The sequence below is a fragment of the Thermobia domestica genome, chromosome 2 (assembly GCF_964235325.1).
Source record: "Thermobia domestica chromosome 2, izTheDome1.hap1.1, whole genome shotgun sequence".
NCBI classification, from domain to species: domain Eukaryota; kingdom Metazoa; phylum Arthropoda; class Insecta; order Zygentoma; family Lepismatidae; genus Thermobia; species Thermobia domestica.
The window spans coordinates 149470538-149542626 of NC_137455.1; the positions used below are offsets into that span (position 1 = coordinate 149470538).

Here is a 72089-nt window from a genome sequence, read left to right on the forward strand (position 1 = left end):
CAGGGTGAAGGGTGGGACTTTTCATATGAATGTGTTTACCAACTTCCTAACATCAACAAGAATTGTGGTTTTATTTTGATTTTTTAAAATATTTTCAACGTGAGTTACCTTTTTCATCTTTACGCCTACAAATTATTTCTACAGTCACCACCAGAAAAGTGTATAGTTGAGATATTTTCTTCATGTACAGTTTTAGAAATTCAAAGACTCACTCCCCCTCCTCTCGTAACCATAAAGTAGCATCTAAGTGATGTTAATAATAATCCTCCCACCGGCCCAACCTATTCGCTAATGTGTCCCGCTATGTTGCCTTACGCCCGAAACTTCCCGAACCAATGAAACCCTTTAAAAAAATAAAAAAAAAATAAAAAATGTAAATCCATGAATATAATTAGCGTTAACGGAACAAATTTTGTCCAGAGAGAATTTTGAGAAATATTCCATTCGGCAGACTTCACGAGGTGAACACAGCGATATTCGAATGTAACTTCTCATGTGTAATTTTAGAGAAAAACGAATTTTCTGTAAATATAAGAATGGATGCTATATGATAAGTACACCATCCATTAAGATGGAACAAATACTGAAGTATATCTTCATCCACCTTTTCATTCTGACGTTAGCAAGAGTACGGGACTCATTATCACTGATCAGACATAGCCCAAAGTTATGATTAACTCTTAAACTTAATATTCGTTTAACTCTATCATTGTCTAAAGATGAGACCTACAGAGCTGAACCAATAATTTTTTGAAAATAAACTGTCACACGTAATTTTCGAGAAGCGTGGAAAACGAATTTCTGGGACAGATAATTTATTTCCTTATACACTTAATACATTAAGTAGGAGATCCTTTTTATTCTAACAATGACGTACGTACTCCTAATAGTGATCCACATACTATTTGTAAATAAATAATCATACAATTTTCAAAGGTGATTTTGATCTAACATGCATGATGATCTTCCATCTTGTTAAACTTTCAAGGTTGTAAAGTTAAGAATATCATTTTCTTTTCTTTAGCGTTGGATTTTATTAATTCATTTTCGCAGATAGAGAAAGAAAGTGACTGAATGAGTGTACACACAAAAAAGTGAAAGAAATATCTGCAAAACATGGCAGCACACTTAACTGCTCTGCAATCGATCATGAATAAGCTCCTCACTAAGTTTTGTGATACTCCAAGTCACTTATTGTGCAGCGGCACTGGAGGCCACTGTACACGAAAATAGCGTATACTGTATCTCCTCTTATTCGTCTTTTTCTACCACTTATTTCGAGACAAGAGGACGATTTTGGATGGTTTTCGGTAGCTAACAAAGAACTATCTTATGCTAGTATTTTAAAAAAAAAAAAAAAAAAAAAAAAAAAAACTCAAATTGGTGTATTTTTTACGAAGTTGTTACTAAATAACAGTTAAAAGAATGTATAAAATTTTGCTGGCGGGCAAATATTCGAAAGAAAACAGTAAAGCGTAAAATGCACTGTATATATTTTATAAATTAAAAAATATACAACAAGTGTAAATTATATACAACACAACAAAAGTTCATCTTCCATTTTCCTACAATTCACTTCTATAACATGACTTGCGCACAGTGTTCATTACTTTTCACATTCATTTTTATTTAGAAAAATTCTTAACTCCCACTTCATTAAAGTTCATACTTCGGATTTAGTTCAGCATCCTCTTCACCGTCTGTAGCGATATCTCTTAAAGTGGAACCACAATTGAAATATGTTGTTATGGAACTGGCAACGGAATCCACGTTTATACGAATATTCCCATTCACGATTAACAATCTTGAAGGCGATGTCTTCGTACGGAGGACCAGCGTGGAAACGAAGAACAGCGAAGTCTTTATTATCTGGGCAAGGAGTCTGGAAAAGAAGGGAATGCAAGATTCAATAAAATACGTCAATTTTATTTTATCATTGATACACACACAAAGTATATTCTATTACAGTAACACAGCATTACAAAGGGTGGTAATACTTAAGAACATCATGGGATAAATATCACATCACAAGCAAGTTGTCTTTCGTTTAATTACATTGCATTCAAATGCTTCAGGACAGAAAAAAAATTAGATCCAAAATCATTTTACTAATATATCTGCACTGTTTACTACCTTATTGCTTGCGACTCCACGATTCTTCTATTTGCATAGTGGGACCACGAGCGAATATGTTTCTATGAAACACGAATTTTAATCTTCGTGTACATCGTGGTGAAGAATATTTCATTTTGAGTTATCTAATATAGTTTTGATCAACTTATCAACTGCTAATAATTTTAAACAGCAAACAAATAAAAGGGTAATAATTAATTAATTAATTAAATTTAATCTAATTTAAGTTTAAAGTGAGGTTTACAAAACTGATGAAGTTGAGCATGCGAGAAGTAGAGTAGGCCCTAGTACTCTATGTTTGCAATAGGCACAGAATCGTCCGAGCGGAGTTGTGTATAGCAGTAAAATGAAATGGCTACCAAAATACGAAATCCCGCCAAAAGCAAAGTAAGATCTTACTTACTATTTTTGAAACCCAAAGGCCAGAATACAGCTGATATCAATCGGGAATTGTGTGCCATTTACGGATGAACAGTAATGAGTGAAGGGAAGGTCAAACAATGGTACAGAGAGCTTCAGGAAGAACGTTCAAATATTCATAAGGATGAACGTAGCGCAAGACATAGTGTCCAAATGGACGGTCTGGTGGAACGCGTTAAGGAAAAGGGCCCAATCACTGGTTCACAATAATTGAACTCGCCAAAGAGTTTTCACAGAAGTGTCTGCGAAAATAGTGCTCAAATTGTGACATACAAGCTAGGTTATCACAAATTGTATGTGAGGTGGGTGCCAAAAATGTTGACAGACATTCACAAAGAGCAAAGAATGACAGCTGCATGTTACTTTTGACCCGCTGATGGGAAGATGGGGATGATCTCTTTTCTCACATTGTGATGAAACCTGGATATCGTACACCACTGCTGCCGTGTCGTGACAAAACGCTGTAACTTTGGCGGAGAAGTTTTGCGAAAATGAGCCGTAAAGTTTTCATCCGAAAATGTGATCTGTATCGTGTAGAACCAGTGTAACTAGGCAATAATGGTCAACCAATCAATTTTCACCAAATTTAATCACACAACATGCATTTACGTAACATTACATGTAACCACGTGTTTCCAAAGTCAAGATACACTGGTTCTACACGATACAGATCACATTTTCAGTTGAAAACTTTACGGCTCTTTTTCGCAAAACTGCTCCGCCAAAGTTACAGCGTTTTGTCACGACACGGCAGACTGAGGAGTCGAAGTAGCAGTCACTGCAATGGAGGCACTTTGATTCTTCTAAAGCGAAGAAATTGAAGCAAACATAATCAATTCACACAATCATGGCAACCGTGTTTTGGGATTGGTGTAATTTTTATGGAATTCTTGGAACTAGGACACACAATTACAGCAAATGTGTAAATGCCAAACACTCAATAATCTAAAAGTGCTATTCAAAATCGACGGGGAGGAATGCTACGCTCTGGAATTCTTCTGATTCATGACAACACTCGATCACACAGTTTCTCGTATTGTTGAGACAATTCAAAGATTTCGATGGGAACTATTCAATCATCACCTTTACAGCCCCGACCTCGCTCCCAACGATTTTTTTTCTTTTTCTTCATCTGAAAAAGTCGCTTGTATCGAAGTGATTTAACGCTAGTGACGTGTTCAAGACATAAGTTCTGGAATGGCTGCACTCCAAGGCGGCAGATTTTTACACAGAAGGTATATGGATCCTTGTTCCACGCTACCAGATGCGTCTGGATGTTCATGGTGACTACGTAGAAAAACAGCCAAAGTATGTCTTGTATGTCAATCGCAATAAATTTCTTCTTCTATCATTTTCTTGATTTTTAAAACATTTTTTTACATGTGCCTCGCACATGATAATGATGAAAGAACTATTGAAATTAAGGTATTGGGAGGAACCGAGAAAACTTCAAGAAAACTCCACATGGACAATGCTATCCTTCTACGTTTGCGATAACTGAAATCAACGTTTTTTAACCATTGGCACACTGTACTTATCTCCTAGTTTCAATAACATCGTCCAGGATAACCGATCACTGGACACATGTGATAACTTGGGATATTTCCTAGCTGTAGATGCTATTTTTTTCCTCCCTTCCTCCTTTTTTTTTCTCTCTTTTTCTTTCGTAAAAATTCATTATCTTCTAAAACAACAATTGAGAAATATGTAATGGACTAACATTAAATTTGATATCTTATGTGATACTTACCAGAAAATATTCTGGAGTTGTCGCTTTGTCTATGAGATCTGGATAAAAAATATTAAACTTGTAACCCTGCACTATCTTAGGTGGAGGATTGTCCATATCGTAATGGGTCTGATTGTACTTATTCCATTCAAATCCAGTATGAACTCTGGAAGAAGATGACACATATTTTTAAGTATAACAATAATAATACATGAAATAACTTAATGCACTAAATTAGTTCCTCTCACTGGAAAAAAGGATTCCATATTCAATTCCATTCAAAACTTAATGCAACTGACTCCCTCGGCTTAAACTATACGTCAGCTAACTCCACTAGTTTAGCTAGAATATGCCAAGTAAAAACAGTGAATTCGTGTAAATGATCTTTTTACTAATAATTGTGAATTAATGTGTTCTAAAGAATGTAAAGGTACCTTGACAATCAACCTGTGTAACTATCAATTGATTCTAAAATGAACCTACGATGTGACATAATCAGTTCAAGAAAATTTGAACGCACACCTCATTTGACAACAACCTTACTTTCACGCGTACTAAATATATCTTGTATATTAAAATTATTTAATGAAACAATACTATGAATATCAAATAATAGTACGGAAAGTTTAACATTTACATAAGCACCACAAAGTTTCAGAGATAAATTCCCGCCATCATTTTTACTTATTTATTTATTTATTATCTGCTTCGCTCAAAGAACTACATTATTGTGTTCTTGACCAGTATTTCTACAGCACAGATGATTCACCAAGCTGTAAATGTTAAATTTTCATTAATATTGTTATCTCTTGTTTAAGTCTGAAAATCCGTTAGCGTTCTTTCTACGCAGTGTGATACGCAAGATTCTCAGTCTCTATTCCCTCAGAAACCATAAATTATGTTGATTCCATACTAAAACTTTATGTGGTTAGATTATACACAAATCTGAACTTTATCTACTTATATTGTAGCCAGAATATGGTTGCATTATTATTATTATTATTATTATTATTATTATTATTATTATTATTATTATTATTATTATTATTATTATTATTATTATTATTATTATTATTATTTTCAACTTACCTATTAAAATAGCGTGGTTTACGTGGACGGTATTTATCAGACCATAAATAGACTTGATTATCAAGCGTAGTCTCGACTGAAAACTCAGCTTCGTCAGCCGTCATTCCCTTTCTTGCTTGCTGCTGTAACGCAAGTTCTTCTGCTGTCATTACATTCTGAAAGAGAAAGTTTTATTAAGATTATAATTATAGTAAAGTAATTGGGTATTTACAGATTTTAAAAATTACATGAACAATTTGTTGAACGAAAATTTCATAGTATTTTCGCATAAAAATATTACAAAGGCAAGCATGAAGATCCATGTTTACGTAGAAGTGTTATTATGTAACATTAAGAAAAAAATTGAAGTCGTAACAGAAACTGTGTAAACGATTTTGAAAGCAGCGTTCATAAAATCCCTAACAGACAAACTTGTGTCAAATGAGAATTGTAATTTTTAAACATGTCTGTAACATTATTTAACAATTATACATTGTCGCTGTTTACTTAAAAACTGCTTTCCTCTTGATATTGCGTCTTTGTTAGTGACTATCCTTACTAGCCTTTATTCTATCCAAAAAATACTTTATTCTCAAAGCCCTTGATAAAACTACCAGGATACGTTAGAAAAATATGGTGATAACGTCATCTTAACCAACGAGACCGTAAGTACGTTTTCCTTCTTGCTAACAGCCGTGTACGTGTTTTGTTTCATAATCGGATTCGTAGTTAACTAATCGATGTAAACGAATGTTTTGTTTGCGGACTTTTGTTTTTGTGGCGGTGAAGTACATAGATATTTAAACCATGAAGTCGGTCAGTTCGTCGATGTAATCTAACGAACAATGAAATAAACACAAAATAATGGGTATTCATTGATAAGAAATTTAAACTAAGCTACAAAAATTCTAATGTGAACCGCTTGAAGAGCAATCTTATTAATAAACTCAAAGGTACTTACCTTTGCAACTCCAAATTCTTACAGATTGTTTAAAAAAATATATTAAACGTAGAATTTCACTGATAGTTATCAGCATTATCAAAACTTAGGTAAGGAACAGTGTTTGGTAGGAATATGGTGTATGGAAACCAAATGTTTACATTCATAGATAAAAACAACTAACTACTCAGCAGAATATACATCTTAAATCTTTATTGTTTTTCTCCAGGGTGATGACAGTGAATCTGCTACAGATGTTACTCCAACTTTCGTCCATAGTGTCCATGTCCAAATTTAATTCTGGTATCTTCGTTCGAATGTATACCTGTCTGTCTACTAATTATGATGGTTTTTTGACCAATTTCATTATTTTTTTTTATCGATTTATACTTTCAGATGTTTTTTTTTTTTGTAAGGCCTGATGTTGGGATATCACTGAATTCGGCATTTAAAATATGTTTTCTTTTAGCTTAATGTGTGTTCCTACACACAATAAGCTAAAAGACATAACACTGATAAAGTGATGACGGATGGATGGATTAGAGTTTAGCGTCGCTTTCAGCAGCGAGGCTGCATGAAAAGTGGACCTATAGTTTAATTTGGTATCCAAACCACATGAGATCCCACCGGGAATCGAATCCGAGTATCCCGCCCCGAAGACACGTACGCTAATCATATAGCCTATAGCCACGAGGGAGATCTAATTGATAAGTGAAATTGATTTTTTTTTAAATCTTCATCATTCGTAAAAACACAGGCATACGAGATTTTTTTCTTTTAAAGATGGGATCAAAATTAAATTTGGACATGGAGATTTGAAATAACATCATTAACACTTTCACCATAGCTATGAACCAGTGAAAGAGAAAGATTTTAGATCTGTATTCTGTGGAGCCCCTAGATATTTTTATTTGAGTATAAACATTAGTTTCCATACATTCTTTCCTTACCAAACACCATTCCTTACCGAACACCAAACACGTCTTCATAATGTTGACAGTTCTCAGCGAAAATTCTACTTTTATTTATTTATTTATTTTTATTTATTTATTTTTTTCCCAGTGATTTTTAAGAATTTAGAAGAGCAAAAGTGACTATTTTTCTGTTTGTTGATTAGCTATAAAAATTTTATTAGTGTCCTTCATTCCTTCAGAGTCATTTAAAACTCTTGGATATCCGTAAGTGTGTTGATTTGATTTGATTTGATTTTAGTTTAGCGTACCTTCAACAGCGAGGCTATATGAGACGTGGACCTACAGCTCTACCGCATAATCCGGACCACATGAGTTCCCGTCGCCGCAAGTTCTTGTTCTACTTAATAGTTATATGATTTCTGTGAGATGGTGAACCTAAGGATGTACAATTATATTATCTAATCTTCTACCACGCATTCGCGTAAATAGATAATTTAAATGAAGTGTTCGAAGTTTAAATCTTATCAACGACTAGTCATTATTTTAAGTTGAGTTGATTTTGAGTTTAACGTCTCGTTCAGCAGCGAGGCTATATAGATTAACGTGGAATCCAAACCACTTGAGCTCCCGCCGGGAATCGAATAGTCATTATTTTGTCTATTTCAATATCCGTTAACTAGCGTTGATCAATGAACTTGTTTCATGGCTTAAAAGAAATGCGAAAATGAAATGAAATGAAATCTTTGAGTTTTACGTCCCACGGTTATGCCGGTTAGACTAAAGGAGACGGTGATGATGAGAGATGAGTGAAAGGGTGGAATGAAGAAAGTGGGAGGAAACGGGAGAACCCCGAGAAAACCCACGAGCACGGTGTTTGTCCACCACAAAGTTCACTTGGCGGGGGCTGGGATCGAACCCGGGACCCCAAGCACCAGAGGTGAGCGCTCTACCACTGAGCCACCGCGCCCCCCTAAAAAAGAAATGCGATTCATGGTCACAGAACGAAACAGCGTAAACGGAACGCCCAGTTACGTTCATTAGATATGTTGACTATAATTTTGTATTGCGAGAAAGAAAGCGTATATAAAGCATTGGCAAGAAGGAAAATGTACTTGCAGCATGGTCAAGTAAGGCATCATCTAAGCAGATTAATCCCCCCTTGACAGAAGGTTTATATTTTCAAATTTCTAAGGTTCAAGTTGATTTTTAAAATAAGATTAAATCAAATTTCTTAATATATCATTTTCAGAAGAATGTAAACTGAAGTTTCATTTAATTTTCATTTAAAAGAATTGATCAATCTTTAAATTACACATATAACTACATATAAAATCACACAAAATTATACATAATAATAGCAATAATACGTCGTTACTGCTTGGAATAAGATGTAGTGCAAGGATGTCGCCATGACACATATCTGGAAATACTGCTTAGAAACCAGATACGAATGAAATATGTTACAGATATATCCCTAGCTTACAGAAAAATTAAAACCAACAAACCTCCACTCTACTTCCAGTTCCTTGCACCTGTTGTCTGGCAAACGCTAGCCGCTGAAGATCGTCTTCTTCTGTTGTTACAAATGTACCAGGCTCCAGTTGGGAACTACTAAGGTACTGGGGACTGTATCCTCGAGCTTCATATTCCGCAAAGCTTTCCAACAGCATGTCATGCGCAATCTGATCTTGCGGCCTGCAAAATAAATAAATAATGAAAATATAATCATAAATATTTGAATTATTTCACGATATAACTACAGTACTTTTTTTCTGCAGCTACTCATTTTTTTTATATGCAAATCAATATTGCAGAAATAGATGAACTCAAATAATACAGATTATTAATATATTAGGTAAAGGATTTTGAGAATTAAGTTGTTTCTTTAAAACGAGAACTTAATGACAGCATGGTTGTGAAACTAATGACGCCAGGTGCAGATGCTCCACAAAGCGAAGTGACGAGTACATCTGAGAGAAGACAATCACGATCAAATGAATAAGAAGCATTTTTATTACTTCACAACAGATATCATCTGGCTTATTTTGTTAAGATTACCTAACACTCACTTATAGCGTGCCCCGGGAATCCTAAAAGGTTTTCTATATTCCTACTATAATTTAAGCAATCAATCATGCTGCCTTCGAAGGCTAGATAGTAATGAAGAGCTTCGGCTTCACAATTATGTATGGATCACTATTCCTTTTTCCCCACAAAATTTAACATAGGCATTAAATTATTGAAATTTTAGTGATCCATATACACACTCACAACTAAGATTACCAATGTGAACGCTTTCTACCTTTATTTATCTTTCCTGTCTATCCTTTGGAGGCAATAAGAGTGGTTGCCAAAATTATCTAGGAATATAAAAATCCTTTTAAAATTTCCAAGGCATACTATAGGTGAGTGTTAGTTAATCTTAAGCATTATTATTTAATTTTTCCATCTTTTACGGAATCCAAATTTCAATATCAATTAAATGAAAAACATTTTGGGTGTATATTCCTTATGGATATAATTAGACGCCTTGATTTATGAACATTGACATCAATATCCCACTGAGCAAACATTTGGACACTTCTTGTATTTCGTTTCTAAACTTACTAAGCAGTAAACGAGAAAGAAAAGAGTAACCATAACGCTTCGCTTCACTCAGTTCAAAAATTCTCTTCACTTCACTCAACTACGACATGAAACAAGTTTAAAAATGACTATACATATTTTTTCAATTAATTTACTTTCAACAGGCTTCTGTATCTACCGCATAACTTTGCTTCTCGTCATGTCACAAGCCAATACTCGACTCGACTTACACATTTATTTCCATCTAAAATTCATAAATATGTGTAATAATGAAAAAATCGCATTAGAGCAAAACCTGTTTGTTCAAAATCGCGTTATTCTTGTATTTCGACAACACTACTTTAGAATATCATAAATATATGATTAGAACCCCACAGAAAGTTCATTCTCTTTATCACAATTTTCAACTTACTCATCCTCCTCTTTTTCCTCGTCGGCTGCAGAAGCAGCTCCCTCATCCGAAACGACGCCACCAGTCTGACTGTGCGCAGGTGTTGATGCTGCACTCGATGTCACTTCTTCCTTCACTGACACGGAAGCAGCTCCTTCCATTTCCCTTGCCTCCTCACCTTCCGGTTCTCCTTTCACACAAACACCCTGTTGTGCTTTCAGAAGTTCCAGTTTCTTTCGAAGGTTCTCCTGATGTCTGTCACGTAAACGGACACGAGCCATGTGTGCTGTAGAGAGAAATTATCCAGTTATATTACGTACAATTGAAATTAAAATGAACGTTAAACCCCAAAACAATCAATGTGTACAATACTTAGGCTTAAACTAAAAGCTAAACTTAATAATAAAACTATGCCTGTATATTTATCCAATCATTTCAAGAACTCTACTGTTCCCTTTATATTATACGATGTGCGTTGAAAAAACTTAACCAAGAATTCATACATCTAACAAGTTAATATTAATCCCCATAAATGATAAAATCTTCAAAAGAAAACAAAGTATAATCACTGTTTAACAAGACCTCACATAACTAATTTGTCCAAATCAGGGATACAAAAAAATAAGATAAATTAGAAGACGAACAACAATGAACATTCGCTCTTCACTGATTATTCATACAAAATAACTAAGTCAATCATCAACATAGGTATTCTGCCATTATTGGCAAGCTGCTTAACGTAATTGACAAGCTTCCATGCTCCACGGTCTTCCGCTAACTTCGTCTCCACGTACGATTTTTCCATTTTGATATCGTCCATTAATTGTAGTCTCCTTCGCCCCCTCCCTCTCTTTCCTGCCACCATACCCTCTAGCACGTCCCTCATGATACAGCTCCTTCTTAGCCAATGTCCCAATCACTTTCTTTTTCTCTTCTAAAACTGTTCTTTATATCTCAAATTGTTCTTTTCTTCCCCATCATTTCCAAGACCCTCTCATTCGTTTTCCGCTCGACCCAGCTAATCCTCTACATTATTCCCACATCCACATCTCGAAAACTTACAGTAGTTTTTCATTATTTTTGCGTAATGTCCATGTTTCTCATTCATACAGTACAATACTCTACACGAAGCATTTTATGAGTCTTTTCCTCAACTCTTTATTCAAGGCCTCACAAAATATTATTTTCTTCCTCCTAAAAACTTCTTTCATCATTCCTAATTTTGCTTTTATTTCACGTTCACACTTCATATCATCACTAATAATACTACCCAGGTATCGATAAGTAGTTACTTGTTCTATATTCTCCCCTTCTACTTGCACTCATGTTTCCACGAATTCCAGTTCCTCTTGGGAGACATTTTTCTTATTACATTAACGGCTAAATACCTGGAGTTTCACTCAACGAAGAGTTTTGGTCAGACAACACACACAAAGCAACTGTGAGATTCCGGTAAGAAGAAGCTTTAACTTAGTATGAAGATCAGAAGTGATCTATGTGAACAAAAACAGGTTCGGATCTTTCCCAAGATGTGAATATTTGTAATCGATTTAAATAACACGAAGTACATACAAATAGATTCAAGTCAGAGCCCCTTCAATATAACAGTAAATGTTACCTTCACGTTATTTTTATACAAATTCAGTAACCTACTATGCAGACTGTTTCAAATCTGCTTCATCCACTACATGATGAAGATGACTTTTTAAATATCTTGTTTTTGCCTTAGATTTCTGATATTCATGTCTGTAAAAATCTATGAATCACAACTGACTTGACAAAGACCGCAAGAGAACAATTTTACAAATCAAAAACTTATCTTAATATTCTCTCTAGGTACTGTACAAATAAAACCATTGGTAATATTTCGGAAAAGAACCTCTTCCCACCCTCAGCTCCAATAAGCATGCACAGTTCACATCTTTACTATAGCTTACAACGCTTTAGACCATTAATGTAAAGAATAAACTGAAAAGATACAAGGAAAAAATCTTGAACCAAGAGACCTAATTGCCAATGAAGTTTTCGGGTAGTTTCTAGAATATACTAGTCCACCTTCAGTTCAATATTTTCAATACACACACGTACACACAAAACTATTACAATTGAACCTAATGCACCATACTCGCAATTAACACAGACGGAATTGCACATCAGAAGAATGAACAAGTCTACGAGCATGATTATTTACACACCATCATTTCCAATCTTACAAACTTTTTCGAGTTCAATAGAGAACTTTAATTTACAATTAAATTTTTCAACTTCAATGATAAGAGACTATAGCTGCTCATATGTTCTATATACTATGAGGGTCACATCAAGCATAACGAAAGCATTTGATCAATTTTAATTCGCCTTTCTTAAGCACCTTGATATCAAAATAATTAGTTTTGATGTCTACTTGTAAAGGAGGTAAAAGACTGCCATATGATGACTTATCTCTGTTTTATGTATATGTGTCTTCATATTTAATGTCAGGGTGTTTCTAAATTATTATTGGTGTTTTAATTAAGTGTATCTTTCTTTCATATACAATACAAAAATGAAATGTACTTTAAAAATAAAATCTATTTTCCAAGTGATGGTTCCTAACTCCGCCGCAGCACGACACTAGTTTTTAAGATAGTGATGATTCCTAGACATAGTCTTCTGTATCTTGAAATTTGTAAGGTGTAACTCGAACAATTAGAGTGCAACGTTGTTTCTCAACAGGAATATGAATGTGATTTTTCACGGATAATAACGTCGAACCTGGTTCAAACAATTTAAGAAAACAGGATGTCTGTACAAAAGGGATGACCTCCGGAAAACCACATATATCAGAGAGGAAATGGAACAAGTCAAAGCAAGTTTTATTCGGAGCCCAAAAAAATCTGTAAGGCAAGAACTAGCAATGTTAACCACGAACTCTTTGGAGGTGTTACAAGGAGACTGCAACTGAGACCGTACCATCTGTAAGTGTTACAGGCCCTAAAGTCTGAAGATAATGTGACCCGTGCCTACTTATGCAAAAAGGTGCTGGACACGAAAGATGATTTTCTTAGTCGTGTAATATTTAGTGATAAAGCCTCATTAATAGTGAATACACATAACGTGCATATTAGCAGGTCTGAAAATCCTCATGAAACAACATGCTGCACATGAGGGATTGGTAAAAATGAGTGTCCTTTCGTGCATGTGCAATATCCAAAGGCCAAAGTATCGACTTCTTTTTTAACAGTATCACTGGTATTGCACATTTGGACATGTTCCAGCAATAGTTCTGCCCTCAGCTGGATTGATCTGGCATCAAGACGGCGCACCCCTCACTTTCATCGTGAAATACGGATTTGGTTGAATGCTATTTTCTCGACGATGGATCGGTCATCATTGTGAAGATGACGTGGTTCTTCTGCAATGAACCCCAAGATCTCCCAACCTAACCCCATCCGATTTCATTTTGTGGGAGTACCGAAAAGATCGTGTTTACGTACCACCATTACCTCCCTACTTCCCTGACTTGGACGCAGGATTGTTGTACCAGTGGAATCTGTTACACCAGACATGCTAGCTTCAATGTGGGGAGAAACTGACTACAGACTAGATGTGCGTCGTGTCATAAGGGAATTCCAAACTGAACAACTGTATTGTAACATGTGACTAAAAACTGTTTGAGTTGTTATTCCTTCTAAGGTAAGTTTAATTTCTGTATTATATATGTAACAGAAGATACACTTAATTAAATATCCCGATATTTACTTAAAAACAACCTGTGGTTGGATTGTAAACAGTCTAGGAGGTTTCGAGATCGTAAGCTGCGTCTGAGTACCAAAAGTAGCCAAATCCAGAGGAACAGAGCTAAGCATGTCCATAACATAGACTGATCATATACAGATGAAAGTTACAAACTGACAGCACTAGCTAAGGCGCACAACTCTGTGATTTAAGATCATTGCTATTATTAACAACATACTAAAACTTAGACGTGAAATCTGCAACATATCTACACAACTATTTTGCAAGTAAACATGCAGGATGATTTCTTCCAGAAATAATAGGCCAAAGAGAAATCGTTTCTATGTGTACTTCAGGTAGACTATAAATAATAATCTCTTCCCTCTACTCTTACAAAAAATGATTCCAGGTTAAAATTCACGACTGAACACGAAAAAAATTATTCTACTTTTTAGACTGGTTCTATCATAGGAAAAATAAATTTATTTCTCTATTTATAGAAGACCCGTGGCAAGTAACATGTGCGTACATAAATATAAGATCATTCTAATCTCCTAAAAGTTTATATTTGGATCAATACAGGGTCAGTCCTTAAAGTAGTAGGACTGATTTTTTTCTTTTCTTTTTACAGATTGACGGCGGTTACTCCACCTGTTGTTGCTAGAGGTGGGTCTAAGGAAAGACAGGAAGCAGCGCCAGTCGGCTGCCAGCCATAGCAGGGTAAAGATCGCTCCTCATCGTAACCTCTGCGAGTGACCCTCGTCACGCTGCGTCATGGCCAAGCTTTTGGAACAGCGTTACGCCATCAAATTTTGCGTGAAGCTCGGTAAAACTGGGAAAGAGACTCATGAAATGATCAAGACGGCGTACGGTGATAACGCCATTGGAAGATCGAGTGTGTTTGAGTGGCACAAGCTGTTTAGGGAGGGGAGAGAAGAAGTTGAAGACGCTGCACGGACAGGACGACCTTCGAGCTCCAAAACGGAGGAAATTGTTGCAAGAGTGAAGAATTTGCTGGACAGTGACCGAAGACTAACTGTTCGCATGATTGCCGATGAACTTGGCATTCCTAAAACCCAAGTTCACGAAATTGTGTACGAACAATTGCAAATGAGGAAAATTTGTGCAAAGTTGGTGCAGCGAGTGCTGACAGGTGAGCAAAAGGACGTTCGCAAACGGATCTGCCAGGACCTTCTCGTAGAAGTGAGTGAAAATCCAAACTTGTTAGACAATGTGGTGACTAGGGACGAGACGTGGACGTTTGAGTATGAATCTGCGACCAAACGTCAAAGCGCGGAATGGCACACCCGAAATTCCCCACGCCCCAAAAAGGCGCGCATGACGAAATCAAAAGTGAAAAGCATGCTCATTTGCTTTTTCGATTCACAAGGAGTGATCCACAGGGAATTTGTTCCACACGGACAGACTGTCAATGCAGTTTTTTATCTCTAGGTCCTGGAACGGCTGAGGAAACGCATCGTCCGCGTCCGCCCAGCCATCACCAACTCCTGGCGACTGCATCATGACAATGTGCGGAGCCACACAGACTTCCGAGTGGTGGCGTATCTGGCCCAACATAACATTGCAACCTTGCCTCAGTCACCCTACAGTCCCGACCTTGCCCCACCAGACCTTTTCCTCTTTCCCCGCCTAAAAACCACCCTGAAAGGGCATCATCACGGCTCGGTGGAAGCATTACAACAGGCCTTGACGAGGCAGCTGAACAGCATTCCAGTTTCCGCCTTCCAGGAAGCGTATGAAAACTGGAAATCCCGCTAGCAGCGGTGTGTGGATGTAAGAGGATCATATTTCGAAGAATATTAAGCGTAAGTGTTATTTCTGTCAATATCTTATTTTTAATTGACTCAGTCCTACTACTTTAAGGACTGACCCTGTATGTTCTTAATGTTTCTATACACAACGAATTAAGAAATCTGTAAATACAGTACAATGACGGAGACAAAACTCACGAATTGACAAATCTACGCATTTCTTCCCCCTCCCCTTCACCCACATACACACACACAGTGCGCACGCGTCAGTATGTCATGCACCCTCAGTGTGAGTGACGAGTCCGTCGTATTAACAGATTAAGTGGAAAGCTCGTATTATGAAATGAGTTGTGCTGTATCATGAAAATGAGCGAATAAGATTACAAGCAACAATGTGCATTAAAGTTCCGTTTTTAACTTGAGTATAATGCGACCGAGACTATGCAAAAAGTCAAAAACAGGTGTTCGACGATGCTGCTTTGTCGCGATCTCAGGTGTCTAACTGGTTCAAGGCATTTACCAAGGACTGGTAATCTGTGGAAAATGAGCACTGTTATGAAGACGCAAAACAACATTTCACCGCTGCGTAGCTTCCCAAGGAAACAATTCTGAAGGTGACAGAGTGAAAGTGTAGATATATTAATAGAAACCGAGTTTCGAAAAGTCTCGTTACTTTATTGCAGACCCCATACACACGAAAATTGAGTTTATTTTGCAACTTGGCAACAATAATGGTCATGATAGGGCCATCCTTGAAAGATGACATTTATTAGCTCAAAGATCTTTTACTTCAAAGATAAATTTAGCAAGAAAATGTTACTGGATTCACAATGGGTTTCTTTCTCCTACTTCTACATATAAGACATTAATTGCAAGTGTGCTGTTCAGTAGGATTCACTCATTATCAGTGTTTTCTGGTGTATTTGTTGAGAATATTAAACTGATGGTACGGTAGTATATTCCATACACTGTATTGCAATTATAAATTATATTAGCTACTAGTTGAAATACCCATTCTTCACACGGTAATGATAGATTTATGTAAAATGTAAAATATTTGAACTCCTTCCTCCTCTTAGGACATTTCATAATATCGATCATTTTCTATTATCTTTAAATGCCACCCTCTTCCCACCTCAGTCCATACCGATGGGGCTGAACACAGACTTCAACGGTGTCGGGAATATTTCTAATATCTCAGCAATTCCAAACAACTGAAATGAAATGAAATCTTTGAGTTTTACGTCCCACGGTTATGCCGGTTAGGCTAAAGGAGACGGTGATTATGAGAGATGAGTGAAATGGTGGAATGAAGAAAGTGGGAGGAAACGGGAGAACCCCGAGAAAACCCACGAGCACGGTGTTTGTCCACCACAAAGTTCACTTGGCGGAGGCTGGGATCGAACCCGGGACCTCAAGCACCAGAGGTGAACGCTCTACCACTGAGCCACCGCGCCCCCCTCCAAACAACTGAGTGGGACATTAATATCGGTCATTTCATTATTATTATTATTATTATTTTTACATGCCACCCCCTCACTACTTCTCCTCCCTCACAGATAAAGTATAAAACTTAATGTAAGCCAGTGTCTACTCATGTACCAAAAATAATCAAAATCGGTCCAGCGGTCTAGGAGTTGAGGGAAAAATATCGTTACACTCAATTTACTCATTTATATATATATTAATAGTCATAAAGTATATTTGGATTCCCATTAACTTTGGTTTCTCTGGAGCCTCTTTACATATTCTCTACATTAGTAGTCTACAGTGATATTCACCAACACAGTAAAATATAGTGAGAATGTGATCTGAGCATATTTGATGGGGTAGAGCAGTGATGGGAATTTATTTTTAGGAGAGGGCAAAAGAAAAAAACTGGGCGGGCTAATATAATTTATTTACTGTAGTACATTTCAAAAAGCCATATTAATGATTGAAAGATTATATGGATTAATTGTTCTTCATTCATGAAAGGAGAATGTGATGAATGAAACAATAAGTGCATTTCTAAACATTTCTCATCATAGTTCTGGGGTGAAATGATTCTGAGAAGTACATGTAAAGTTAAATTTGCCAGAATAGGAATCATGTCGCAGACTGGACAGAATCTTTCAGGCAGCCGGAGAAGGTCCGCTAGCCGTGGTTTGTCCAGATAAATAATAGTTCGTTCCGAAATATTACCGATACGTCATTTGTGTTTCTAAATAATACTATGGTGAGTAACCACTGAAGAAACTAAACTGATGCTTGATTATAAATATTAAATCAAACTCAGGAATGCGTCTAAATATTTATTAATGCCAAATTTTTCAATGGGAGCTCCTACCTTCGTCAGTATCTTTTATTTCCATGAACATACACTGTCGTTTTAATTACATCTCACGGCTTTAATGTTATCGTAAACTTAATTCAATTCAATTTTTTTCCACTTTATTTTGCACATAATGATACAAGGTACAGAAATGTCAATGTGTAGGCCTTAAAAGATTTATATACAATAGCAATACTGGTAAAAAAAAAAATAAATAAAAATAAAAATAAAATAAAAAATAAAATATAATTGAAGCAGTAAGCTGAACCTATTATATGGTTTATGTATTTTGTTTCCAGCAAGTTATAGATAAGTTTAACCATACCTAAAATGAATTTTCATTATATAATGGTAGCCATCAGATGAAACTTAAACAGCAATGCGTTTATGTAAAGAAATAAGTAGCCGACGAAGGTGGGGATTCCCAATTAAAATTTTAACACGAATAAATATTTAGACACACTCTTGAGTTAAATCTAGTACTATAGTGTGTACTTGATTTGTAACACTACATTTTTCATCAGATTAACAGTGTCTAAATCTCGCTTGAAGCTGATAAAATACGACCAAATACTTTCTTTTAAAAAAAAAAAATCAAATTAAAGATCTCTAATAATATAAACTGCCATCAGTCAGTGAACTGAAGTACATAAAAATGTCATGAAGATGAAACTTTTACTCGTACATTTACTCAATACTGAAGAAGTAATTTTTAAAAAAAGAAAGGAAAGCACAATACATCGGAATGTATTTCAGTTAATTACCTCAAGTCTTATTTCCACAAAGTAACACCCTTAAGGTGATTCTAATTTCCCTAAACTCGGAGTTGGTTGCAAAGGCCTTAAATTTAACACCTTTACCCCTACATTTTAAATCTAAAATAATAATAATAATAATAATAATAATAATAATAATAATAATAATAATAATAATAATAATAATAATAATAATAATAATAAATATTATATTATTATTATTATTATTATTATTATTACGGTTCGTTTAAGAAAATTCCTGTCACATTCGTTGGAAGATATTGCAATTATGGCCAAAGTGTGCTTTAGAGGAAGTATGTCGAGGACTATTTTCCTAAAAATACTCAACGGAAATATCAACTGCTTCTTGCAATTGAGAAATGAAATTGAAAAATATTACTTATTATAACTACACATTACAAAATCTCGATTACCGAATTAGCCACAGTTCCTTTGCTTTTCATGTTTCTTGTATCTGAAGTTAAATGCAATAAAGCTTTAAAAAAAAAAAAAAAAAAGTATGAATTTCTTACCTTTCAACTGAGATAACAACGATTCCCAATAACCAATATCAACTCCTTCTGGTTTCCCACTGATTTTATTCTCTATTTGTACTTGTAGAGCTTCAAGCTGAGCTGCCGTTTTTCCTTTAAATACAGTAGCGACATCCTGAGCAACGGACTGATGAATACCTTCTCTTCTTCCAACAGCTAAAAGAAAGAAAAATGCAACTGTTACAATCCTGTATTACTAACGTTTCTTTCTTCTTGCGACAAGGCATTATACAGTAGTTTACTACTTACTTACTAATCCAGAGGAAAGCTCATATTTCCTCTCAAATGTCTGCTAATCCCGTTGCATATACACAATAATACTACACAAATAAGTACTAATAACTAACTCTGTGGCCTATGGAACCCTCAAGTTCAAAATGACGCATTCACAAAAGTTCTTCGTTGAATTCTGTTCTGTTCTTAGTCAACCGAATACAGTTTCTAATTCGTGTTCCTATTTTTGAGAGATCTATCTTACTATTGTCCTCCTGGCTGTCTGGCTGTCTCCGGATTTTTTTTTTTTTTTTTTTTTTTTGATTGATTGATTGGGTTTTCAGTTAAAATTTTGAATGGGTTCCTACTTTCATCCATTGTGGCTACATGATCTCCCACTTGAACGTCTTAGACATAACATTTCCAACAATGTTAAGTAAACGATATAAATTATGCAGTTTCTCGTTATGAAGTTTCTGTTTTTCTCTGTCCTCTCTTGGTCCGAATATCTGCCTCAAGATTTTATTCTCAAATTATTTTAGTCCGAGTTTTTCCTTCAAAGTAAGCGACTATGCTTCGCAACTATATAGTAAACAGGCATATTATTTTATATATTTTAAACTTCAAAGCTCTTCGACAGAATTCGCGAAGACAAGAGAGTTCGTACTGGATAATAACACGAATCCTCTGCTTTCTGTCAACATTTAATTTCTTAGTGAATCCAGTTTTGGTCTGTTAATGTTGTTTCTAGATATTTGAAAGTATTCACTTTGTCGAAAGTACTATTTAATATTTTAAAGTATTCATAATTTGCAGCATTACCATCGCTGCGAGTTTCCATTATTTAGTTTTCTTTGCATTTACTTCTAAACCAGGGTGTTTACTAATAACTGAAATATTGGAAACATTGGAAACCTGCAAAAAAAAAAAAAAAAAAGGCTCAAAATTCCCGCTCCTGTACTTCAACGGAGCTTCCTACAATGGAAGTTATGGCAGGGCTATTACCAAGACACATGGTATTCACATCAAGGGCAATCGATGATGGTTCCATAGTTTTTTCTAAGGTAGGTGAGACGTCAAAATCGGACATATATAGACGGATCAACCTTCTGTAGTGATTTGCCACTACAGAAGGCAACACAACTTTGCCAATGTTGTTTCACAGGATGCAGCATTCGTAGTGGCCCCGTGTGGTATGAAATCCACCATTACAATTCCTGTCTTATCCCAGAATATAGCCACTAGTACCTTTTTTGCAACTTGAATTTCTTCGTTGGTGGTAAATTGGTATGTTTTCATCTCATGGAGCCCCCTTTGTTTCAAGTACGTAGCGATACGCCCAAGACTCATCACCTGTAATGACACATTTCGAAAAACATGTGCTTCTTTAAAGTACGGCGTTAGATGGTACAGACATGTCATTATTCACTGTCCCTTATGAACGTCTGTGAAGTTCTTTGGTACCCACTGAGGACTCATTTTACGAAATTTCACTGTCTGGCTCTACATCATGCTGTTAGTATAGACGTCCTGCATGCAAATCTGCAAGGTCTACACGGCCCTCTTCAAAGAATCTGCACTACCTGGAGATGTTGCTATGGTCCATATAGCCTTCCTTATACACAGTCCATTTTCCTGTTAATTTCACTCAGATTTTGTCTTTTTGTCCAAATAATAAAAATTACACCTCTTTACTCTTCACAAGTAGAGAGTGAAACACATGCTCAATAGTCCACGCTTCTACCGCTAGATATACCTAATTGAATAATTGTCGACAATTTCTAAGTACTTATCTTTCAATTTTCACATCTCAGATCAGTATAATATAGCGTGAAAAAATTGTATGGTAAAGTTATTTCTAGTTTCTAGTACTACAGAAATAAATTGGAAATGAAACTTTACTGAAAGGTAAACAATATGGAGCAATTCGTTTTTCTATCGTGGTTCTTTTACAAAGAAACAAAGTAGAATCCCAACTCATAAATTAATCCAGTAAATTTATAGGATTATTGCAAAAGCTACAATTTCTATGTATTAAGTATAAGTTTAAAATATTCTCTACAAACTTCTTAAAACTACTGTGTTCGAAATTTCATCATCTCAGATTCAGTGTTAAGCTTTCAACAATGTACAAAAGGCATTACAAGAATTCTTCACCATGAAACACGTATAAAATTCTAAATAAAAAGTACACGTAACTTACCTGCTTCGTATTCACTTATCCTCTCTAATTTTCGTAATTTGTGTAATTCATCTTCTACAATAACAGTTATGTCATTCCAATAATCAAGATTCTTGCCCCTTTCTAATTCTTTATAAACCTGAAATAATAAAATTTCATAAGTTATTTTAAAATGACATACATCTGTGTGTATTATATATATATATATATATATATATATATATATATATATATATATATATATACAGGGGTTGGACAAAAAAATCTAAAACGTTTGCAAAAGTGTGAAAATCATACCTAGTATGGTGTGGGGCCTCCTTTTGCGTCCAAAACAACTTGGATCCGACGTGGAATGGACGTATACAGCTCCTGAATCGTGGTGTGTGGAATTTTGTACCATTGTTCCTCCAAAACATACTCCAGTTCCTTAAGGGATGCTGGTGGAGGGTAATGAGACCGAACACGCCTTTCTAACTCAGACCACAATGGCTCAATGATGTTCAGAGCTGGTTATTGTGGGACCCAGGGGAGGTGTGATAGCTCCTGGTCAAGCTCCTCAAACTATGATTTCACCATTTTTGCAGCGTGACAGGGTGCCAAATTATCTTGGTAGATGCCATCACCATCAGGGAACAATACTTGGGCCATGGATAGAACCTGGTCCCCCAAAATGGTCTCATACGCCTTAGCATTCATCATTCCATGCAGGGCTATGATGGGACCTGCAGAAAACCACGATATCACTGCCCATACTGTAACAGAACCGCCCCCATGCTTTACAGTTGAGAGCAGACAGTCTGATCATAGGCCTGCGACGGTGTTCTCCATACGTAAACACGACCGGTTGTTGGAAACAAGGTGAAGGTCGATTCATCGGACCACATTACGTGTTTCCACTGCTCATGAGTCCACGCCTTGTGGTCCTTGAACCACTGGATACGCCTCTTCGCATTTACTGCTGTGACCAGGAGTTTGGCGATAGCGGCCCTGCCATGAATTTTCATTTTATGAAGTTCCCGTCGCACTGTTTTCGATGAAACCGGGTTCTGTAGGCCGGAATTGAGTTCAGTGGTCTTCTTTTTACCTGCTGCAATCCGTTTTAATGCCCTCCGGTCCCTGACAGGATTGTCTTTCAACCACTGTTGTGATTTGCAGACGTCGTTTGCCCATGAATTGTGTACGCCCTCGTGACATTGGACATAGTGTCTTTCGATACCCCCACAATGTTCGCCACTGTTGCCACTGAAGCTCCAAACAGATGGGCACCAACGATCATGCCTCTTTGGAAGTCTGTCAGGTCACCCATCTTACTGCACCACTTTCACACCACGACACTTACAGGTGAACTGGTTACTTCTGACGCAAGAGGAACGTCCATATGACACATTGAAAACAAAAAACGATCTGCAACCGCAACACGTGTTGTACAGTGGAGAGCCAAACTTATGTGTCCTGTATGAAGTGTTTTTAGATTTTTTGTCTTCCCCTTGTACAAATACATATATATATATATATATATATATATATATATATATATATATATATATATATATATATATATATATATATAAAATTACTTCTTTCCCCCTTCGAAACTGGAATAGTTCAGAATATGGAAAACAATATACTGAATTTAATTATCGCGATTTACTGAGCTTCATAGTATGGAGGCAGTTTTCCATTATGTTAATTATTTACTTGATATAGTAAAACATTGTTATAATTAAAATTACATGGGGGGGGGGGAATCTGCAATTCTTACTACAAGTTAAATTTTAATAAATATGTGCAATAATATCCAGCAGCCACAAGCTCTATGAATATACAGAAATCATTAAAAAGGATACATAAGCACGAAGAATAGATGAACAGTCAACACAGAACATCCATACACTTGAATGTACAGGTAGTTCTACGCTATAAAACTACAGATCATCTAGACAACAAATAGCAAAGAATGTTCTTAAATACTCTCGTCTTCACAAATGGAGAGGAAATTACATAAAAAAATTGAGTCATATGATCCTAATACTCCTGTTGCACGATACCAAAGCATCAAAATGTATCATTCGCATTTTCGGATTCGAAAAAAAAAAAAGAAAAAAAGAAAAAGAACGAAAAGAAAGTTGCAAGCCGTTCTTGATGGAAGACTTCCTTGACATGGCTTTTGAAACGAGAGAGAGAATCAAATGTAGAACATGATAAATGAGAACATTACAGGAAGTTGTTCGAATTCGAAAACCACATGACTTTCACTCAAATTACAACCGTTATTGTTGATACAGTATTATACCCTTGAGGCTGACAGCACTTCTGTCTGTTAAGTTGTACGGAGGAAATGATTACTGGAATATATTCTTGCATATGAAGAAAAAAAAAACTTGAGTGTTTGCCCTTACTTTTTTTGAATGGCGGCCCCGCGAACTTACCTATAAATCTTTAAAATTTTATAACTTGTGAATGAATCAAGATAAAAACATCGCCTCTGCGCCAGATTATTGAAAATAAATGCAGATTATACGTAACTATAAATAAATTATGTATTTGCTTTTCGTGTATAAAAACGGAGTCGATAACGTAATATTTACACTTAACTACAAAAAAACATGAAAACTAACAGAGATATAAAGAAAGATCCAAAATTAAGCATGAAAGCCTAATACAAAAGCTTCAATATGCACCGACTCGTGACTTGATGAGAATGCGAAAATTACGTTGACGAAAAATTGTCTATTATCATTTGACACAGTTTTTGCACACGGAAAGAAAATACACAGTTCATTTAAATATAATTTGACATTTATTTCCAGTTATTTAAAGCAAACGGGTGTTTTCATATTAACCCATTCACTAATTATAAAATTTTAAAGATTTATAGGTAATTTCGCGCGGCCGCCATTATTAAAAAGTGGAGAGGGAGCAAACACTTTTTTCCTACAACATACGCAAGAATATATTCCAGCAATCATTTCCTCCGTCGACTGCCGTGACAACGACTTGCACACAAAAGGGCTGTCAGCTGCTGGATTATTAACTCCTCTATTTATTTTCATTACCAGATTTCTATCATCAGCTCTAGCTTCATACCTTTATATACCAAGATAGCCACCAACGTGGGCAGTATTCAAGTCCGTTGAATCTTCTCAATGCTTTACTAGTATTTCTTTTAACGAACACGTACAATACTTTCAATAAGTCACAAGGCGTAATACCTGTCATTGGTTAACAGCACAGCACTCAAAAAGGATGAACATTTCAGCACTACTTCACATGTATCTGCTTCATAGCCTCATGAAGACGGAAGTAAAAAGTAGTGGGCACACGATACATTTGGTTGAATGATGATTCTTAGAAGGAATAAAAAAAAATGAACAGGATTTTAGGATTTTAGATTTCTGGGCTTTCGGCATCTAAGGCCATTTAGCCCGTCACGTGTGAGGTATGATGTCCCTTGGCGAGCACAGTATCCGGGGCAAGGGAAGGAAGGAAGCAGCCTGGGACCTATAAGTTAGATACTACTCCGGCATTTGCCTGGTGTGAACGAAAACCCAGGAAAACCTCATTCAGGATGGCTGGCCTGAAACACCTTTTTACACTTTCTCGACCGAGTACCCCCACCGGGAATCGAACGAAAAAACGAGCAGTACTCCGAAAGAAAAAAGGAACATATGTATACATGTTGATGATCTACCTTAACTCTACATGACATGACTATACCTCGGAACGATAATATGACATATTCTATGGAAAAGAAGGATATACAGAATCAATTTTCAGAGAAATACGGTAGAGCTTTATTCGGTAGAGCATTGAAGTGAATATTATCTACTTCACACTACGCAGAAACATGAAATTACCAAAGATTAATACGTGGTGTCACGGAAAACGAATTCTAAATGAGTAGGATTCAGAGCCAACGTTTAAGCCTGTTTTAAATTATCATCACCGACAAACTGAATGTGTGTCTTCAATCAGTATTAATTATGGAACTATCAATATCTTGGATTTTCCCGGAAAGCTACTGATTTTTTTTTCCGGAAAGCTACTGATTTTTTTTTTCTTTCTTCCGTAAACCTTTCGTTCCTTTACGTGTTTTATCCTGTGCTGGCCTATTTTCACTCCACACGTGGTGAATAATGACAACAGTTACATTATGAAGTTTCATGAGCCTACTACCTTCTTGCTCTTCAACTATATGCGGCATGAAAAACGAATTATTAAGTCTTCCTCAAGGCTGCATTACTTTCCCTCCAGATGAAGTACACACTTTCAAGTTACCAACTATCTACCAAAACTAATCGGGCACCATCGTAAATGTTTGTCTGGGATCTTAGCTGGTGGTGCCTCCTCCTGTTGTTATAAGAGCAACCACTCTCTGAGGTAGGCTCCCTACTAAGTTCTAAAGGCCATCGTCTGGAATGTCCCGCCATTTTCTTTGCAAAATATCAGAAACGTGAGCAATGGAAGTCACGTGCATCTACGAGACCTTACCCCTGGTCCAACTGGTTCCAACAGTGACCGACGGTCTCACGGTCAGTCATTTACAATTTCATGTTTTTCAGGGTTTTTCTTTCTCTACTGATCAGAATTTTCGGTCACCTGGGACGTTCGTCATTTTTATAACGTCTCTCCACTTAAGCATGATAAATGCAGATCATTTGGACCTGTTTCACTCAGCGGGTATTTTCCTCATGAACAATTCTCTGATGTGGCATCTTACGGTTATACTCTTATCGAAGGCTGACAACTTTGGCCAATGCACGGTTTCTTTCACAACTAGTTCTCTTATTCACACGATTTAGATCATATAAGGGCCACACGAGTGAAATAACTTTCTGTAATGGGGTGCTCAACTACTTATTGGTAGATAGTGTATTATTACCGTTTCAGATGACCTAATGCTTTGCTCTAGGACTCTAAAGACGTCTAAATAATACTACTAATTTCTCTTTATCAAATGATGAAAGTAATTATTATTTTTATGGATGCTAAATAAATTTCATCCGCTAACAGACAGTCCGGACAATCGAATGAATAGATAGTAAGAAGCGGCTCATAAATGACATAGGAGTGTTTGTTATACATTTGGAAGTTAAATAACAGAATAAGAGAAAGAAGCCATCGATTGATGCCTTTTCTTCAAATGTATTGATACCAGAAATTTATTCCCCATCAGTTCTTACGATATACTTTTATATTTTCTTGTAAGCAAATATTTTACTTCTTAAGGCGCGTATCTCTTTTATTTTTAAAGCAAGTGGTAAACGTTAAAAATCGGTTCTAGGAATAACAACGGGACTATTAAATGAAAACTTTCGGATGAAGCAAGTCACGTAGAAGTACTGCTTTAAAATTATCGATTATCGACTGAAAACTATCGGTAATCCAATACCACTATCAATAGTTAAAAAATATTCCACAGGACTAATCACTAGTAAATACAGAAGTTATTACCTTAATATCTTCGATGAGGTCTTCCAAATCTTTTACAGTCAATCCATTCAAATAAGTATACGGTTCATGCATTTCCACTGCATCTACCTCTTCTTCTGTGCTTATATATTTGGCAAGCAAGTCGATCGGTTTAGCTGAAATCAAAGAGGCCAAATATTAGCACTCACTCACTTAATGTATCGGAAACCAACACACAAGCAATGTTTCTACACTGTTTTTTTTAAAAAATAATCAGTAGTACCACATGTCAACTTTCTGAATTCGGCAAAGTCGGTTCAAGACTAATGATATAATTTTGCTATATAAAGCAAACAGTTTCTAGTAGTGAATAAAAGGGATCCCTAGACTTCGAAGAAACGTAGCTGCATAAATATAGCAGGGAAAAATATCGATAAAGACCACAGCAAAATTAAATACAACATTTCACTATCACGATAGCCGCATTAAGGTTAAAATTGACCTATTAGCGAAAATTATTTTGCACATTTCGAGAGATAAGTCGCTCACATTAATATTTTTGATTAGGAGTTGCCAAAAACAAATTGGGTTTGGATAATAAAGGTCAAGTAAACATAATTTGTAAAGCAAAATAAACGTTGGGAATCAAACAAGAAATGAAATCTTTTGAGTTTTACGTCCCACGGTTATGCCGGTTAGGCTAAAGGAGACGGTGATGATGAATAATGAATGAAATGGTGGAATGAAGAAAGTGGGAGGAAACGGGAGAACCCCGAGAAAACCCACGGTGTTTGTCCACCACAAAGTTTACTTGGCGGGGGCTGGGATGGAACCCGGGACCCCAAGCACCAGAGGTGAACGCTCTAGTGCATCAAACAGGTTACATGGACTGTGGTGAATATGAGTAGGAAAGGTAAAAATGCAAGTTTCGAGCAGCGGCAACTGGTGATCTATCATCATGCAAAAGAGCGTAAATACGCTGAAATATTACGCATGCCCAAGGGTACCGTTGGAGACATTGTCAGAAGGTATAAGAATGAAGATAGAATAGAATCCATATCACAAATTGGACAGCCCAGGAAATTATCAAATAGTGACGAATGTGTTATTCTTCGCATAATTAAGACCAACCTCAGGCCAAGTGCAGTGAATATTGCGGCATCCCTAAACTTCGAATTAGGCAAGAACGTTAGCACAGAAACAGTCCGCAGAGTGTTCAGAAATTCCGGGTTTCATGGTAGGGTACCAAGAAAGAAACTGTACGTAAGTAAAGTCAATAGAAGAAAACTATTTTATTTCGCACGAGAATATGTGGCTAAGTTGGCAGACTGATGGGAGAATGTCTTACTCGTGGACGAAAGTAAATTTGAGGTGTTTGGTTCAGCTGGACAGCAATGTGTGTAGAGGAAGAAAAATGAACAGTTAAAAAGTAGAAATCTGATGCCGTCATTGAAACATGGTGGGGAGTGTATGTCGGCCATTGATGTTGGGGAACTTGTGTTTATAGATAGTCAAATGGATCACCATGCATATTTCCGCATTCTTGGCGGAAACATGCTGAAAATGTGTAGAACAGCTTCAGATTAAAGACACGTTTAAGTTTTACCAAGACAATGATCGCAAGCGCACAGCAGCGACAATACGTTTGTGGCTTCTGTATAACTGTCCGAAAGTACTTCCAACTCCTCCTCAGTCACCGGACTTAAACCCAATCGAACATCTGTGGGGAATTTTGGATAAGAACGTTCGACGCACACCAATCACCTCCAAGGTAGAATTACAACGACGACTGGGAAGAGTGGGCGAAACTTACTGACAAAGATACCAAGTACCTTGTGCGAAGTGTACCAAGGCGTCTGCGGGTTGTGCTTAGGCGAAAAGGATATCCTACCAAATATTGATGGAGAGAAATCGAATATTAATGAGAGGTTCCAACTGGTAGCAAAAATATAAACAGAGTTTCTTTTGTGTTTAATCATTTAGTTTTACAAAGGAAATGTTCAGTTTATTATGTACGTAGTATCGGTTCTTGTTTACCATAGAAATGATTTGTTTTTGTTTGATTATCTGTGACATTGAAGTCAATAAACGCTGCGTTACGCACTGACCGAATATTAATGTGAGCAACTGTATATCAGAATAGAATTTTCTTTATGATTTTACTGGGAAAAAGATTCCTGCCTTCCTAGACATGAGAAATTAGAGAAAAAAAAATATATACATGCATACATACATATATATATATATATATCGGGCGTTTCAAAACAACACCGATAACGTTTGGGAGGTGCTTCCTGACACCAAGATAAGACGAAAAATATAGACTAACCTGGGTGCACAAATGCTTTCTTTCGGAGTTATAGATTGCCGAAAACATGCAAAAATGAATTTTAAAGGCTTATAGCCCTAAAACTATGGGACCTACTATAGTCGGGTCAAAACTTTATTTAGAAACTAGTATGTGCTCTATCCAAATATCCATGTTTCAGAATCCTGTGGTACTTACGCAACAATTTTTATGGAGGCAGTTTAGCTACAGGCATATAATTTGAAGTACTCATTAATTTGAAGTAGAAGCTTATTACTATCGAAAAATAATACTATTAATTGGTTACAAAAGATACGTCACCAGCGGCAACGGAAAATAACTACCGCAAAAGGAAAATAATTGTGCAATCTGACTAAATAAATAAATAAAAAAAAAAAAAAAAAAACATGTAAGACAAAATTGACTACAATGTTCAATTACCTATCTAGGCACTCTCACATCTTAGTGGGTACTCTATAGCTGTGTAAGAAAGTCAAATTGTTATATAAAATTGAATCAATGCTGTTAAGAAATAATATAATTCTTTTCTTTCCAAATACTATTTTATTGTGACAGTCGAAATTCATTAAAATCAGTAAATTCTGCTTTTGCTATTTCATAACAGACGTTACAAAATTATTAGTTCATAGATTTTCAAACGGGAAAAAATAAATGAGATTTTTAACCATGACAATTTTCAAATTTAAAATTGTTGCAAAATAATGTAGTCGAAACACAGAACAGTTATGTCTTTTGATACAACATTCAAAATTCATCAAATTTACGTATTACTCAATTGCACTAATAATCATGTGAGCAAGAAGAAAAATTTATGCTAATTATAGGTACAGATTTACTTTGCAGTGGCCATTAAATTATTAACTACATGTTTCATACATATCTTTGAGAAAATTGACCTACGTTAGGTTAAGTTATAATTCTTTTATTCAATAAATTATTCACTTTTCTCGTACATTGAAAAAATTAACTACATTCTTATTTTACGAAGAAATTCTTCAATTATTCTTATTGCTTTCACAAATACAATTATATCAATAAAATAATCGTAGGCCACATATCTTGCAAAGTTCATATTTTACCGGTAATCAGAAATAGAAAGAAATGTTATTATTGAAGAATTGTTCTGCTATTTTAGATTTGATCAGGAAAAACAGTAAGCAAAAGAGAACTGCGATTTGAAACCATAAGAAATGATAGACTGTACGTATTTGCTGAATCATTAACATTTCAGATAATTTGGAATACGATACTGATTTGAAATAAAAAGACATGCAAAAATCAACTAGTAAATGCACATCCTCTGAAGATATATTTTACAGAAAATTTTGAAATAATCAAGATATCTCTGTTTCACATTACTTATTAGGTTAGTTTAACTAATAGACAACATACTGCAAAATTCGTACTACAGAATTAATCGGATGTACTATTACGAAGTATGCAGGTAACTGGTATTAGGTTTGAAAGCGGGAGGCTGTAAATTTCCTTACAAGAGCATTATGTTCATTACGTAAATATCAGGAAAAATTACTGTAAATGTATTTTTCATATTTGAAGAAAAGTATACTGTCAACACCACCAATAATTATCAACCATTAAAATGCAATCAAGTAACTTCTTAATATCAGTGCTTACATTGTTCTACTCTTACCGCTAAAGACGGATTATGCATAGAATACTCAGCCACTTAGTTTTTCTCATTACAATGTGCAAATACTCAAATATTAAGCAATAACTTATGCCTAACAGAAAGAAACACTTCTTTAACACGTTCATATATTTATTTATATAGAAGTCGAAGCTAAAATTGAAAAATTTCCATTCTTCCATATACCGTTAAAACTTAAGTGTCCGATCCATTTAAAATCTGCTAAAATAATCCGTAATCCTAAACGCAATATTTACTAATTCTGATACTAAAGGGGCTACAACTGTATAAACAAGGGAACCCCCACCGCAACATATGGAATATAGTAAAATAAATAATTTCATATTTCATTTAATTCGAGAGGCTGATTTAGCTGTTATAAATAAAAACTAGTTATGAAATTATACAAATAATTCTTTCAGGAGAGGGAAAATTGATTAGTCTGCAAAAAAATTGGTAAATTAAATCTAAATGAATTCGAATTGATTGTATTCCTTCTTCTGCCATGGTATTGAATCACATGACGTCACCATAACATAGGAAATAAATAAATAATTATTTTAAATGATATAAAAGTAAATAGTAAAAACAATTGTGAGAAAACGAATGTCAATGAGGTTAGCCACAAACTACCTCTATAAAAATTGTTACGGAAGTACATGGATATTTGGATAGAGCACATACTAGTTCCTAAATAAAATTTTAACCGGACTACGATAGGTCTCATAGTATTGGAGCTATGGGACCTCCCAAACGTTGTCGGTGTTGTTTTGAAACACCCTGTATATACCGGTATATATATATATATATATATATATATATATATATATATATATATATATATATATATATAACTAGTATTACGCATAAATATGCATCCAATAGCTTCCATAGACAAATTCTTTTTCTGAGATTATCTACAAGTTTAAGAATAAAGTAGTGTATGTTTGTTTCGTTTCTATTTGACTTCTAATCAATATTAACTAAACATATGGTTTAGAGAGGCAGAATTTTCATCCCTGTCCCAAATAAATCCTACAAGTATCCAACATTGTATTAGCCTTCCATCTTATTCTCAGGTATGAACAGATCTCTTCCTCCGAGGCTTTTCAACTAACACACTGTGCACCCCTTACATATTTTCCATTTTAATGATGTATCTCGAATCTTAAGACGTCTCGATTTCATTATTCACAATATACGAATATTGTTGACGAGCGCATATCGTAAAATCCGCCGTTCCGAACTTTCTCCATTGATCCGTCTGCCTGTTTATTTTCTGAACCAAGTATTTTCTCGAAATTTACTTCAAAAACTTGTGGCAATTCATGTGGGTTACGTTTCGTTCAGCACCGAGGCTATTTGAGGCGTAGGCCTACAGCTTAACATGCAATCCAAACCACATGAGCTTCCACCGGAAATCGAATCTGGATCTCTTGAGCTTACAGTGCGTACGCTGACAATACAGCCATTAAGGAGCTCAATTATAGAGTACAACAGCTTTTCGCGATCAAACTAGCTTTATTTTGGCGTTAATTTGTTGTTACTTGTTATACCTATGCCTAGGTCCCGAGTTCGGGCGCATTTTTTTTTTCCAAGGGATTTCCAGGGCTCGCTCTAATTTATTGACAACTATTACTACTTGACATATAGCAGTTCAGATTACTATTATTTAAAATGCATTCTCCTAACTCTTTCACATCTCCTTTTCGTACATTCTGTACCTTTCTAATACATTAAAATACAAGCGTTACATACATCGATTCGTTTCCATCGGAATAACTTGCAAATAGCGTCATCTGTCAAACTGGAAAATGAAATGAAATCTTTCAGTTTTACGTCCCACGGTTATGCCGGTTAGGCTAAAGGAGACGGTGATTATGAGAAATGAATGAAATGGTGGAATGAAGAAAGTGGGAGGATCTGTCAAACTGGGTTTCACACAATAACAAAACTGTATGCACACATGTATCAGTCTCTCAGCTATTGTGTAGCAGAGTAAAGACGTAGTGAGCAAAATGATGGCGAAAAAAAAATCGCTTTTGAGAAGGGTAATTTATAGCTCTTTCCAGTGCAAACTTTAGTATTTCCCACACAGTAGAACACTAACGGAACAATGGCTTTGTGGTAGTACGCGCCACTGTAGGGTTGTGCACAGCAGCATCTTCCTCAATTCACATGTCTTATTCCCAGTTTACACAAGCATAATACCAGTATCGTGTTGCGACATCTATCGTGTGGAAAAGCTCGAGGATAAAGCTTCAAGTAACACGGCCAAAGCATCGCTGGTCTTCTACCAACGTACGGCAACTGCGTGATATCCGTGCTATTCCATTCGAAAATATTTCCGTCAAAAATCCAGATGGCAGTCTCATGATTAATTGTATTTTTGAATTTCTCACACGGCATTTTACATCAAGCAGGAGTGGGACAATATAACGTTGGTACAGCTGCAACAAAGTCTACTGCGATGTTCAATGGTCTACACCGGCAGCCATAATATAGAATATGATCTATGGTGGTCAAGTGAAATCTCTTAAGCAACAACTTCAAATTGTTCAGATGGAAACGGATCATCCTCTGTTGTACTTTTACACAAACTCAATCCACATATTAGAAGTATAAAGAGCACTCAAATACACTCCAGGGTTAGCAAAAACCATGGTTTTTATTGAAAAAACCAAAAAATCCGGTTTTTTTGGTTTAAACTAGGTTTTTTAATTTAAATAATTTGCTTAATATAAACAGAAATAAGTTTGCTTCGCCTTGGTGTTATTATGCAACAACCAGGTTATGTTGGAAAGCGTCACGTAAGTTTAAAGCGGATTCCAAACTGCTTCTCAGCTTACATCCGAGAGAAATTGTCCTGCATTTTGAACTCGAAACCGTGACTAATTGGCCATAAATACGATAAGTATGCCGACTCACTCACGAAGGACTCCTGATAAAAACACGTCGTACTGATCTTTACATACTTGTTAATGTCATTTCAGAAGGGGAAAAAGATGAACACTTGCATAAGTGAAACCATTATACAGAATTGCGTATGGACAATTTCAAAATACTACACAGTACAGAAGAACTAATTTAGTCCAAGTTAGTTCACTACGACTTCTACTAGTCCAAGTTAAACAAATACAATGACTTGATTTGCATATCAGTAAGAAAAGTGAATAAAGATACGAATTATCTGAGTCCACTTTGGCTCTGACCCATTTATACATAAATAGATACCAAAGGTACTTCTGATATCAATAAATGTCTCACGCGGGGTTTGTATGACCCCTCCCCCCCAAAAGAGTAGAGCATTTCGATGTATTTTATCAATAGTAAACATTATTAAAACGAAACAATATTTAGAAATTTTCTTTGATTGCAGTTGCATAACAATAATAACAAACTATTAAAAAGTCCCAACAGAAACATTCATAAACTTATATTTAAAAAAAAAAGTTGCTTTTGTAGTATAATCTCTTTGAGTAATGAATGGGGAATTTAGGTCTGAAAATAATACAAATAATATACGGGAGTAAAACGTGATAACCCACAAATGTGTGTTCATCAAGATTTTACGAATGCTTACATTTTTACGAACATTTTTCGGGTTTTGGTTTAAACCATGGTTTAAACCAGCCAACCCTGACATAAACGTACACTAATATTTATCTTCACGTTGCGTAATACTTTTACTAGAACGTTGACATTTGTAGATACGGAAGGAACAACTTATAACGCAAGAATATTTATGAAACTTTATTTTATAAAAAAAGAAAGAAAGAAACTCATAGGAGAGTTTAAAAATTACAGAACAAAATAAAAAATGAAATCTTTGAGTTTTACGTCCCACGGTTATGCCGGTTAGGCTAAAGAAGACGGTGATGATGAGTAATAAATGAAATTGTGGAATGAAGAAAGTGGGAGGAAACGGGAGAACCCCGAGGAAACCCAAGCACACGGTGTTTGTCCACCACAAAGTTCACTTGGCGGGGGCTGAGATCGAACCCGGGACCCCTAGCACCACAGGTGAACGCTCTACCACTGAGCCACCGCGGCCCCTCAGAACAAAATAATTTCGTAAGGTATCAGCTCTTGGAAAATAATAAATGCCGGATTTTCCGAACGCGTAGGAACCCTTAAGAAAAGCTGAAGTTTTAAACAAACTAACTAAAACTACCAAAAAAGAATAAAAATTTCAGTCCAGTGTGGGCTCACGTACACGCATTAAAATCTGTTAACTTGGTTCAGTTATGTGGAATCTGCAATTCCTCATACGACATGATTACCAATTGCTCTTTAATTTGAGTATCCTGCGCTTCTTAAAATTTGATTCTCTCTTGGAATTTCATTCTTATGCTCCTAAAATTAAATTCATCTCTGTATCTTGGCCACATAAAATGACATATTATAAAATCTGCATATATTGAAAAGAGTCCTTATATTACCACTGGATTGTGTGGGAGTGTATCATTCGTTCTCAGCACCGAGATTATGTACGGTGTATAACGAAATACTTTGGATAGAGTAATAATTACCTGTACCTTGGGCAGAAAGTGCTCATACATGTGCACTATACTTAGTAAAATGTTAATTTCATATTAACAAAAGAAGAATGTTTTTAAGATATGTAAATTATTATTATGGGATAGTTGTTGCTATGTACATGTTTATGGATACCTAGTCAGCAAGTTTGTGTGCTTGACAGTTTTAAGGAAAAGATATTATAAAGTATATCAACTAATAAACCATTTTTAGCACCGTTCATAGACGTTATCATTCTTATTAAAAAGGTGAGATTAATAGTATATAATTATTGAAGCTAATTTTTACATGCAAAGAAATACTACCACTCGAAATTTGTATATCTTACTTAGCCGAACCAGGTTAACGACTATCCAGTGATAAGTCGTTTGTAAAAATTTTGGTTTACCTCACCCGGGATATACTGTAAATTCTCATCCCGAAGCATAGTAGGAGTGAATTTACTTTTTTAGTTAATGAATACAAATTTGACCGTATTGAGAAGTGGTAGAATAATTGTAAGAAAAATGGTCAACGAAACAACGGAGCATGAATCAAATAATAGTGACAACGGTGAAACTAGTGTAACACCAGGATTGACATCGGAAGACCGAATCTTGTTAGCTTTACAGCGACAATTGATTCAGATGTCTACCGAGATAAAGCAGACCATAGAACAGAACTCCGAAAAATCCAATAAGCAATACGACGAATTAAAGCAGACGATAGAACATAACTCTGAAGAATTAAGTAGACGAATCGAACAGAAGTCTGATGAATCTAACAAGCAATATGAAGAATTAAGTAGACGAATGGAACAGAAGTTCGACGAATCTAACAGGCAATATGAAGAATTAAGTAGACGGATAGAACAGAAGTCAGATGAAACGAGACAGACAATTGTCCAGGTGGTGAATGACATATCCTCACAGTTCGAGGAAAAGTTAAAAAGAATATCCGATGATTGTCAGGAGAAGCACAATCACCAAAACCAAGAAATCAGTGCTGTAAAAAAGGATTTAGAAGTGATAGAATCTTCCGTTCAACAGCAAAAGATCCAGATCATCAACAATTCTAACAACATACGTGTAAATACGCAATTGTTAGCTACTATACAGGAAGAGATTAGAACGCTACAGGTTAAGGACAACACATACCGTAATAACTTGGGTAGTGATCGCTTGGAGTTTCCCCACTCACCAGTGATGAACTCACCTTCGCCGGGGTCTGATGAGGATATTATATTGGACGAAATACATCCGAAGAGTACAGATGGGCGAAACATAGATGGTGTAACAACACATCACGTAATGGATAGGAACTATCACTCAACAAGTACACGGAATGATAAAAGGAAGGTAAAATTAAGTGTTAAGATGAGTGAAATACGAGCTATGAGTAAATTCAGTGGTAAGTGTAACGAGAATGCTACTTCTTTCTTAGAGAAATTCCAGGATGAGTGCAATATTATGTGTATAGATAGATCACAATATATGAAATTAATCCCTCATGTATTACTCCCACCTTGTTCATTATGGTTTAAAGCAGTACGTGATCACATCAGTACTTATGAAGAATTCAAAGCGGCACTAATCGCAAATTATGAAAATGACTTTTTGCTGGCAAATAGAGATGCCACCATTAGAAATCAACACTTCAATCCTCGATTGCATAAATCTGTTGTAGAGTTTGTTGTAAATACATACAACGAATTAAAGGTCGTTAATCCATTGCAATCGGAATCGAGAATAATAGCATCGATTCGAAATTTGCTTCCATTTAAGTTACAACAGATCTTATTTTCCACCCAGTGTATGAGTTTCAACCATTTATTAATGCTTGTCCAATGCTATGAAACTCAATACCATGCTATGAATCAACAAGCCGGAATGGGTAAAAATAAGAATAATTCAGATCATTTTGTGCCTGTTCGGAATTTGAATATCCGAAGTGTGAATAATACGAAACCTAACCTAAGCCGAATATATTCTAGCAATCAAAACGCGCAAAATAGGCAAAGTTATGTAGGGAATCCGCCTAACTTAACTAATCATGGTAATCATGATGTCAGATCACCCAACAGCAGTAGATATAAAAACAATCGAAGTACTGAGCGAAATTACAGGAATACAACGAACTACGTGGATAGACGTAATTGGAGATCAAGAGATGGCATTTCATATCAAAATCAGAATCACGACGCAATACATGTACAAAATAGTACGGAACCTAATCATGATTGCGCAGTACAATGTACTTTATTAGAATCGTATGCAAGTACAAACGTAACCTGATTACCGTTAATGAAATTAGGTTAAATTCATATCAGTTATAGATTCTTGTGAATTTTTATTTTTAAGTTTATGTGTTAATATCAATAACGAAAACGATTCTTATAAATACTTGAAGTGCTTAAATAGAGTTTTAGGTAGACTGGAAAGTTAATTTTCAAACGATTTTTATTCTTTCTTGTTAATATGAAGAATTATAATTTAATTCATAAATGATTAAAAGCAAAGATTATTTATATTAGATTGATTTGTGTTGAAAACTTAATTGTCAAAGATTATGTTAAGAATAAGATCCATTCTATAAAACTAATTATTCAACGACTATCTTGAATGAGATTCTTCTATGTTTTGATACCTTAGGAATTCAATGTTTATTTTAAAACATCTAACTTATTTATTATATAATGCGCCCTGACTATTTGTAACTCATGTTTGTCCCTTACGATTTTTGAATTCGCACCCTTCAACGATTAATTAAATGAGCGACGATATTTTTAATAAGAAAATATAATAATAATATAGTGAATAATAATGAAATAAATATAATTATTGTAATAAAAAAGATAAGTATTGATGAAGTGTAAGATTTGTTAAAAATATATATATGTGAAATGTAATGAAGAGATATACGAGGTGCGATCAAAATGTGATGGACATATGCAATGTAAGAACACTATTGTAAACGGACCAGTGGTTCTTGAAGATAAAAGCCAAGCTCACTCATGACTTTTATATTCAGTCCATTTGTCGGGCGACATTTTATATAACGAAATACTTTGGATAGAGTAATAATTACCTGTACCTTGGGCAGAAAGTGCTCATACATGTGCACTATACTTAGTAAAATGTTAATTTCATATTAACAAAAGAAGAATGTTTTTAAGATATGTAAATTATTATTATGGGATAGTTGTTGCTATGTACATGTTTATGGATACCTAGTCAGCAAGTTTGTGTGCTTGACAGTTTTAAGGAAAAGATATTATAAAGTATATCAACTAATAAACCATTTTTAGCACCGTTCATAGACGTTATCATTCTTATTAAAAAGGTGAGATTAATAGTATATAATTATTGAAGCTAATTTTTACATGCAAAGAAATACTACCACTCGAAATTTGTATATCTTACTTAGCCGAACCATGTTAACGACTATTCTTGATAAGTCGTTGTAATTGTAGGTGTGGCTCATAACTACAGTTTAAACTGAAATCCGAACCACTGTAATGCGTTCAAATTTCAAAGCTCTCCCACTGGAAATCGGACCCCGATATTCCGTCCACCGAAGACGCGTGCACAACCTACTAGACCAGTCTAATCTAATTACATCATCAAGTTGATTAATGAGACAACAATGATGGAGAAACGAAATAATTAAAAAGATTATTTAATAGCATAGTTATTAAATTATATAGGCATTATTGCAACAGTAATCTTCTATAACAATAGCAATTCATTTATTCATTATCTTCAGTGCTTACATATAACACTTTCGTTCAGATTTCCTTATTTTCTCATCATTTCTCTACATTTAGTAGAGTATTGCAGGGGATTTAAATAATATCATGGAGTTTGCTCAGTTAAATTTATGGTATTTGTTAGAATTATTCTTCATCCTTCATCTCAACATCTTCACTAGCAGGTTACCTGATAAAGTACCGCAGCAAAACCTTTGGCATTCAAGCAGTTCCAAAGAGTTTGTTTGCTCCGTTAAATATTAAGGAGCTTGCTAGTCTGGTTCTCCGGCGCTAAGATTGTACGGTGCATATGGTATTACGTCCCTCTCCAGTTAAAAGCAGGACCTCACAGAGGTTGTAAGGCTTTAAACTAACACCTGCTTGCACCAACTTTCTAAGTTTTCTATGAATGAATAAAAATACCTTATTCTTTTCTTTCCAGGAAAACAAAGAACAAGAAGTTCAAAGATACTTTAACCAGGTCATTAGTTGAGGAAAATACAAGGAATATATACGAAGACTTATGTTCAAATATAAACAATATTACACCTATCTGAAAGTTACGAGATAAAAAGTCAACCTGTTATACTCACCAGCTTTTCTGAATTCAATCTGGATAAAAATATCAACATTTAAGCCTCCAGAAGCAAAAGACAAAATAGGAACAAAAAGAAAACATCATATCAGAAGAAGAGACTGACAAAATTATATATTAGTAATTTTTATTACTCTAAATGAACTGAATGTCTAACATTTTCCAGAGTCAAAAAGTGGAAAGAGAACGCCAAGTGAATGACATTGGAAGAATTGGAAGAGTGAAGAGATTGGTATCAATCGGAAAAATCACCTGAAAATATTTGGCGCGATGTTATCCATTACAAACTATGAGATTGAACTGTAGATTTCCCGCAATCAAGATCTACCACCATCCCATAATATTCACCTAGAACTGGCAGCAACTCTCAACGGCATCAACTGGAACTTTCATTTATTTTAACGAATTTTGACTTCGACAGCGGGTTGACTTTTTCTTCTGAATACACATATCAAAAAGTAGGAATCAAGAAACTTCTTTACATTTCCTTTTATATTATATGCGCAACAACGAACTTTTCTCTACTTTTAAACATTCAGTAGGATCAGAAGAAGCCATCAGCCCAATATGGAAATAAATAAATAGGACACAATGGTAATATATTTGATTCTTCGAAATTCTCACGAATTCATTTTGCCAAATAGCAGTCTAGTTAACTCAAACTATAGAAAGACTTCGAATCTCTTTTTCTTGACACGTTACCTTCAGAGCACTATTGTCTCTGGGGTATACTTGCAGTTGATCGTAACTGTAAAGTACGCGCATATTAAGTAGCCTCAAAAGAAGGAATAAAACAAATAATTAATGTATCTAAACGATTTCTGAATATCATCATGTAAAGTTAAAAAGAAGTTATGGTTTTGATAAGATAGATGCAATAATGCAATGCAATACAACAACGCATTTTTATACTGTATAATAGTTTTCTTACTGAATGATGAAATCTAAATTTTTCACAAAACCTGTCATGTTATTAGATATCGTCATTTCTAAATGTTGTCATAAACATTTCAACATTTACTAACATGTAAATACTTAAAAGATTACTACGAAAACGTTTTGTTGATATTCCACTAAATTTAGCCTGGAACATATGCCAATACTTTATATTCGTGCACCTTCAATTTCGACAACTGTTGCATTTCAGTACGTATGACAACGCGAACAATTCCCCTGGACCCTTTCTTACGAAAATTTCTAATGACGCCCATAAGCAAGAATCGATCCATCAACTGTAGAAACGAATATTAAAGAATAAAAGAAAGAACAGTAACAAATCCACAACCAACATGTCTTGCTATCATTAATCTAACATCGATTATGCCGATCTGCAAGAATAAGAAGACTCTTTATCTCTATAAACGACTTACATAAACAACTTCCACCTCTACATTGCTAGGAAACTCTAGAACGGGTCGGAATACCTTTTATTGAACAAGGTTAATCTACGCCACAGTATATAAGAAAAAGAAGCAGGAGCTCTCAATCTGTGCTGTAACTACTAGTAAAAATACCGCTTAGTGTTACTGATTGTTTGCAGCATTTAACCAGAGATAAAGCATAATACATTAACTCGAATTTATTAATGGTGCTATACAATACATACTGAATAACGAAAAGAATCTCTTGTCTTTATAAACACTTAAGACATATAATTATATAATTTCAACATTCGCTAGTGTCTTCTTCAGTATCCACACCTCGTCGCAGGATTGATCATTATCTCGTTGCGAGTGAAGAATTAATGAAAGAGTTTGATATATATTTGGCAGGAACTGACCATAGTTTTTCTATTTTCTTTTTTTTTATGTTTGATTTCACAATGATTCACGTTTCATTAACCTGAGTTTACATAACAACAGATACTTTAATTAGATACTGAAAATCTGACCCTGTAATACTGATTACTCTGCACTTACCTCTGCCATCCTGAATACGAATACAAGATCGCAAACGCGCTTGTTCTAAATGGAACTGGTCTTCCTGGCGTTCCCATTCCTGGAACTGAGCAGCCTCCTTCTGTCTTTGTAGCAATGCAAGTTCCTCTTCTCTCTGTTGCCTTTCCATTTCCCTTTCTTTCCGACGCTTCTTTACCTGAAATTTTAATTTAAAATTACAATTCAAATTCACACCATCTCACTTTACTACTAAATCCAGTTTCACACTCTTCTTTTATGACTTAATGTATGATGACTGGTGTTTGTTACTTATCTACTTTAATAAATATGTTTCAATGATTTTTAAATAAGAATAGACTCTCAAACAAGTACAGAGTTAGAAACAAAGACAATATTTTAAAGGTTTTTTTTTTTTTTTTTTTTTAAGCTATATAATCGTTTACTTAACACTTGAACGCCCAGGATTTTGAACAATCTTCAGCGCCTATGAGTAGACAATTTGTCATCGATACCTTTCTATGTTCTTATCGTTAAGTAAACGTTAAAGGTAAGTCATATTTGTTTCCGATGATTCCTATTGTATCTCTCTTTCATCACATTGGCGAAATAGTATCATAATCAAAGAAATAACGGGCTCTGAACCTCAAAGTAAGAGATAATTTTGTACTATTCGTACTTATTTAAAACTTATATTGATAAATGGAGGACATATCCGATTGTTAACACACCAATTTCTCTACAGATGCGAATTCAATGATACATGAAGAGTGAAAAAGTGCATGACTGGATCAGAACTCGAACCCGAGATCTTCGGCGTACTATGTCAATGCGTCAACCACTAACGCCACCCAGGCCGCTCTTCGTATATTGAATTTATTTATTTATTTATTAAGGTTTAGGAAGCTCCAAACTAAATTAAGATGGTAGACATAGACAGAGCTGGATCCTGTTAAATAACTGCAATTACAGAATGTAGTTTGACCTCACGAGCACAGAAATATTTACGTAATACGTCCTATTAAACCTACACGATTTGCAAACTCGGAGCCTTATTAATTAATATTTGTTGTGTGTCAATGATGTCTCAATATCTCAATACCTATAAGAATGGTGAGAGAAGTCTTTAATCATCTGATGTCATAATAGTTGAGATGTGTGTTAAGTTGACTTTTTCTGTTATTAATCTAGACTGTCTACATAATAATTATTCAGGGCTCGAAAACATACTACTTAATAAGTAATTAAATTTTACGTTCTATGACATGAAGGAAACGCTATGGCTTCATTTATGAAAAATCCATTCAAACAATGCTCTTTATCCTTATGGTGTTTAGAAATCCAAAAATAAACATAATTCTACTGTTTAAGCAACCTAGTTACCATTAGTTACAGCAGTAATCAACGACTGAATCGCACAGAAGTAACGTTAACAAGTCATCCACCATTGATTCTCTTACCGAAGAATATGATGTGTGTTATGCTATCTAACAAAAGAATTAATTCACAATAACCACTTTGTAGTGGACATATACAGTGTGTGTGGGGTTTTTTTTCGAAATTCTCCCTTTCCTTTTACTTTCTTCATTCCACCATTTCATTCATTATCAACGCTACTGTCTTCCTTAACATTAGAGGACAATCCTGGTACGTGACACTAATAATTCTTTCTTATTTAAAAAAAAGGCACTTTTTTAATAACAAAAAGAAGGAACTCTTCTATCTTACCACTTCAATTTCTTACCTTTTCCAATTCTTTTCTATTTTCTTCTTGCTTCTGCCGATTCCGTATTTCTAACTCCTCCCTGCTAACACCTGACAATCCCTCCTTTTCCAACTTTTTATTCCACACGAAAGTAGCTAATAAATTAGCATCCCCAAATGGATTATCTGTATTTGTGTAGTGAAGGTAATCGTTATCCCATCCCATTCTCTCTTTCCTTCGCCGTTCTTTGGCTTCCTTCTTCAGCAGACGACGAAGACGTTTCTCTTCGGGAGTCTCTGTCGCTTTCATTAACTCCTTTTGACGCCTTCTCTCCTCTGCCAGGCGGATTCTCTCCTTCTCCAGCTTTTGTAGCAAATTGATTGAATTGGAAGAAGACTCAGAACTAGTGCTCTCTTCTGAATCTGATGACAAAGACCTGTAACGTATCAACAGACCACTTCAGTATTATGCATATTCTACGAACATAATTACATCAAAAAGTACATTAACAAAAACTAAATTTAATAATGAAGTAATAACCCTGAATTCCACTTTACCACGTATTTTATTAATTTAATCGTATTATGTTTTATTACTCCTTATCATCATCATCGGTATGCGTCTGTTACAAAATTTTTAATTTAGTTCTGTCCATAAGAGGAAAAAAAATTGTTTACAGCAATAAGCACATTAAAATCTGGTTTTCTCTAAGCACTGAAAAAAATACCACTGTGCTACTCCACGGATCAATATAAAAATTCCTTAATAGTCACGTATCGATGACTAGCAGCGTTCACCCCGCTTCGCTGCGGTCACCCCGGAACGCAATAAACTTTGTTACTTAGATAATTTTTACTTTTTCGCTTTCAAATTGCAGTAAATGTTAACATTATAGCGCCTGTCATTTATGTTAACCCGCCGAGTGACCCGCTTCGCTGCGGTCACCCCGGAACGCAATAAACTTTGTTACTTAGATAATTTTTACTTTTTCGCTTTCAAATTGCAGTAAATGTTAACATTATAGCGCCTGTCATTTATGTTAACCCGCCGAGTGACACGGTCATGCGGGTTGCATATAAATACGTTTATTTTTATACCTATGATGAACTAATAACAAAGGATTTGTACGTATGGACACTTGAATGGTCAATTATCTCAAGACACTGGTAATTAAAAATTAAAGTGATATGATAAAAACCATCTAGGGTCCAAATCCTAATAACCTCCCAAAAATGAAAGAAATTGGTTCAGCCGTATTAGCGTGATGAGCTAACAAAGGATTTGTGCGTTCTCTTTTATATAATAGATGATGACAAGCAGTGATCGAAACGTATGCGATTAAATTAATGAAACGATTGATTGATTGATTGATTTTTTGAGTTTTACGTCCCGTTCAGCAGCGAGGCTATATGAGACGTGGACCTACTGATTAACGTGGAATTCGAACCACATGAGCTCCCGCCGGGAATCGAACCCGGGTCTCCCGCGCCAAAGGCGCGTACGCTAACCGCTTAGCCACGAAGGAGCTCTAAATTAATGAAACGAGTGCTGAAGTGAAGTAATTTCAAAAATTGTATTTATTATATTGTGTAGCTATTTAGCAGCCGCATACTTTTGCTTGCCTGCTGTGGAAGACCTTTTTAGTATAATTACTATAATTAAAAAGAACGAAAATGGTAATTAAAGAATTAGATATCGAAGAAAATTATTAATAATGTTAGATAAAAAGAAAGAAATATGTGAATGTTATCTTACATGATAAGAATGAAATCTGAACTTTGTAAATAACGTAAGTCCACTACTAGGTAAATTCCTTTCAGAAATCAATCGAAGAGAGAAATGAAATTTCATCAGGTAAGAGAGGAAGATCAAAGCAAAATATGGAGAAATATAAAGAAAAACATAATTGTTACAAAGTACGTGGGTGATTCAGAAACTAATGCCTCCAAGCCCACTACTTGGCCAATAGTACTCCAAACATTCTGAACTGTCTATCATTAATCGACTGACGTTTAAGCTATTGAACGTCACTTGTTTCGCCTTCCTATATCGTCTCGTTCCAGAGTAATGGAGCAAACCATGGCATCCAGTGGTGACGTCCGGTTGAAACAGCGGGCTGTCATTGAATTTCTGACTGCGGAAAATTGTGCGCCCAGGAACATTCATCGCCAGTAACGAGTCGTGGATACACCATTACGACCCGGAAACGAAGTGCTAAAAAAAATTCAAAGCTGTCCTATCTGCTGGCAAAGTGTTGTTGACATTCTGCCTCATCCTACCTATAATCTGGATCTTACGCCCTGTGACTTTTGGCTCTTATCCAAACTTAAGGATCACATTAAGGGCCAACACTACAGTTGTCACATGGAGGTATAAGCAGCAGTTCGGCAATGGCGTCATCAATAGCCACCACAATTCTTCGCCGACGGCATAGAAAACCTTGTTTCGCGTTGGCACAATTGTATTGCCCGTAATGAGGACCATATTGAAAAATGATGACATCATTTGTACCTGACATTACAAGCTTTCCACTGATACTTGTATCGATGCTATCTTGTCAAACACAAATAAAGATATCACCTTGGAGGCATTACTTTCCGAATCATCCACGTATTGCGTACTTAACAAATGCTGAATTAAGGCCTTATTGTAACGGACCATTTTGGCACATGGTCCTTACAGTATATGCATGCTTTAATGTAAATTCGATTTTGTCAATTCCTGAATTAGCTACTTATCTGAAAGTTTTAAATAGTTAGTTTATTTAATCGATTTTATCATTGAGTCAAAGATTATTTATATAAAGATGTGCAATTTGTTAGTATATATGCAGATTTGGAATTATGAATTATATAATAAATTTCAATTTTCTATTTAAACATTTAACGAAATTATGTAACAAAATAACATGATACATTTTTCTTTCTAATCTATTGTAAATTTAATCGAGAACTCTTTCTCATACATGAAATCTTAAATTTGTTTATAAAAATATGTTGAAACAAATATGTAAGAAGAAGAAGAAGAAAAGTAGTAGATACAAAATGTACTAAAAAAAATAGATTATTGATGTATTAAGTTCCTGTCATGAAAATTGTTATTGATGCTTTATAATTGAAACAAGGTGAAAAGAATACATAATATTATTACAGTAATAGTGTTAAATCATTTGGTGCACTGTACTGTGAAATTTTATATAATAATATTTATATTTTACTGCAGGTGATATAAATATGAACATGTATGAGTAAATAGTTAGGATCCCTGACAATATTTCATCACCTGAATACGTCGTACTTCTCTGTCGTAGGTGAAAATAGGTATCGTAGTTGTTCTTGGCAGATGATCTATAGTTATGAAGCGTACTGATGGTGGATATGGCCGGGTACCATAGTAACACAACATTAGTCGCTAATGCATATTCGTCAGGAAACTGTAATGAGTAATGATCACGGTGAAGCTAAATACTTGAGGCAATGCTGCAATATATAAATGCATGGTGCCAATAGAGCCCTATCTAGTTTGCATGTAGCGTATTGCCCTCTTTGAAGACTTCACGTCTGTGGTATTTAAATAAGTTTACAGCCTGATTGAGACATGTAACATTAAGCGGCGTTATAGTGAAATGTACGTTCTTCCTTCCCATACCATCATCTGGTGTTTCCTTCCTACAAGTCACACTGATAAATCTGTTAACTGCCAATCCAGCTATATTTAATAATTATCATTATGCCACGAAGACCATCTGGAGATTCCCAATCCCGACCACATTGCTACGCACCACGACCAGGGGACTTGGCAGCGTACCTATCGATATCCAGGCCAACATAAATTCTAAATCTATTTGGAACCGTCTCGTGTTGCCTTGGTGATGTTAATAGTCGTGACCCGGCAATGTGAAGGGGCGGCTACATTATAAATAGAAAAGTGATAACAAAAGTAGCCCCAATCAATAGTAATAACTTGTCTCCAACGCTTGGACAGAGTAGTCTTATAGCTGTTCGTGCTATCTCTCCTGAGTGATGCTATACAGAGGTTGATTCATTTGTATTAAGCTGAAGTCAATAAGCAACCGTACCGCACATGCGCAACCCATCATCATGAGTTTGCCACGAGAAAAGCGACAGTATCTTGTTAGTCACACAATAGAGCAGTGTAGTCGAGTAGTTTAATGCTCCCAAAACTGCATCGATTCCGGGAGGGGTTCATTGTGGCCCTTTTCGACGCTAAGTTCATGGCGTTGCACATCGAAGAAATACTGTGAAGTCCGATTATACGACTTTCGTTTAACGGAAGTTCCGTGTTATCCGAGTTTAATCCAAACAAAAATTTAAAAGCTAATCTAGTTACAACGATAAGCAGTTTGCTTTATGTTTCAGCAACAAAGCAAACATAAAGCAGGCGTAAAGATGATGACTTCGCCCGACACTGCCATAATGAAGCTAGCGAGCTTGAATAGTTGTATGTCTTGAGTTTCAGTTTGAGAAGCCACTGTACTATGTCTAACAGCAAGACAAGACACCAGCTCACATTATGATGTTGCTATGTCTGTGCAATATAGCGGCCAAAAACGAGATAGCTTAATGAACCAGAAGACTATGAAAGACAAAAAGTATATGTATGTTAAACAGTATTTTATTTGAATGTGTTTTGTATTGTGTTTAACTTATGTACGTATCAATGTCAAACCTCATTCTTTTACTGTATTATAGCTAATTTCTTATGTATGTATGTATAATTATATTAGGGATGCAAATAGCCATTCGCCCGGGGCGAGTATTCATTATCATACCGAAGGTAAGTAAATGATTTATATTGTCGGATATGGGCTGGTACCTTTTTTCTTGGGCTAGTAAAATTTCGTTGCTTATCTGGATCCCTGAATTATATGTACTGTACTGAATGTCCAATAAAAATAATAAATACTGTACAAAACTTCCTATGTATCCATCCGCATCAACCGAGTTTTTGCTTATCCGAGTTAGATTCGGTCCACATTAGTTCGGATAATCGAGACTCTACTGTACGTAAAGTTTATAATTTTAATGTAGGTCGTGTCACTGTGAATCGTATTATACGGAAATATGCGATACAGAGTCCTGGACCCACCACACTGACGTGATCAGCTAGAAACCGACCTCCATGAGAAGGATTCGGTCGCCATTACGTGTGTTCGGCATATAGCGACCTCCGGAAATCTGTACACATAGCGTGCGACTGCCAGCAAACGCCATACATCGCAGGCGATAATCAACTGCGCCATCTACAGGGATTTACGCCTCACAATCGTTTACAAGAGCAGTATGCATACCGTGAAACCGTGTCATGTAGCTCAGCAAAAAAACAACTATGCACATAATCTCGCGGGTGATCGATGAAGGTTTGTTGTTACCCTTGATCAAGCGTGAATTTTCCTCACAGACTGTGGTAAAGTTCGTGTCATTACATAGAGACCTATTGACACCAAGGCCCGAAGCATGATCTTCTGCCAGTGCGATGGAGATTCCCAAAAGGGTTCATGATCGTGACCGGTTTCTTGCAGGTCACGGTCTCCGATTTTCCTGAAATTAGGATATATCAGTCTAGAAACAAAATAATTAGACCCGTATTTTTTCTGCATTATACAAAAATTTACTAGAAATAAACCAAGCTTTTAATGCAACTGAGACTTACAGTGACTGTTTACCATAGGACATACTATAACATAACGAAAATTTAGTGTTTGAAAATAGCTTTTTTAAGAAAATTGGGGCAGATTTTACCTTTCTGAAAGTTGTGCATAATTTTTTATCACAGTTTTTGTGATATTAGTGACTATTTTCAAGGCTTTTAGTGCGTATAGTGTATTTTATGAAATACACTATAACTCAGTTAAGTAGATTAACCTATTCAGATATACGGCTTTGCGCCTAAACGTCTGCGCCCAAATGTCCTGCTCCGGATGGAAACACGGCATTTCCTTGGTACATTCAAATTCTACTCAATAAAAATGTATCAACCTCTGTACTTATGTTAAGTGTCTACTAAATGAATCAGTACAAGGGCTGTGCAAGAATTGGCATAAAGCTGTAAACAAAGTCGAATACTACCTACTCTTTATATATAAACTGCTGCCAGACACAGTAATCAGTAAGGCAGTACAAGTAAATCGTAGACAGCACAGCAGGCAAGTATGCATCGTGTATTGTAATGAATTCGAATTCAATATAAATCTCGAATTCGTTTTTCTCCTACTTCATTACAAGGTTTTCCTAACCCAAAAGTATGCATCAGACATCACCTACCTCTTTTTATGTTTTGTTCCATGTTTGTGATGTTTAGAACTGGATGGTGATCCAGATTTCTCTTTATCTTTCTTCTTATCTTTCGATTTCTTTTTCTTGTGTGAAGATGAGCGTGGTTTTGATGAAGATCTTGATCTAGAACGCGATCTCCTTCTCCTCTTTTTGCTGTCATGAGAACTAGTGCTTCTCCGCCTCTCAACAGGGCTTCTTGATTTTGAATTTGAATGAGATTTCCATTTCCTACTTCTATCTGAACTGGCTGACTCACTTCTGGAACTAACAAAAAGAAATTTAAGTTCTACAAACGGAATACATTACCTACAAGAGCAAAAGTAGTTTAATAATTTGACAATAATATGTAGTATATCTATGATAAAAAGAACGACGTAAGTATAAACGAACACAGCAGCATTTATGTATCCACTTCTAAAAGATATTTCGATTAACTGTATGTCAAATTCCTGAAGTCCTTTGGCTGTGTTTAATCTTCAAACTCTATCAAAATTAAAATTCCTCTACAGCTCTGCTCTAAGAAGGAAAATGAAAGGCAAACTCTCTATCAGTTTAAGTAATAACTGCTTTCTTCTTTTCAGTGGTAACAGAAGTTATTTCGTTTCTCTACTTTCTCTCTAACCTATTTACTTACTTACAATATGCAAATTCTTAAGACATACAATATATTCTTTAGGTATCCTGAGAAAACCAAAACTATTTTGAGCTGATATAAACCTAAAATTAGTTGGTGTTATAAATAAATATTGCATACTTCGGTGATATGATCAATAAAATAATCAAAATTTGAAATATGCAAATAGTTAAATAGTAGTGACTTAGATAAAAGAGCATATAGTATTGCATACATTCTGCAACAAGGGGTATTTTTGTACTATATTTCGCAAACCCCACTGTTTGCTCATTCATATAGTCCTAGTCTCCGGATTACATGTTGAACCAGTCTTTGCTAGCCCTCTTTTTTCTTCTTCTTCTTCTTTTAGTTTCAGTGAATAACTTAAAGATAATAAAGAATGTCAAAAACGTAAAAAGTAAACCAAATAGTATCTACGAAATAATATTACAAGAAATTAAATTTCAGCGAGACCACTACATGTTTGTTTTTAAATTCCAGGCTTTTCCAAGTCTATATTCTTTTTTTAAAAAAAGAAAAACTGTTATTGTTAATAGTTCCTATTGTAAGGCCAGTTGATACAAATTTGCAGTAATCAACAAAAACAAGCAGAGCCATTTGATTCATATCTCTTGTTCGTAATAACATTTTACATTTTGTTTTTTAGCACATGAAGAAGTTTTAAAAATTGCTTTACATTCTAAACATATGATAACACTAGTTAACAAATTTAAACTTTTTGTTTGTTACATGAGAAAAATCACCTGATCTTAAAGGAACTTTTTGCGCTGAATTCGAATATGCACTCGGTTTCTCTCCATCACGTACAGTTTTCCCGTAACAGAGGGGTTTTCGGGAAATTCCCTCAAAAATTTCCCTTTTTCAGATATTTTATTCCCCTAGCTCCTGTCCCCTTACATATAGTAACATAGAAATTATACCTAAGTATACCTTGATTTATATTTAATAAACCCTAAAAGTTTCGTAAAAATCGCTTTGTTCTTTCTAGAGAAATAAATATATTTGTATGTATACTGTGTGCACTGTTTATTGCACCTGATAGTAATGCTTTCAGATCTCCTGAGTTGGGGTAAAAACGATTTGCTTTATTACTACAAACACAGGCATAAAAATGAATATTTACAATAGTCAACAACACACTTGTATTACTCTCTGTAAATTAGAAACGTGTATAAAAATAGAACGTACTTCCAACGTATATTTTTTTAAAACGTACAGTATATGTATATCTTAATACATATATAAAAAATTCTCCAAGTTTTTTCGTTTTGTTCATGAAATGGTTATCAATATTTGTTATCAAATGTAACAGAATGCAAAAGAACTTCCACTTCCCAAGCCCCCTACCAACTGGGAAGAGATATGGCCAAAAGACTCTGATGATGATCATGACCTTGATGAACCATCGACATCAACATGCACATCCAAGGATCCAACGTTCATCCCTGACTGTGTTCGCGAGCCACATTTCATCCGGCAATGTGAACTTAATGACCTAGTCCGTGATTTGCACCTGACGAAACAAGAGGCGGAACTTCTGGGATCAAGGCTCCAGCAGTGGAACTTATTGGATGCAGAAACGAACATATCAGTGTACAGGAAAAGGCATGTTCAATTTTCAAGCTATTTCTCAATGCAAGATAATGTGTGCGTATGTACGGATATAAATGGGTTGATGGCGGAGCTAGGATTCCTTACGTTCCAGAAGAATGGAGGTTATTTATCGACGCGTCAAAGGTCAGCCATAAATCTGTTCTTTTACATAATGGAAATAAAAAACCTTCTATACCACTTGCGCACTCAGTGAAGATTAAGGAATCCTATGACACCATGTCAACTTTGCTAAATCTTAGAAATTACAAGGACCATTGTTGGCAAATATGTTGTGATCTCAAGGTAGTTGGTATTTTATTAGGACTGCATTGCGGTTACACGAAGTACCAATGTTTTTTATGTTTATGGGATAGCCGAGCTGATGACAAACATTATGAAGTGAAGGAATGGGAACCTACAGTGAATTACGTACCTGGAGAATGCAACGTCAAATACGCTCCTTTGGTAGATCCTAATACTTACTACCGCCACTTCATATCAAGTTAGGACTTATGAAAAACTTTGTCCAAGCCATGGACACATCTGGTGAAGGTTTCAAGTATTTGCGAGATAAGTTCCCTAACCTGAGTGATGCTAAGATTTCAGCGGGAGTGTTTATTGGTCTCCAAATTAGGAAATTAATGCTTGATGATATCTTTGACAGCAAGTTAAACAGTGCTGAGCTAGCTGCCTGGACAGCATTTAAGTGTGTTGTGCGCAACTTTCTGGGCAATAACAAAGCTGAGAGTTACACAGAAATCGTACAGGACATGATACAGAAATACAAAGAGTTGGGTTGTAGGATGTCTTTAAAAATCCACTTTTTGCACTCCCACCTCAGCTTCTTTCCTGCTAACCTAGGTGCTCTCAGCGACGAACATGGGGAAAGATTCCACCAAGATATAATGGCAATGGAGAAAAGGTACCAGGGACGATGGGATCCTTCAATGATGGGGGACTATTGTTGGGGTCTTGTTAGAGAATGCAACATTTCTTACAAAAGAAGGAAGTAGTGTACGTTTTTGTACCCCAATGGAAGTTTCATATATTGTGATAGTTTTGATTGTCTTTTCATGACCTTTTGGTACATTTGCATTATTGTTTATTGTAAATTGTCACACTTGTAAATTATATTGTATTATATTTTATATATGTGTTTGTGGTAATAAAGCAAAACGTTTTACCTCAACTTAAGAGATCTGAAAGCATTACTATAAGGTGCAATAAACAGTACACACAGTATACATACAAGCATATTTATTTCTCTAGAAAGAATAAAGCGATTATTACGAAACTTGAAGGGTTTGTTAAATATGAATCAAAGTATACTTAGGTATAATTTCTATGTTAGTATATGCAAGGGGACAAGATCTTGGGGTGTAAAATAAACGAAAAGGGAAATTTTTGAGGGATTTTCCCGAAAATCCCTCTGTTACGGGAAAATCGCACGTGATGGAGAAAAACCGAGTGCATATTCGAATTTAGCGCAAAAAGTTCCTTTAAGAACAGGTATTTCCTTTTATGTAACAAAACCTTTGTTAACTAGTGTAATTTATATGACTACATGTTTCTGCATATACTCCTTGGATAGGAAATGATCAGTTACCTTATTTTTGCAAAAGTTATTCATGCAATGGATTGTTATTAATTCACTGAAAATTGGAGAATACATTACCAGAGTAAAGAAAAAAAAAGAAAGCTACAAACAAATGACTAGCTAGATAGAGAAATTACGAATATCAGAATAAAAATATTCCGCATTCACAATTAACATTTTTACTACAGTAAGACTCAGAAGCCGTTGAACTTAAAGACGCAATCCTAGTTACTTCTGAACAATAACTCTGTAAGTAACAAAAGTAACATGTTAAGATTGGAATTTTTTAAAGTATAAAATTTTCTTTGTTTCCTATAGAGCTTTAAAATTAACTTTCTTCGTGCAATTTCTCTAATATTTACCAAAAGTAGTTAACTTCAACAACAACCCCGAACACGGGTTAAATTCCAGGCTTTTTCCACATTTACCATGTGCAAAAGAAATTCCAGGCTTTCTAGGACAGTAGACACCCTGTAATCGTCTTTAAGACTTTTTATATAGTGTATAAATTTGGATGCTCAGTAATTATGACGTCATAAGCTGCGCACCCACATTTCTGGTCTGTAATGACAGGTTTGGAAATTATTATTGGCTTATTTAGCGATTTGTAGATACTATCTGGCTCACTTCCTACAATTCTTAAATTCTTCATTATCTTTATGTTATTAAACGGGGTGACAAACATCTTGGCATTTGAAGGCGGCGCTCCAAGTTCCCTTTAAATATTGCTAGCAAAGGAGAGGCCAGCGGTATTGCCACGTTTATTTTGTACACATCCACGTCTATCCTCTGCCACCTGATCGCGCTGTAGTTCGTCCGCTTAGCCATAGCCACTCCACTTAGCAATCGGCAACATCGCGTCAGAGCTTGCGTTTTATTGATTTAGCTGAAATGCCAAGATGTTTGTCACAGCCTTTAATTAAAACATAAATTAAGAGTCTTAATTCACGTTATTTTCTGTATTCGGGAAAAATTACAACTGAAGCACTTAAGGCAGACATTATGTAGATTAACTTTTTTTAAAAACCTCTTCTGACAACTGGAAAACTGTATACACATAGTTAAGAAGCGGTTGAAGAGGTAATCCGAAACACGGGGCTACAAGAATAAGCGAACAGTGGACTTTGTAAAGTATAGCAGAAAAATACTACTTCTTACACCACACACATAACAATATTTGCTCTTTTATATAATTACTGCGTTAAGAAGCATCCATTGAAGTAATAAGTTAATTATACTCGTGAAGTAAGATCACCAAAAATGAAACTAGAAAGGAAAGCAAAACAACTAATTCCACGTCGCGGAGTCAACACTAATGCACGTAAGTGTAACAAGCCACCTTCATTCAAATCACGAAGTCAGTCGCAATCAAAACAATAATAGAGAGCATCAGACAGTTGTCCGATATCTAGATTTGTATATCCAAAATTGATATCAACAAAATCTTAAAAACCTGAATCGACAATATTGATTCAAAAAATAATAAAAACAGTTCATCTTTTGAGGAGCCTAAATCCGAAATAAGAAAGTAGGCCTCAAAATTTATCTTGAATTTTGTAGCTGCGGATGTAATTTAGAAGCACTTGCTGATGTCATGTGTACTTTTATTACAAATATTATAAAGCAAAATAAATGTGCTTTCGTTGTTACTTTTTTAAGGTGCCACTAAAATCAATGTAAATTACGGAAGTAGACCCTTAAAAATTGTAGACAAAGAGCTCTTGTATCTCTTAGCTTTATAATGGATCTTTCCTGTGTAAATCGTAAGCCCTTTAACCAATATTTCCTCTCGTACTAGTTTACTCTATGAAGCCGTCATAGGATAATCTGAAAAGCTCAAACTTAGCAAAAATTTAGTTTTCAGGTTAGGTTATCTTTATACATAGTTCATTCATTAGTACTAGAATAAAGTATTGCACGAAAAGGGCATCGAATAAATCACTAGTAACGTATCAACAAAGAAGTATAATGAACCATCCCTGATTTAACATACTTTCTGTGACTGTTGTGGCAAGCTTAATACTGAGAGACAAAAATTGTATGCACATGGATGATTCGGTACGAAAACGCCATCATCTACTTGGGAAAAAAATATATTTCTTCCTTTTTTTTTTTTTTTTCAAAAAGTACATTTAATTTCACCGATGTGAAGTTAGTTAGTTAAACTTATTACTAATGATGTGTTAACTTCGATACTTTTAGTCATTCAATATAGGATTATTTTCGAAACTCTCCTTTAGCCTAGGTGGCATAACCGTGGAACGTAAAACTCAACACAAAAACTATTTCCGAAACTTAACCGACTTCATACTTGATGTTAGCACAAGACTAGCATTTACAACTTCATACAACTGCAAATATACAAAGGGTTTATTTTAAACTGATCGCCTTATGTCTTCAGAAATTTTATCTTGTGAAGTTTTAAGTGATGTCGTTAAGGTGAGAAAGTTTATCACTATTATTACTTTAAATAATATCCTAATACATTATACAGACATAGTTCCATAGTTCAGATCAAATCAGGCAGTTAAAAAATCTTACTGTCATAGTCTCAGAGTTAATTAATTTAACAGATATTAAAATTCAGGACAAAGTAAAACTAAAACGGTGTCCACCAGCTTCGCCCTGTCCTGATGTTAATCGTGCTAGTTTAGATACGGTTAGATACTAATCGTACTCTTTTAATGGATACGTGGCGAAGGTTGGGGACAATGTTTAGCAGAAGGGATCCAGCTATTTTTTCTAACAAATGTTACAATTTCGGTACTTTCTATTTACATTAGGTTAGTTTCGGTGAGATTAGGTTACTTTATGTTAGATTATATTAGTGTAGGGATCCAGCATAATTTCCGAACAAATGATAGAATTTCGCTTATTTCTATTAATATTAGGTTAGTTTAGGATAGTATAAGTTAGTTTAGATTTGGTTAGGTTATGTTAGGTGTAAGTACTTGCATCTTCCATTTCTCCTGTAAATTTTGTATTTTTTACGTACTTCTGGACCCCGTCTGATAAACATTTACCAAGGTTGGTTTGTTTTTCAATAATTATTTCTGGTAGTCCCCGTGAACTTCAAAATTGTCGGCTACTGCTAAAATGTAGAAGACTAAGAAAATAATTTGTAAAAGAATTATGATTTTTGAATTATTTATGTTACTCTAGCACCCTAGAACTTCATCTATGTCAAATCAGATATGTATTTTCATGTCACCCAGCGCAAATCCTTAGGAGATACGCATGCACTTTGAGTAGAACAACTGATTTTGTCGCAAGATGTAGAGTTGGAGAAGGATGGCTTGTGTATAGCCCGCTCCCCACAGTTTTTTGTCACCGGAACTGGAAGTCAGTACTACTACTACTACTACTACTTATATCGAGAACATAACCCAACCAATCCCTGCGGGGCTTCTAACCCGTTCCTACTACTACTATTGCTACTAACTACCACCACCACTACTACTACTACTTATATCGAGAACAGAACCCAACCAATCCCTGCGGGGCTTCTAACCCGTTCCTACTACTACTACTACTACTACTATTGCTACTACCACTACTACTACTACTACTACAACTATTGCTACTACCACTACTACTACTACTACAACTATTACTACCGCTACTACTACTACTACAACTATTATTACCGCTACTACTACTACTTATACTAGAGCTTCCTTACCACAAGATTTACATCTTAAATCTTTATAACATGCGATTCCGATTCATTATGAACTAATATGAATCGTTAGAATCACTATGATTCGTTAAAAATCACTGGGGGGAGCGGGCTATACTCAATCCAGGAACAGAATCAGTGATGTTTGTACGAAATAGATTCGGTTCGTAATAGTTTCTATGAATGTCTTGCTCAAAGTGCACTTTTGCCCCTTAGGGAACAATAAGAAGGAAATTAGTGAAATTATAATTCACATTTATTCATTACGTACACACTAGCAACAAAAGGGTTCTAAAGTAAGGTACGGACATAGTCTAATCAATCTTACAAAAGCATCGTCTTAAAATTTTATGACAAGTATAAACTTACAAATGGATTCTAACTGAAAACAAATCGACTGATATTTAGTATCTCCCCCAATCTTGCACATATAAGATTTACAACAGTGTTACTTACTTTACAAAATATAGCTGAGCTTGGGACAGCAAGCGAAGGGAGTTAGAAGCTCCCAGGGCCATTGTATTTCTACCTTTATCACAATTTAGACAAAAACAAGGTACTCGGTTCTGGAACCATGAAACGAGTTGGGGGAGATAGTAAATACCATCCAACAAATCCTTTGAAAATGTGAACTTTCAAATTTACAGCAAAGAACATCATTAACTTACTGTTTCACTTTATGTCGTGGTCTTTCACTTTCACTTGAATCACTTCTGGATACAGAACGAGAGTAACTTCTACTCCTATGTTTTGGCATACCCTTTATATTGTAATACACAAGTGTATTCCTCTTGTATTATTCATAATAATGTTAAAATATATGTTTACATTCGCACGTACGTTCTCGTGCCCAAACCTACACTTGTCTTATTGTAGACCATTACCAGTAAAATTGGTAGGTACGCCAGCTCACTACTCGTGTGTGCTACAAATCCAAAATTGTCAAATGTGTACCTCACACGGAGGATTTATGATTCAGAAACAAAATTAAATAAAATACAGGACACGATTGGGAAGAAAAAACAAAGTCAGGAAAAGGTCAAAATCGGGAAAGAAGTTCAGACAGTGAAAGAGGACTGAAAGCCAAGTTGAGCAGGGCAAAAAGTTAGAGGAAAGAGGGAAGTGGAAAATGAAAAAGAAGAAAGAGTAGAAAAAAGAAGGGGATGTATGTACGTGTATATATAAAAAAGTGTAAGGGTAGCGTAGGTGTATAGATCCCACTCAACTCTCTTCCACACAGAGCACTACCACACACGAGGCACTCGCCGTAACGGCCACTCCAGACCTACACTGTTCACCCTCACACTCACGCATATTTTCGAAATACACTTAGCCCTAACCAGAAGACATTACGTTTGGCAACGTCGCACGGAAACAAATTAATGCTGAATTACATTCTAACCCGTTCCTCCTCCTCCTACTACTACTACTACTAATACCTTTTACTACTATTATTATTACTACTACTACTATTACTACTACTACTACTACTTTTGCTATGGATCTGTATAAGTACAAGGGCAAACTTATTATAACTAGGAATGCAATGGATATACCCGATTGCAATGAAATGAGCTGAGCGAGCTTAAACTACGTAATCAGGAAGCGTTTTTCGGTGATTATTCCTCGATGGTACATCGGATTTTTTATTTCGACCTATGTTGTCACTCAGCACGACATACTCTATCAGCGTGCTAAGTTTAGTTGAGATCGGCCAAACGCTCTAGGAGTAAGCGTTTTTCGGTGATTATTCCTCGATGGTACATCGGATTTTTGATTTCGACCTATGTTGTCACTCAGCACGACATACTCTATCAGCGTGTTAAGTTTGGTTGAGATCGGCCAAACGGTCTAGGAGGAAGCGTTTTTCGGTGATTGTTCCTCGATGGTACATCGGATTTTTGATTTCGACCTATGTTGTCACTCAGCACGACATACTCTATCAGCGTGCTAAGTTTGGTTGAGATCGGCCAAACGGTCTAGGAGGAGTTCGCGGACAACCAAACGGCTAACCCGAGTATAAGAGCTTCGCTTCGCTCAGCTCAATGATAGATGTTTAATGATTTTTTTTTTAAATCGTTAAATCACTTTTTGAATATTATTTTTAATCTTATTTTGACGAAAGAAGTGTTATAAAAATTTTAAAATAATAAAAAAAACGTCCTTAGGCAGGGTTTGAACCCACGTCAACAACAATTTTCGTTACTAGGATGTTACGCTAACTCATTCGGCTACCAGGGTCGACAGCATTTCTCGTTTACTTTGTGGTGCTATATGAAAGTCATGACTCGTGATGTCACCAACAGGATCGCGATATAAACGTCATTCATTTTTCCTACATTGTTGCCAAGCGTAACACCGTTCAGAATGCCTTATGGCTAGAGTTCAGTGTATTTCGAAAATACGCCACACTCACATATTCTCCTCTTCTTCTTCTTTATCGTCTACTTTAAAAAAGGCTTCTCATCTACTTCTTCATCTATTCCAGGAGGACTTAGGCTGCTCTACATGAAGAGAGAAATCCTAGGAAATATCATAGGATTTATCTTCAGAAAAATGTTACGACATATCACATAGCGCATTTTGGGGGTTGCTAGGAATTGTCTCGGACATCGCGAGCCTCGTTCCATTGCGGTTTGTGTCAACGCAAAACAAATTTTGTCTTACAGTATTTTGCGATAGCTGTTAGCCCACTATTGCTTATTTGCGTTATACTGCGAAGGTTCTTAGAAATTGAGGTTTCTGCATTGGCTAATCACCTATTTCAGCGTTCTTTATTACTTACCCAACTTCCATTTACTCTGATGAGTAAACTTATCACCTATCCAAAGCAAAATGTAGTGACACTTTACGCAGCACATGAAGGTAGAAACGTACGATCTTTTTTTCCGTTAATAACTAATAATATAAAGTAAGTCTTTCTAATAAGCAAACCATATCTATGTACTTGATAAGAAGAAAGTATGCTCTAAGGGTTTCTGTTATCTTGAAGACTATAATAATCTGGAAAAATGAAATGAAATGAAATCTTTAGTTTTACGTCCCACCGTTATGCCGGTTAGGCTAAAGGAGACGGTGATGATGAGTAATGAATCAAATGGTGGAATGAAGAAAGGAGGAAACGGGAGAATCCCGAGAAAAACCACGAGCACGGTGTTTGTCCACCACAAAGTCCACACGGCGCGAGCTGGGATCAAACCAGGGACCTCACGCACCGGAGGTGAACGCTCTACCACTGAGCCACCGCGCCCCCATTATAATAATCTGGAAACTAAATTCCAATAATAATAATAATAATAATAATAATAATAATAATAATAATAATAATAATAATAATAATAATAATAATAATAATAATAATAATAATAATAGGTATTAGTATCATTAATGTACAGGTGTTGTAAAGGTTAGTGGTAGCCAAAGAAAAACAAATTACACAGCATGAATTTTACATATTCCTTCTTTCTTCTTTTTGTATAATACAGATCCAATTATAACTGAACGATACATCTAATTGCAATGCTTGGCTTATTTCTTATACTCAAAACAGACCCTCAAAATCATGGCTTACTAACATCAACCAAGCCATGATTCCAAGTTTCTGCACGATTATTAGTTATATCACCCCTACTTGTGTTCTCATGCACTTTTCATAGTTCTCTCGCAAATAGTTCTTCTTAAACTCACTGCAAGTGTATTTCGAAAAGCAATTAGAGAACAACGCTCCATTAAATAGGTTGACTTGGAGTGAAAAAAAAAAGTGAATCCTTTTAATATCTTCTAGTTCCTTATTTATGTTCGATAGGCTTAGCTGTTGATTTTTCTCTAAATAGACTGGGTCAAATGGAAAAAGCATTCCTTAGATTAACACTATCATGAAATACAACTTTCACTGCCTGATGAAAAGCAAGTTCAAAGTCAACAATTATTCCTTTTGAATTTAAAAAAAAAAAAAAAACTCTTGATTCATTACATGATGACTCATAATGTCAGTGGAAGAGAGATTACCTCTGGTGCGTGGTGTCCCAGGTTCGATTCCAGGCCAAATAAATATAGTGGACAGCAATCGTGTCTGTGGATTTTCTCGGACATCGCCGGCTACGATCCCTTAGCGCCTTACCATATTCCTCTCGTAACATGAAATTTGCTTACAGGGGACAGTTGACCTTTCGGTCGTTGTGGCGCCACTAACGTGCACTAAACAGAAGGACGTGTAGTGTGGTCAGGATTGCCCAAAAATAGTCTAAATAAGGGATGGGTTGACGACTTTCAATGAGTATTAACGGGAAGGTTTTAATAAACATGATCTAGTGGTAGAATATGAACCAGGCATCACATAAAAAAGTAATCATTTTAGACTGAAAGAAATACAAAAGTATGAACTAATACAAAAAGTTAATATAGATCTAAGAAAAAATAGGTAAATCTTACTTTTAAAACATCTACGTAATCTAAACAATTTCAAAAATCCTACTTCACGCTTGACTTAACTGTACTTATATTTTTTTTCAAGTTTGGATTTTTCTTTAGGCTGTCGAAAAACTCAGCTGTCAACAACTGGGCATAAACACATATTTCTGTGTCAGTCCATTTCAAATTCATATGTGAGAAAACTCTCTCCACAAATGAATTTGACGGTGGGATCCTTGAGACGACTTTAAATAAATTTGGCAACTCGGAGCTTTTCTGAAATAGCATTTGCCATTTACTGGCCACACTCATGACTTTAAAAATTGCGGGCTTTAAAGTAGTTGTCTGAGGTAAATTTGTCATTTGGGCAAAATATGGGACTTTTGCTGTCTGGTATCGAAGCTCCCCGGGACGCGAGACAAAATCATAAAATAAGGGACTGTCCCTTAAAATCCGGGACATTTGGGAATCCTGAGTGTGGTGTTTTACGTGATTTTTCTCCTTGCTAAAAAAAAAAAAAAAAAAAAAAAAGACGTCGCGTGGCGTGTGTAGGCACTATAGTTGCATAATACTTGTACTATCTTTAAGTGGTAAAATTAACAACACAAAAATGTTCTTTTATTGTTTTAATTATGGTACATTGTTGTGTATCATTTTGTCTGTGAGCATTGCTATCCATTGTATATGCAATAAATCGAATTTTGAAAACTGGATTACTATCGCTGCCTTCCACTGCAAATTCTACTACTATTTCAAAGGAAAATATTCCCGATCACTTTCCTGATTCTGAAGCATATATCGCCATACCAGATACAGTAACAGAATTGTTAACTGGTCTTGATACTGATCCTAGTAAGTGTTGTTTTTTGCTTGTATAATTAATTTCATTTATTTATGTTTCTGATTAGTAATGGGATCTATGCGTAGGTTAGTTCTTTTCTAAAGAAAAAAAACAGACGTAAAACCTTTTAACTTATGGGCAAGAGTGCCGATTTCTGTGTAACTGGGGGAGCCCTATGGCAGATACGCTTTAGTAGAACAGGAGAACGAATTACCATGTACTGTAGAAATTGGAGAACCTACTTCAACTTAGCATTTGCCCCCCCCTTCCCCATTAAGGGAGCCAATTTTAACTTCGAGGGGGGCTACAAGCTTCCCAAAATTGATGCCCTTGCTAATGGGGTAAAAGAAGAACCCAGAGCCTGTATTTCATATACTATCCCAGTATTTGGTGTGCCAGTGGTAACCCCAAATTTCCCTAATATTTATCTTCAATAGATAAAATGATTTTATTTATTTTGTGAAATATCGTAGTAATATATTAGTAGACTCCTATTTACATCTTGCTAAAACAGATAATTATATACAAAGATCCCATGGTTTAGAAAGATATTTATGTATTTCTGACACTCTACCATATGAAACCTATTAATATGATAATGCCAAGAAAAAAATAATATAACCATTTTGCACTAGGAGAAAAATAGACACATTCATTAAAGTGTAAACTAAAAGTGAAATTCAGTTAAATCATAACGCAAATGAAATCCAATCCTTAACAATTCAATCTGTACACACTATATGCACAATAAGAAATTAGTCAACTCGTAACATTTTTAAGAAATTAGTCAATTCATAACATTTTAGCCTATTGTTCACTACTATTGTCACAATTTGTATAATACTTTAATGTTCCCATTTATGGTTCTCTTTTCAGACATTTTATTAGGAATAGTGAAATTAGCTTCTAGTGCTTTCTTAGGAAGTTTTGTAGATCGGAAAATTATTGAAAGTATAGATTGTGCCTCATGTCACAAACTTATCAGTCAGTACAAATGCAATTCCACGCTTATGAACTTGATATACAAACAAGGCAGTAGAAACGTAATGTGCTATCCTACAAAATAACTAGTATGGGTGATTCACGTTGTTGAAAAGGCCCATCGGTTTGTGAACACCCGAATTTCGGAAACTCTTTCTGCCTATATTGTTTCCTTTCTGGAACACGTTTAGTATTTGCAGTACCTCTTTTCGGACAATCATTCATTCAAATTAGGTGTAAAAATGTGCGATGTAATAGTTCCAGTGTTGCTGAAGAACATAGCAGATGTTGAAACAGGGTGTTTTGAACATGCAAAATTTCTAAATGCCAAGCCATTATCTGGGGAAGTACTTGGTTTGTAATTTGTAAAGGATTTCTTCCCGGTGTGTTTTATTATCTTTTATTCTTAATTAATCGATACTAATTGTATTCAATTTTAAAAACAGTTTAGTTTTTGTGATACTATGTGGGGGGGGGGGACTTAAGAATTCTTTTCCTGTTATAGCTAGCTATTTCATTTGCCTGCTACACAGAGAAAATATTGGTGCACGTAACTAGCGCCACAGCGGCTCCTAAAGGAACTAGGCCCTGTTCGCTTGTCTGTGCTATTTGGGAAGGCGCTAAGAGATCGTAGTCGGCGATGTCTCGGAATATTCGTCCCCTCCAACATTCTAATTCTACCAATTCCGCCATCATCATTCACTTGTCTTACTCACCCGTCTCCTTTAGTCTAAAGGGCATAATCGTGAATGTTAAGCTGAAATATTTCATTTTCATTTTCTTTGATTCACTCAACAGAGCTTAAAGCATTACTACACCATTCCGTTTTGCTTGTGATTTCTTAACAAGCGTAAGTTCCTTTTTAGTTTCACCCATTGAAAAATTAACTTTCGGAAAATTACTGTTTTCCTTGAGTTTTCCATGCTTACTCTGTTTCCTTATACCAAGTGGACTTTTTTTAATTCTTGTAAAAGATCTCACTGAGCTTTTGCCCTAGTCGAGAAAACTTTCGGTAGGATTTTGTCCCTCTTTTGGAAATTTAGAGTGGTTTGGTCAAAATCCCTTTTAATAATTGTGGGTTGGGTCATATAGCGTCCGTTTTCAACATCTAGGATATATGACCCAAACCACCATAATGCATTCAACAATACTCTGCCACCGTAGCTCAAACCTGAGACCACACGCGCTAGCCAGAAAGGGCTTATGTAGTTCGAATTTTGATTTGTACTATGAACAAAGGTATTCAACACTGTTAAACAAGAACAGCAGCTTTCAAAAATACTTCAAAAACGAGAGTTGCCACAAATCAGGTACACCTTGTCTCAAAAAGGTTGAGCGCATTCTTTACTGGTGTTTTGAGGCAATAATTTTCTAAGTCCAGCTTCGGGTATCTTCGGGAAAAAGTAAGCCAGGTTCGAACCTCCAAGCCAGCCTTTGCAATCTGGAAAAAGTTTGGAGATGTGTTTTTCTTCTTTTAAATATAATAAGACTTGTTACCAAGTGTTTAAAAAAGCAACATTGATTGAAATACTTAATGATACAATATTTCGAAACCTTTTTTTTAAATGTCAGCACATGCTTGTTTGTCATTTAGCTCCCCATACGTAATGGAACATTTAAATACGTTAAAGAATCTTTCCATATGTAAAAGAATGCTTAAAGTTAAGAAATAGAACATAATTATCGCCTGAGTACTAAAATAAAAGTCAAAGTAGAACAGAAACAGCGTTCGTAATGGATATGAATGTCATAATTATCTTGAGATCCGTTATACATCGCTAGAAGCATAATTCTAGAAGTCCTTGTGCTAGCTCATTGGTAAGCTGTCGGATTTCAAATCTTAAGGTTGAGAGTTCGAATCCCGTTTAGGTTAATCCTTTTTTTTTTTAATTATATTTTCCGCAATGCATAAAAAATTATATAAAATAATTACATTAGAATACATAAGTTGTGTATATATAACATAATCATTGCAGAACATAGTAATTATTATGTTTAAAATATAACATCTGAGATAATTTTCACAGTAGGTCGGTATTATATATGAGGATGTAAATACAACTTAAGAAACTCGTTCAATAGCAATAAATAAATCATGTAGTGTATTTATTTGCAGCTATTTGTCATATAGAGGGTAATTCTCAACATTCATAATACAGAATGTCATTTATGTTCTTGAAAAGTTATTCGATGCATAAACAGAAGGTATAAACAGAGAATCCAAAGTCGGAACGCTCACAAAAAAATTCATGAACCCCAAAGGTCACGTGAGCAGACTGGAATTGTCCTTATGAAGCATGCCACAGCAGAAAGTCTTTACATAGATTTTCAATTCAATTCCTGATATATGCTTTTGCAATGTGGAGGTGGTGATGCCTTCAGTCGCCCTCTCTCGCTCACTCGCTCGCTCACTCTCTATTTATACAGAATATAAAAGTGGATTTATGTGTGTATTTCAGCATAATTCTGATATATCTAGAGCAATTTTAACTATATTTCTTACAGTCTGGAAAAAGAGTACTGTCGGGATACATATCAAAAATGCTAGAAACGGGTCGATATTAGTATCGAATCCATAGTTTCGTGGTCGCTTAAGTGAATGATTCTACTTTCAATTCAAGTCCAACTAAGCTCCCATTAGCACCCAGGGTGGTTACGTAGCGACATAAAGATATCGAAATCATTCGATATTAGAATCGAATCGTAAGTTTTCAGCGCCGCTAACAGTGCAGCATTTCCCATTAGTCCACAATAATCCACATTTCACATTAGTCCCATTGCCTAGAGGGCAACATATTTGCAGAGTGCAAAGTTTAAAACTTGAATAATATTTTATTTTTTTCCGTATGAAAAAGTTATAAATCGAGAGCAAATATACTATTTCACGAACAATCCTCTTTTACTATTCTAATATGTTTAATAATAGCGTAAGAAATCTAATAGTAATTCAGAACATGTTTCACAGTTGTTATTTTTTGTTACATAGTTGTAGCTGTAGCATAGAGTGAGTGGAATTTAACTGTAATAAATTCACTAATTAACCATATTCGAATTAAGTTTTATTTTTAAGTTCGGGATGAAGGGGCGGAGAAATATGTAGTTATTGGGGGCACCGAGCTTTTCTACATTTTACTTTCAAGATCTCCATTTTTCTTTTGTCATTTGTTCCTAATAAAAACAGTTCAGTCACTTTTGGATTGTCATAGGATAGTAGGAGTTGGATTTTGGGATGCAGCCTGTGAGATTCTAGAGGAGCTAACTGCTTGAAAAAGTATTTTTGAATCATCTGTAACATATGAAATAAGGATATGTATCATAAAAAATTGAAAGTAACTATGTCTGCGTAATCATCACGGTCAAATTGCACAGTCAAATAAATTGACGTTTGGTATATAATCAGGCTCCAATCCCAACTGGGAAGTTATCATACGCGTGTCACTTTCATTATAATACATATCCTTAGGGGGAATAGAAGACCGAATTTTTGCGAAAAATTGAGTTGAGTTGAGTTTAGTTTAGCGTCCCTTTCAGCAGCGAGGCTATATGAGACGTGGACCTACTGATTAACGTGGAATCCGAACCACATGAGCGAAAAATTGAGTATCTCACAAGCCGTTCAACTGAGAGCTGAAATTCAGCATATAACTCTTTATTAAAAATAAAGAGAATATGTCCTGGCATTTTTTAAAATTATCTTTTATGAGCGGGGGGACAGGGGTGCATTTTCTGTATATTGGAAATTGGTAGTGGGTTGATTTGTAAAAATAATCGAAAACGATTGATATTAGTTGAGAAACAAATTGAGTAATGCAAATTAAAGTTCTTTTTGAATTTTATATCCACTGCTTTCTATTTATAATTGCTGAAGCTGGTGTTTAATATATGGAGCGTTCCGAGCATAAGGCAATCAAGCCATAAAGTTAGAGAAAAATGGCCATAAAATTTGTATTCTAAACTTAATTACATGGGCATTTTCAATTAGTACGGCATGGTTAATTATATAGAAAATTAGTTTCTCTCTCTCTCTCTCTCTCTGTTTTTTTTTTTTTTTTTTTTTTTTACGTTGGTCTACTTTTCCTTGATTTGAGACTTTCAAATTTCACCCTATTTTCTACTGAAATGTGTCTGTAAGGCAACAAAGAAATAATTATATATGATAAATTTAAATTCATTTTAATTTGGAAGATGAGAAACACTTTGCCATTATATATCGTAAAGGTCAGACCCACCAGTATTGTAACAGAGAGGTGCTTGAGCCATTAACGGTAGAAATTCTAACTCCGATAAGTGATAATTTCACAGTCTTGTTTTATTACAAGTGTAACCTCTTTAGCCAATGGAGAGGAGGACGTGAGCCATCGGTCAGAGTTGATGTCGATGGGTTTTGGTGGGTCGGAGTTGGTCACAATGGTTCAGAGTGGTTCATAGTTGGTGGTGGATCAGAGTGGATCACGATGGTTGATGGATCAGAGTGGGCCAATGGGGCATTTGGGTGGTGGGTTATAGTGGGTCATGGTGGGTCGTGGATCAAATTTTCATTGACCCACACCATCTCTGGTTAAAATTGTACTAAAGATAAGAGGCACCGAAGATGCATGTCGGCTATTATGCTCAAATTTTGCTCATGGATAGTACTCCACCAGGAAGCAATAAATCTGAAACGGTTCACGGTATCACCTTCTAGAACTCGAGATGTAGGGGTTTGTCTGATTGGCTAAATTAAGACGTCAATGATTTATCCTTCAACAACCAAGCTTTTTATGATCGTTTCCGTGGGGAAGTCAGAAGAACACGTGCCTAGTAATCGTAATATTGATAGTTTGCGTCCACCCCGGGTATTTGTTTTGTGTTTTTTGATTCATCTAAATATAAACAAATCACACATATAGGCATTTTGACATATTTTGGGAGAGTAATTTTGTGGTTCGTTGGCGTTTCATCGCGTCTCTGCTGCTGGTAGTAAAGTTTTCAAAATGGAACTTGGGCCACCACGGATCGTCGCTGCGGGGCCACCAATTTCTGGCGAGAGGTCAATAGTTGACCACCTGTAGTCCACCGACGCTTACAGCTTAGAGTAATGAACGATGTCTTTGCCTTGTAGAGTTCATGACTACCGACGTCGGCATTCAACTAGCTTTTAGTATTCCTTTACTAACCATCTATTGTTCATGTTTGTACACGGTGTTGTCATAATAATAATAATAATAATAATAATAATAATAATAATAATAATTATTATTATTATTATTATTATTATTATTATTATTATTATTATTATTATTATTATTATTATTATTATTATTATTTGTAGTAATAGTAGTATAATTGATGATAGAATAATTATTGTCTATGTATTGTCCAGGTAGGACTACACACAGGATTTTGCTCGTTTTGGTTCGACTTGACTCTAGTCCGAGTCGAGTTGGAAGATATTTTTCGCGCCGAGTCCAAGAGTAGACATCAAAGATGTATGTTTCGAGTCGAGTCGAGTTTCAAAGAAAAGTCGTTCGTGCCCATCCCTACTAATGAGAGCTTAATCGGAGTTAAGCGAAATTGAAAGTCTCACTATTTATCTAAGCGACCCCGAAAACTATGAATGTAATATCGATCATTTTCTACCAATCTTTTATATGTATCCCCCTCCCATTCACCATAGGTAACCCGACAGCACTCTTTTCGAAACTATAAGAAATGTGGTTAAAATTACTCTAGGCCAGTGGTTCTCAATCTAATTCCTATCACGATCCCCTTTTATCACACGCTCTTGCCAGCGACCCTTTTATAATTTGTTTTATAATAAGCTTGTGTGGGATTTTTAACATACCTATTTCTATAATAGTAGAATCCATTTTTTTGTTTATAGTGAACAGTGCCATGGAAAATCAGCGCCCGGGGCGAGAGTATAGTACGATGTCACCGTATATATGAGTGACGTCGACAGACTAGCTACGAAGCGCCACCATGGTTGGCACGAAGCTCAATAACATTTTCAAAATAAACCCTACCTTTCCTTAATTTTGAGCACATTTTATTACGTTTTTCCTTCTATTTTACACATGTGCACATGCACTTTCCTAACATGAGTAACACACTTCCTCCGAAATGTGTGGCCCCTTTTTTCGGCGCCCGGCACTGGCAGTGGATACAGTAACTGTAATATCTATATTCCCAACGACGAAGGTGCTGGTTCAAGATGGATGTTAAACTCCTTCATTGAAGAGGCCATTAACGTATCCGATTTAAGCCCACAACTTCTTGACCAAATAATAGAATGATCATGCGACAAGTCTTTGCAACTGGTTTTTTGTAACGAAGACTTGGACAAGTTCTGCCTGATGAGGAGAGAAGAATATCCTGGTCTGGGGATTGCTGCTTTAAAAGTAATAATTCCATTTGCTATATCGTACTTGTGCGAAAGTGTGTTTTTTATGGTAAACATTAAAACAAAGATAAGAAATCGCTTATCAGTTGAAAATGGCTTGATAATGTTCGTCATGAAGATTGAACCGGACATTGCTGAACTAGTGAAATTACACCATGCTTAGGGGTCTCATTAGGTTTTAATTTTAATTGTATTTCAATGTGCAGGTTTTGTTGCATGTGTATTTTTCTAGTATTTCTATATACAGTTCTCATTAGTTTTATATCATACCTCTTTGATTTAAATTCATTTTTAAACAACTCTACTAACTAACTAACTCTATGGCCTATGGAACCCGGAGGTTCAATGCCGCGTTCACAAAAACTCTACACTGGCTTCTATCCTTAGCCAATTGGATCCAGTTTCTACTTTGTATTCGTATCTCAGCGAAATCCATCTTAATATTGTCCTCCCATCTGCGCCTAGGTCTTCCTAATGGTCGTTTTCCGATTGGTCTTCCAGTCAAGATTTTGAAAGTGTTTCTACTTTCTTCCATTCTAGCTGCATAACCTGCCCACCTAAGCCTTCTAGACTTGACGACCCTAACAATGTTGGGTAAACCGTATAAATTATGTAGTTCCTCGTTATGAAGTTTCCGCCATTCCCCATTCCCGTTCCTCTTGGGTCCGAATATTCGTCTAAGGATCTTGTTCTCAAATACTTTCAGTCTATGTTCTTCCCTCAAAGTAAGCGACCATGTTTCGCAACCATACAGAACAACAGGCATGATTATCGTTTTGTATATTTTAAGCTTCAAATTTCTCGACAGAATTCGCGACGACAAGACTTTGAACCGAATAGTAACACGAATTCTACACCCTTTGAAAATGTTCAGTAGACTTATTTTTTATTGTTCTTTACAGTGTGTATAAAAAACAAAAGTATGCCTATCAGAACAAAATTAAAAATAATATTTGAAAATAATTTCTGGTATTAGATTCTAACTATATTTATCTCTTCCGCCTATCTTCGCGATCCCCTAGGGGCCGCGACTCCCAGGTTGAGAAACCCTGCCCTAGGCATACATGAGTTATGTTGGAACATACATACATACACTTTTATGTGTATAAATGCAGATAAGAGAGAGTTGAGAGAGAGCGATTAAGGAATTACCGCTCTCAATCTCTTCACTTTACTTTTGCGATTCGCGAATTTCTTACGTGACAGTTTGGGGCTAGCTAGTTTTTTGTCTTGGACCACGATCCGATTTTCGATATGCTCTACCTAAATGCTGTAATGCGAATATTGAGAAGTTATCTGCGATGAAAGTAGCTGCAAATAAATACATTACATAACTTATTTATTGCTATTACACGATTTTTTAAAATGTGTATTCAATATTCACACATAACACACCGACGTTCTGTCAATACCTCAGATGTTATATTTTAAAGATAAGAATTACTTATGTCGTGAAATGATATGAATATATATATTCAACTGATATATACAACTGATGATATGAATATATATATTCAACTGATATATACAACTGATGAATTGTAATGTAACTATTTTACATAATTTTCATGCATTGAGGAAAGTAGAATATCATAAAAGAATTTCACCTGAACGGGTATCGAACTCACGATTTAAACGCTCGGTGGTGTACCACTGAGCTAACATGACCGCTTTTCGGAAGCTGCTTCTGAAATATAACTGAGCTCATACGTAAATGCTCTTTTCGTATGGAAATCCCAATGACGAAACGAGAGTGTGAATACATAGTCTCGAAATATTGTATCATTAAGTATTTCAATGTTACTTTTTTCTACACTTAATACCATTTCAACATGTCTTATTATATTTAACAGAAGGAAAAACATATCTGTACATTGTTTCCCGATTACTAAGGTTGGCTTTGGAGGTTCGAACCAGCAGCTTTAGTTTACCGTTTTCCGAAGATACCCGAAGTTGGACTTCGAAAGAGTTTGTCTCAAAACAGCTATCATCATATCGCTCAATCTGTTTGGTATATGGTATATGTTTTTATACGTGTAAAGTCAGTATAACAATTCATTCTTTAAACAGCTTTTCGTATGTATTAATATTCCTTTATAAAAACTGTTTTTGATATTATTATTACGGCACACCATTTT

The 72089-nt window shown here is 35.5% G+C and overlaps 1 protein-coding gene and 1 non-coding gene across 2 annotated transcripts; both read right to left on the minus strand.

The window, feature by feature from the left end:
- Positions 1-1476: 1476 nt before the first annotated feature.
- cactin (cactin, spliceosome C complex subunit) lies at positions 1477-58341 on the minus strand. The gene is given in 13 exon segments (XM_081747070.1): positions 1477-1764; positions 1766-1882; positions 4304-4448; positions 5372-5526; positions 8710-8899; positions 10203-10467; positions 19273-19449; positions 21710-21827; positions 27143-27276; positions 41858-42032; positions 43578-43974; positions 49823-50098; positions 58006-58341. Coding segments are annotated over 13 exon segments (2346 nt in total). The 5' UTR covers positions 58095-58341; the 3' UTR covers positions 1477-1656.
- Positions 58342-60515: 2174 nt separating this feature from the next.
- TRNAR-CCG (transfer RNA arginine (anticodon CCG)) lies at positions 60516-60587 on the minus strand. The gene has a single exon. It is a non-coding gene; the product is annotated as a tRNA-Arg (tRNA).
- Between the last annotated feature and the right edge of the window lie 11502 nt (positions 60588-72089).